General features: G+C 33.6%; 3 protein-coding genes and 3 pseudogenes across 3 annotated transcripts; 3 read left to right on the top strand and 3 right to left on the bottom strand.

Moving 5' to 3' along the window:
• The first annotated feature begins 5,581 nt into the window (after window positions 1-5,581).
• LOC141516962 (olfactory receptor 4P4-like) lies at window positions 5,582-6,517 on the top strand. The gene has a single exon (XM_074227911.1). It carries the CDS (start codon window positions 5,582-5,584, stop codon window positions 6,515-6,517), a length of 936 nt encoding a protein of 311 aa, XP_074084012.1.
• Window positions 6,518-23,204: 16,687 nt separating this feature from the next.
• Window positions 23,205-24,134, bottom strand: LOC141516961 (olfactory receptor 4P4-like). The gene has a single exon (XM_074227910.1). It carries the CDS (start codon window positions 24,132-24,134, stop codon window positions 23,205-23,207), a length of 930 nt encoding a protein of 309 aa, XP_074084011.1.
• Window positions 24,135-29,100: 4,966 nt separating this feature from the next.
• On the top strand, window positions 29,101-29,862 carry LOC141516960 (bridging integrator 3 pseudogene; annotated as a pseudogene).
• An 11,460-nt stretch (window positions 29,863-41,322) lies between these two features.
• Window positions 41,323-42,252, bottom strand: LOC141516959 (olfactory receptor 4P4-like). The gene has a single exon (XM_074227909.1). The coding sequence runs from the start codon at window positions 42,250-42,252 to the stop codon at window positions 41,323-41,325; it is 930 nt and encodes a 309-aa protein (XP_074084010.1).
• A 3,073-nt stretch (window positions 42,253-45,325) lies between these two features.
• Window positions 45,326-51,002, top strand: LOC141519635 (AP-1 complex-associated regulatory protein pseudogene; annotated as a pseudogene).
• Window positions 51,003-52,782: 1,780 nt separating this feature from the next.
• LOC141519634 (olfactory receptor 4P4-like) lies at window positions 52,783-53,769 on the bottom strand (annotated as a pseudogene).
• Window positions 53,770-65,915: the final 12,146 nt, after the last annotated feature.

Here is a 65,915-nt window from a genome sequence, read left to right as displayed (position 1 = left end):
GGGCAACTGCCCTTCATCCCTTGAAGGAGTATATTTGGAGTAGTGCAGTTTAATTGGAATAAAACAATAACATTCTGAACTCCCTCTGGGAGCCTCATTTCTTTAGACTCTCAAAGAGTAATAAATCTGCTCACACAGTAGAATCTGCACAAATATACTTTTCACATTTTTTCAAATTTATGCCTTAGAGAGTTGAATGTTATATTTATTTTTCTTTAGAATTCAGAATTAGCCCTTCTTTATTCCTGAATTCCAAAGATATAAGATGTATGCCAATGTCTAGATACCATTCCAGTGCTGGAGAAATAATTACTATTCACAAGACTGTAATTCTCCCATTGCTGTGGAACAGAAATATTTTCTCTTCATGATTAATGCCTTTCTTTATCTGTCCATTTCTGATTTAGAAACACTTTTATTTAATGTAAGCTTTCTTACTGAAGTAAGCATTTGAATTGTGTTTTTGACCAGGGGCTAATATCAGACTTGGTTACTAGTAAAACATTATCATTATTGCACAGTAAGGTAGCTAAAATGTCTTAAATTATTGGTTATTAGGGTTACAATATAACAATTAGATTCTAGGTTAATTATGCAGCAAAAGTTTTTTATTGTACTTACTTCTGTACAGGAAATTTGATTTTAACCAATTCTCATCTATAGTCTTTGTATTGTAAAAAATCATAATATGTTCAACTGAGCTTCATTTATCAAGGAGAGTTGGATGTAAGAAACTTATTGGAACATTACTCTGAAATTGCTTGGATTCCACATTCAAAAGCAGTAAGTTTCCTAATACTTTACCTCTTCATTTTCCAGAGAAGACAAAATGTATGATTGTTTGTGTTTGTGTGTGTGTGTGTGTGTGTGTGTGTGTGTGTGTGTGTGTTTCTGTGGGTATTGAAGAATCACAAATCCTGAAATCAAGTCCTTAAATGACTTTGATAAAGGAAAAAGTCATAAATCACTTTACTACAATAGTCATAAATAGGAACAAAAATGTTTAGCAAGATGGAGATCAACTACGGACAGAACGATTTAAAAAAAATCAAGTCATAATTAAATGTGTCAAGAATATTAAAGCTTGTTTGTTGGTTGGTTCATTTCACCTACAATATAGAGTCTTTAAAATTGTTACAATTCTGATATTCTGAAAACGTTCAGGAATACCAAGCAAAGTTGGGCTTTATAAACCTGTGTGTGTGTATATGTGTGTGTGTATATAAAATGTTACATATTAATATATCTGTTATTTAACCTATGTATTCTGCATCTATATCTATCCATCTGTTTACATATATTTATTTAGTGATTCATTTTGCTATAAATTACATTTTGCTATAAATCCACATCACATGTGAATATTAGGTGATTTAGACAAAACTTTTTTACATTTCAGGAAAGTATATTAAGTTTATTGGAAACAAAGCCTATAGAGAGATGAGTATGGTAAGAGGAGGGGCTAGGAATTAAGGAACAGATTTTTAGAGAAAAAGGGAAAAGAGGGGAAAGGATAGAAGAGGAAAAGAAAAAGGCAAAGTGGAAATGAGAAAAAACATTCATAAATGTCATAATAAGTAGAAAAATTGCATTCTTATAATAATAGGGACAATTTATCTACAATCCAACATCTCGCTAAATCTGGGGATAAAGTCTTTCAGCTATCAAGCATATATTATTACATTTTATCAATGTTTTATTTTTATCTGGCCTTTTGTTAAGACAAATCTTTTGTTTAGAAAACCAAATGAAGATATAAATGAGGACAAAATTGACATTCCTTTTTGATCTCACAGATTTAAGGATTATATTTAGTGATGTAAGTTTAAAAGGAAAAGAGTCAGAAAATATGCCTTTTGAACATGCTTCAGACTTTATGAATTTTTTAATTCTGTTTATTTCATTTATTAGAATTTTTAACTTTTTAACTTATTTCCAGAAACTTGATTCACACATTTTTAGTAATTTTGTTTCTCTCAGGCTATGGAGATATTTTTTAAAGCTGATATTTTGTATGCCTGAATGATTAACTTTGTCAGATTGGCACAATTAGCAACAAAGTTTATTATATCCCAGAGACAGAATGCAAATCCTAGTTGTTCATCTAGGTAAAACTGCAATTGTGTTTTTTTTGCAAGGCAATGGGGTTAAGTGACTTGCCCAAGGTCACACAGCTAGGTAATCATGAAGTGTCTGAGGCTGGAATTGAACTCAGCTACTCCTGATATGGCACATTCAGCTTTACAAATTATTTTTTGTTCAAAATTGCTCCGACTAGCACAAAAGATAAATGAGGTATATAGCAATGATAATCATGTTAATGACAATAATATCTGGCACTGTATTTGTGTTCTAAGGTTTACAAATAATTATTGATGATGAATAATCGTTACTATGTAGACAGGACGATGTGCTAAGCATTTTACAATTATTATCTCATTTGATGCTCACAACAACCCTAGAAAACTGCTATTATCCTTACGTTACAGATACAGAAAATACGACAGAAGTTAAATGATACGTGCCTAGATTCGTGCAATTGAGAAATATTTGAGGCCAGAGGTAAACTCAGGTGTCTCTGACTCCAGGCCCTATCCACTGGTCTATCATTTCATTTTATATCCAAAATTATTCTGGGAAGTAGGTTTAATTTTGTTATTCCCATTTTCCTGATAGGGAATCTGAAGTCCAGATTATGAGCCTTGACCAAGATGATACCATAAGTAAGTACCTCAGGTCTAATTTCAAGTCAATTATTTCTGACTCCATGTATAGTTATCTCTGTTGGTATCAATATTTCATTTTATAGAAGATGAAGTATGGGGTAATAGAGTAGGACCCAAATTTGGGATTAAGAAAATAAAGTCATTTCTCACATATATATATATATATATATGCATATATATATATATATATATATATGGACTTTGTGACGACTTTGGGCAAGCAACTAAATGTTAAATTCATCATATTATTTCTAATAATATAGTTCACAGAAAAGGTAGAATATAGTAGAGCTGAAAGAAGCCCATATGAGGAATCAGGAAAATAGATTTCTAGTGAAGATTTTGCCACTTACTTCTTCTGTGACTTTTCACAGATCACTTGACTATGCAGTTTCTTGGTCATTAATAAAGGTTTTGGACTGTATGCCCTATAAATTCCTGCCAACACCAAAATTATGGTCTTATTATTAGAAAGCTTCCTATACCAAGGTTGTCACTGGCCTAGACAATTTTTTAAATAAAATCACCATTTTTATAGGTAAAGAACTTAGGCGTCACTGAATGATTAGTTTATAATCATGTAGTTTGTGAGAATGCAACTAAATCTTTGATGGCTCTTCTTTGCTATTCTCAACACTTCGCACTCATTATTAATAATTCTAATTATCTATGTTCTAATTTCCCTTTCAGATCAAATATTCTCTTCTAAACTCTGAAATTAGAAAGAATATTGATAATATTCAAATGAGAACAACGTGACATGACTTGAAAACATGCCAAATGAGGGTTGGTTTAACAAACTGTAGAGATTTAACCTAGAGAATAGGATTTTTTATGTGGAACATTATAGTCTGAGTCTTACTCAAGTATATAAATTAATAATAAACACATTATGCAACCTTTCTCTTTAGTGTCAAAAGAAAAATAAGAAAAAAAAAATGAGAGATTCGTAAAGAGTAAAATTTAAGCTTGAATTAAAAAAATAATAATAAATGCCCTTAAAAGGGGAAAAGGTCTAAAGACAGAGTGAACACGTTGAAAAAGAAAGATGTTTCCATTCATTTATGAACCAGACAAAAGTTGGATTAATTATTAGGGTTGTTGTAGGAGAGAGAGATCAAATGTATGGCCTGCGGAGGTTGTATATCCAACCCCTACCTGAGTGTGACTCAAAACAGATTAAAATGTCATGGTGAAATATTTAACAAAATAAATAGAAATGCAACAAAACATAACATACTACATTTTAGACTGTCAGAATGTAACAGACATAGATCCTTCAATTCAATTTCAGTTTGACACCACTGCTGCAGAATATATACTGCTTTGCCTAGGAATTGACCTATCTATGTGATTCAGTGAATGAAGACTATAGTTTGGAGTTAGAAAGACTTGGATTCAAACTAGACTTTAGACACTTACTAGTTCTGTGATCCTGGTCAAGTCACTTAACCATATTTGCCTCAGTTTCCTCATTTATTAAAAGATAGAGAGACCATGAAATAGCTAACTACTCCAATATTTTTGCCAGGAAAACCCCAATTGGGATTGGGAAGAGTCAGACACAACTGAAACAACTGAAGAAAAATATGCTTTCTGAGGTCACTTTACTGTTTCTATTTTTAAATCTTGTCAACTACAGTTGATAAGAATACCATATGGTTATGAATACCATAAAAGTCTAGAATCAAATCCAAGGGTCATTTCTGGCCAAAACAAAAGAAAAAACACAATAGACTCCTACATGCTGCCCTCATGCCATATAAACCAACTATAGTGTCATATTCAATTAGTGAAGCTGATGGCATTTTTTCAATTAAGTCTAGAGTAACTATAATATTTCCTTATGAAATTTTATTCCTTTATACTTTGATTTTTATATTTCAGACTTGGGGTGGATTTACGTAACAAATTATAGCAATATATAAATGGACAAATTCATGTTTGGGGTTTGCCTGCAATAGTAAAAATGTGCTTTGGTATTTAGTTAGAAAATACCTTTTTTAAGTAATTATCAGATGAAATGATTAGCTACATTTCCTTCCTAATGAGGAATAGAAATAGCTGGAAATTTCAAACATTTTTGTAGTAAAAACATCAATTAACTTGAAGGGAGAAATAATGTACTTTAATGCCAAACAACTCATTTTAAATAATGATTAATACCACTGACAATAGCTATTTTTTAAATTATGTTTAAATATTTAGTAATTTTTTAAGACTCAATACCCCACACTGAGCTAGATGCAGCATCTCTTCTAAACTTATCCAAGCCATACTTGAATAAGAGCCCCTTCAAAAACAGATACTGGATAAAACAATCCAGTGTTCATTTGAAAACTTGTTACAAGGGAGAATATAATGTACCTAGGCACCCAGTTTCATTTTTGGACAGTTATAATTTTTGGAAAAAATAATTCATTTCAATGAGTTTAACCTCTTTCTCTCTTTCAGTATACATGTGTATTATTCTTAGATCTGCACACATGTCTTCATATATATGAATATATGTGTGTACATGAATTTATATATTATTTATATGTATAAGCCATTTTAATGCAAATTCTCTCTCAAATGATAACCTTTCAAATATTTGAATACAGTTCTCATAATATGCCTAAGCTCCCTTCTCTATGATTAGCATCCAGTATAAAGTTTACTTGATACTTCTTGTATGATCTTGTATTATCTGCCAAGTTCCACAACTCTGGACATTAATGATATGTTACTTTAATAAAAATAATCATAACTGTAACAAATGAAAAATATTTGCATGACTATACCTGCACTAAAATAATATGTCTTCTAATTCCAGATATAGAATTTAATCTTAAATATAAAGGATTAAAAGCATAATGGGACCTAAGAGCAATGTAACAGAATTCATTCTCTTTGGACTTTCCTATGACAAAAATATACAGATATTTTGCTTTATCTTCTTCTTATCCTGTTATATTAGTCTCCTCATAGGAAATCTGATAATCCTCATCTCTATCCATTGTAGCCACCTTTTCCACCAACCAATGTATTACTTCCTCAGTCACTTGTCTTCTATGGACATCTACTATACTTCCAGTGTTATACCAAAACTAATCGGGGATCTTTTAACTGAGAGAAAAACCATTTCCTATGATTATTGTATGCTCCAAGTCTTCACTATGCACTTCTTTGGCATTATTGAGGTATTTATCCTGTCGGCAATGGCCTTTGATCGCTATGTTGCTATCTGTAAACCTCTCCACTACATGACCATCATGAGCAGGAAGAACTGCAACCTTCTTGTGCTAGCTGCTTGGGTTGGGGGGGCTGCTCACTCCTTTCCTCAGTTATCCATGACTCTCAACTTACCCTTCTGTGGTCCCAATGAGATTGATCACTATTTCTGTGACATCTTCCCCTTACTAAAAATTGCCTGCACCGACACTTACATCACTGGTGTCCTTGTTATCATCAATTCAGGGATAGTTGCCATGTTAATCTTTGTGATCTTATTTGTTTCTTATACCGTCATATTATGGAGTCTACGGAAACATTCAGCTAAAGGGCGGCGGAAAGCTCTCTCCACCTGTGGGTCTCATTTCACAGTTGTTGTCTTATTTTTTGTACCTGCATTTTTTTCCTATATTAGACCTCCCACCACCTATCCAGAGGATAAAGTATTTGCTTTATTTTATACCATCATTGCTCCAATGTTCAATCCCTTAATCTATACTCTGAGAAATACTGAGATGAAAAATGCCATGAAAAAGGTGTGGTGTCAAAAGATTTTGGGTAAAGGAAATCTAAAATAAATGAATTAATTTGTCTCTTGGGATATGCCATGGTGGGGGGGAAAGGGATTGGTTTTTCAAACACAATTTTAGAATCAAAGGCTTTGTGAAAGGTCTTGCTTGGGCAAATATCAATATTTGAGTGCAGACAAGATACTGGGTATGAGTGTGATAATGAAAAAAAGCATAATGCATTATCTAATGAAGGAAGTTAATTGTGAAGTTCATGTTTGTCTGTTGTCCATATTTTTTCCTCTCCAAAAGCATAACTTTAAAATGATTATTACATCTCAATTTTCTTGTTAATAACATAAGGCTTAGTATTTCACCTATCAGATAAATGATTTTTCTTCCACTAAAAATAATCATGAAATTAAGAATACATAAATATATGACATTTATGCAAATTAACTATATATTTTATGAACATATATCATGCATATGTGTATATGTGTTATCTCATGAAACAATCTTTAAATCTCTTTCAATTGACCTTCAGTCAGTATTTGACATACCCAGAGACTCAAACCAACTAAAGGTTAATTTTCTCAATTTTTCTAGGTAGGACTTTGAGGCTTAATAGATTCAAAAATGTACCATGAACTCTTCACTCCCATTTTCTTTTTTAATGGAAAAAACTGATGGCATCTTTCCTTGTGACTTTTTTGCTTCCCCTGAGGGTACCAAAATTTCTGGGCTGAATCTGTCACTTGATTTTCAAATAGTTGACATCCAGAAATTCATTGAGTTTTTCAGGAGATTAATGGGAAAATTTTTCAGTGAGTAGAAAGAAAGACAGAGAAAGGAAATATGAGTGTATTTGTTTATGTGTGTGTGTGTGTGTGTGTGTGTGTGTCTGTGTGTGTGTGTGTGTGAGAGAGAGAGAGAGAGAGAGAGAGAGAGAGAGAGAGAGAGAGAGAGAGGGATTTCCCCCTAGGAACACCATAATTCCCTGAAACATTTGAAATTTAATTCCAATTTTAATGTGGTTTCCATTTGCTTATTTTGGCTCAAAGAACAATGATTTTTTTTTTAATTCAGAAGAGTTTATGGCAAAAAAATAGTTGCAAATATATAAAGCCATTGTCTAAGGCCTGAGTTTTATAGCAAAATTGATTGGGAATCAATCTGAAAATATAGTGGCATCAAAAATAATGTAATTTACAAGAAATCTGAAGTTTCTTCTCATTCAAAGAATTTCATTTTAAAGAAATTTGCAAAGGGTTCTCTATTTCTCCTCCAATTTGGTAGAAAATGTATTTCAGAATGTGAAATTTCTAATTATATTTGAAATATTTTTGCATATAAGAAGTTTATCAAAATTGAATATTTTAATTAGCTTTCTTAAAGTTAAATTCTGGAATTTGTCTTTAAAGATTTATATATTTCATGTAGTTAAAATATATATCAGGTTAATCAAATAGTAGATGAATACAAATAGTTTTTTTTCCAGAAAATTCTCCCCCTATTTGCACCAACTTTAAGTTGAAAGTCATATTGAAGTTTACTTAAATTACCAGAAAGGATTATGATCATTGTTGGAAGGGTTGTGGGAAATCTGGAGGACTATTACATTGTTGGTGGAGATGTGAACTCATCCAACCTTTCTGGAGAGAAATTTGGAACTACATCCAAAGGGCAACAAAAATGTGCATCCTCTTTGATCCAGCAATAACACTATTGTGTCTATACCTTGAAGAGATGATGAAAAAAGGTACAAACCTCACTGATACAAAAATATTCATAGCAGCCCTGTTTGTAGTTGCAAAGAATTGGAAATCAAGTAAATGTTCTTCTATTGAGGAATGGCTTAGCAAACTGTGGTATGTATGTCATGGAACATTATTGTTCTATTAGAAACAAGGAGGGATGAGGATTCAGGGAGGGATTTGCATGAACTGATGCTGAGTGAGATGAACAGAACCATAAAATCACTGTATTCCCTAGCAGCAACATAGGAGCGATGATCAACCTTGATGGACTCGCTCATTTCATCAGTGCGACAATCAGGGACAATTTGGGGCTCTCTGCAATGGAGAATACCATCTGTATCCAGACAAAAAACTGTGGAGTTTGAACAAAGACCAAGGACTATTACCTTAATTTTTGGGAAAACAAACACTGACATCTTATTGTCTGACCTTGCTATCTCTTATACTTTATGTCCCTTAAGGATATGATTTCTCTCTCATCACATTCAATTTTGATCAATATATATATATACACACACCATGGAAACATTGTAAAGACTGGCAAATTGCCTTCTGTGGGGGGTGGAAGGAGGGAAGTAAGATTAGGGGGGAAATTGTAAAACTCAAAATAAATAAAATCTTTAATTTTAAAAAAAGAAAGTTAATTAAATTGTAAAGATATGCATGTATACATATGTATATATACATATATATATTTATACATTTTCCCTTTTTTACAAAATCTATTAAAATTCAATGGTCTAGACACCAATTGTAATATCAGGAGGTTTTTGTGAGAATAAAAGTTATTAATCAGAAATTTATAATGACAAATAAAACTAGCCATGTTGTAAAATTTCTCCAAAGTATTAATGACTTAAATGACTTCTTTGAAGCCCATAGAATCAGATGACCTGTCTCAAATTAGACTATGGTAGTTTTTAATTATCGAGTAATACAACTTTCTGTGCCTTCCTGGATATATCCTCATTTTTGATATTGTTTACAACTTTAACATAATTATTTTTAAATGTATGTTATTTTTACATAATAATAACTAATGCAAATATGTATATATATATATACATGTATATTTCATTAGTTTGCAAGCTCATAGAGAATCTAGACTGTGTTTTATCTCTTTTGCTATTCCCAGACTTTAGTACATGCCAGAACAAAGAGAATTCTTAATTAAATTTTATTGGCTGATTGATAATGATATAGTACTTTATTCATGAATGTTTTGCTTTGTAATAATATGCAAAAAATGAAATCTAAAGTAAAAAAAAGTAAACAAATCACAAAACCAAATAAACAAATCAACAAATAAACAAAAAAAGGACAGACATATATACCTCTATACTCAAAGAATTTCCAGAACTTGTGTCATCAATTTCATTGGATTACCTGTTAACATGAATTTAAATTTTTAAATAAAGTTTTATTATGAAACCCTTTTCATTTTTGATGCTTATAATTTATAATACTTTTTGTTTGTTTTTTAAAAATAAAATTATTCATGAATTAGTTTGTTTTCACAAAATTATTTACAACCTTTATTTTTTATAACATGTTGATGAGATTACTGTAAACTGAAGAGTTAAACATAAGTTTCTTTATTACAATAAATTATACTTAACAAATTAGGTTGGTAATTAGAAGTTAATTGAATCACCAACGAGAGAGATATTGATAACTTAGTACCTAATAATGAAATGCCAAAATATACTTAATGTGCAAAAAAATTCCCTTAAACATTTAATGAAAATTAATGTGATAAATTATTCAATAGCAGGTGGAATCCACACATGTGAGTCATTTTCTCATAAACCCTGTTATATCTATAAAATAAAATAGTATATAATTCCATAGAATGAAAAAATATTTAAAGGGTCTATTTATTAACCAAAATAATAATTAACTGGCATACCAAGATTGAATTATTTTTACCTGGAATCATTTTAATTTGGGAAACTATCATGGAGATCACTTCTTTGGAATCCTATTGAATCCACAATTTATATTCATTTCTGAATTTTCTTAATGTGTATTGGTTCTTTTCCTTTATTGCTGATTTTCATTTCCTTGTTTGACATATCTGCTCACTTCTTTACTACTTAAATCTTTATGGTTCACTCTTCCCAATTTTTTCTTTCCATATCCACACCCATATAGGAATCATTCTATCTCAACATTTGCACTAAGTCTCTAATGATGGCACATAAATCTATATCATTGTTCCTAATGTCTCATCTCAGTTTCATCCTTATGTTTCTGTGATTGGTTCACTAAGTTTACTTTATTAAAAAGAGTGACCCCAAACTTTTTCATCATATTAATTATTTTTCTTGTTAACAATATAAAATTTATTAACCTACTGTATTGAAACATTGACAAGCATTCTTGGATTTTCCTGGTATGTGTGTATGCGTGAATGTATCTATATGTACATGTATAAAATTTGTGGTGTGTCTTTGCTCTCACATTTGTGTTTTGCTGGATTTTCTAACTGTTTTTTAGGTTTAACCTTTTTTTTCTCTCCAACCCTTACATTTATACATGAGTCAAGGAACTTATCACTTCATTTATGAATTCTTCTGAAGGATGTCTACATTATATTCTTTATTCTAAGCATTACCTAATGTTAATTAATTCAACTTTGATGTGAACTTTTTTCTAAAATATTGTTGTAACATATCATTGAGCAAAAAAAGTCTTCTCTCATTTCCTAATAAATTATATATATATATATATATATATATATATATATATATATATATATACATAGACTAAATTTCATGGGTTTATGATCATATTTTAGCTTATTGTCCCTCTATGAACTTCTGCTACTGTTCTTTGTCAGTCACTATTATGATATATTTATTAATTTCTTTACCTATCTATTGTTTGTTTGTCCTTTATTTTCATAGCTTTGTGTTGAATTGCAGTTTACTTGGATTTAAATGAAACAGAGCTGAACAAAATTATGGCTAACTCTCTTCCAGAGTCATTAAATTCCAGTTTTGAGACAAAAATCAGAACAACTGGTGATGACTTGGGTTGCAGTGGATGACTTTGACATCTTTGATATTTGATCAGACACTCCACACAGTCTGATTCAATCATCTTCATAGGCCATTGGAACAAATTGTTCTCATCCATGTATCCTCCTGAGGAAGAAAAGGAAACAAGCCAACAGCAATAACAACAAATGAGGATCAGAACTAATTCAGCCAGTTAAGCTTAGGGTTATTCCTAAGTTATTTACATTCATGTTCTTTGTAAAATGATGTTTTTGGTCTAAGTCATCAGAATAGCTTTTCTTGCTTTAAGGAGAAAAAGAAAAGTTAATAATCATAAATAAGTTTCCCTAAACATCCTCAAAGACATTAAGTAATATAAGTGTGTGTGAACAAAATATTGATCTTCCAGGCAAGAAGTCCTTATTTCAAATATGGTCTCACTCAACTTCTGTTTCTTCACCTATAAAATGGGGATAATAGTAGCACCTATCTCCCAGGATTTTTGTTTAGGATCAAGTGTTATAATATTGAAAGATACTTTCACAGTGCCTGACAAATAATAATCACTGAATAAATCTTTGTCTCTTCCCACATTTCATGTAGTGAATACCTAGTACAGACAGATGAGCACGAATCCTTTCACAAAAAGAAAATGGAGGACTCGGAGTTTGATGAACTTGCTCTAAATACATTACACACAAATACAGACTAATATATATATATATATATATATATATATATATATATATATATATATATATATATATATATATCAACAATGATGTGTGTGCATATTTTAACACTTTTGTCAAATCATTTCTATTGTCTGTCAAAATTTTCTCATTCTGTAAAAAGATGGTGATGAGGAGAAGAGGGAGGGGGAAGAAGACAATGATGATTGAATCTATGATTTTATTGACAACGAAAATTCTTAGGTGAGGAAAGTCCCTATGGAAATTCAGTTTGGCACCTCTATTGTAAAACATAATCTTAGAGAATTCTTAAAACCCTTATGACATGAATGACTTATGAAATGACTCGTTCAGGGTCATCCATTTTTGGAATATGAACCCTGCTCTTACTGCATTCATGGTCATCCATTCTGACAATCATTATATAATGATAGCTTACATTTATATAATGAATTAAAATCCATTAAATACTTACTTTATATTCCTTCCTGTGATCCTTATAACAACCTTATTGAATAATTCCCAATATTCCATTTAATTTTGTATTTTCTTTTATATATAAATGCTAAATCAAAATTGAAATAGGCAATAAGGGGCAGTTAGGTAGTGCAGTGGATACAGCACTGACCCTGGAGTCAAGAAGATGTAATTTCAAATCTGGTCTCAGACACTTAATAATTATCTAGTTGTATGACCTTGGTCAAGTCACTTAACCCCATTGCACTGTAAAAACAAAAAAGTGAAATTTTCCCCCATAACAAACATTGAAATTTATGTATTACTTCAAAGTTTGCAAAGTTCCTTTCATACTCCTATTTGAGTATTAATAACACTATGAGTTAGATCTTCCAAATACTAGTATCTATATTTTACAGTATGGAAATTGAGTCTTCAAGGGCAAATTGAGCCTCAGAGGGGTAAAATGATTTGACAATGATCCAACAACTCAAGATGTTCAGAAATAATTGAAGCCACCTCTTCCCAACTCCGCTTCTTATTGCATTCTGTTTCTAATAAACTTAACAAAATCTAATAGAATAGCTTTTATTTTCACCCTGTTTCTATATACAAGGATTTTATCACTCAAGAGAAAATAACGAAAAATATGGCATTAAGAGAAGTGAAATAAAGTTTCAATGAAAATAATACATTCATTCAGGTTGGTATTATATTTTAACATATTAAAATTATGTTCATTTTGCTTGAAATTGTATTTTCTATGCTCTAAGTTCATTGCTTATGAAAGACAAGAAGTTTCCAGGATGGCACATCCCTACTTTTTCAATCATAAGTTTATAGACTTCAATATACCTTCACATAAATAACTTTGATGATCAAGTGTCTATGGATTAAAACATTGCTGGCTAAAGATTCCACAATTAAAATATTTTTCTATGGTCAAATAATGGTTTGGCTATTATGGTTTGAAAACTATTAAATTTCCAACAAAAGAAACTTCGTTTTATTATTTATTTCCTCATTCATGGGACCTAAAGATCTGAACCTTATAGCATCCAAATTCTGATAAGATATTCAACATCTCCATCTTGCAAAGAATTACGAAATAAATAGAAGTTACTGGTAATACTCACAGTTTGCTGTCTTTGATAACTGATGCAAATCCTACCCTCAAGGAGTGATATAAAATAGGAAACCCATAATGGGAGGAATGTAAAATATATTGCCAAATAATCTGAGAGTAAACTACTTATTTTTTAATTAAAATAAAGACTCGAACTTGTGGTCATCCTTGAGAGACCTGCATATTTAACCAAGAATGATAATGTAACTGTTGTTAATGTTCATTTCTGCTCTCACCCCTTTAAATTTGTCAGTGTAAAATAAACAGATTTTACATGGTTAAAAAGAGGAATGATTATGTGGCTTTGTGACTCAGAAGCAATGTGGGTAAAGTTTTCTGGATGATTACAGATATTTTATTCACTCTATGAGTCCTTTTTCTTCATTCTCATGTTACAAATCTTCATCAGGAAATAAAATCAGAAATTGTGCTAATAAATCTTAAATAGTATTCACTATACTATATTGGTTTCCCAATGGGAAACCATTGGGGAGTGGAACAAGTATCAGTCATTTATTAGATTTAAGGCCACCCTAACCATGAACCATAATCAAATAAACTCTGCCTATATTTCTGAATAAAGATTGACACTTTTATCCTCTATGACCTCATTCATTATCCAAAACTTTTATACCAAAATATCCTTCCTTGACCATCAGTCCCCATTGTCCTTATCACCAATATTAATATGTAAACTTCTTGAAGAAAGGGGCAAATTGGAGTTTTCATTTACAATCCCATCACTGATCACAGTGCTTGACTTATAGTAATAAATAAATATTTTCTCACCAGTAATCAATGAATTGCTTCATTTATTATCTATTTGAAATGTTAGATGTTTAGAGAAAACATTTAATCATCACTGTTTGAAGATAAGTGTTCAACTCTTCAACAGGATCTAAAATGTGTGTAGGAAGGGGTAGATAAATTGAAATTTATATGTTTAAATTGAATAATAATGATATTTTTTGGACCACACATTCTGCATATCATTTTTCATCTATCCATTTTTTAGTATATAAATGAGAGGATTCAACAAAACTCTAATTACAATATAAAACACAGGAAAGATCCTGTTATTATTATTACCAACTTTAGTGGGAAGAACAAAAGTGGAGATGTGGGGCAAAAGGAAAATTACCGCAGTCGTGATATGAGCACACAAGTAGAGGGAACATTTTTCCTACCCTCTAATGAGCATGTTTTAAGGTTATATAATATGACAGTATAAAAAGAAAAAGACCAAAATGGTAAACAAGGCCATCATCCCATTATTTTCAATGACTAAGCTATTAATGATATATAAGTCCATGTAACCTAATTTCAGGAAGGGTTACACATCACATTTCTAGTGATCAAGCTGGTTAGAACCACAGAAAAATAAACTAATTATCATGAATAGTTGGACAATGAAAACCGAAAAGCCACAATCCATACAAGCAGAATGAATAACTAATGTTTTTTCTGTGTCACATTTATCAGGTAATATAATGTTTTGCTGATGGCTATGTAGAAATCAAAGGCAATAGACACCAGGATGAACAACTCAACAGCATCCAGTAAAGGAGTACTGACAAACTGAGTCACAGAGCTACTGTTGAAGATAGTTTTACTTTTGGCAGCTAAGTCCCTGATTAGCCTAGATACAATGGTAAATATATAACCCAAAAGCATAAAAGACAAATGACAGATAAAATGGTACATGGATTGTTGAATGAGATAATTATAGGAAAGAAGAGGACAAAGTTTCCCAAGAGAACTATTAAATAGCATATCAAGAAAACTATAACACTTAAAACACTTATTTCCTTCAAAAACATCTGTAAGAAAACAAATTTAATGACAATTTTCTATGTTTTCATGCATTTGGAATGGTGGCAAGTCTCTAAGGGAAAGAAAAGCATTTAATCTGAAATCATACAAAGTAATAAGATTACGATATATTACATAAGAAGTATATAACCCAGCAACTAGGTGGCACAGTGGATGGGTGGCTAGGTGGCCCAGTGGATAGAGAGCTGGCCATGGAGTCAGGAGTACCTGAGTTCAAATCCGGCCTCAGAAACTTAATAATTACCTAGCTGTGTGGCCTTGGACAAGCCACTTAACCCCATTTGCCTTGCAAAAACCTAAAAAGAAGTATATATAACCATCTATCTCTAGGATATTATAGGAACATAAAATACTAGTCATGCTATTTTCATGTCAAGATGTGAAGTTATTTTAAATTTTTCCATCAAAAGAATGTTTTCTACAATTAAATGTTTGTTCCATTATGTCTTTGATGATTTAACTCTACTTTTTTATTCCTTTAAAATGTCAAGATAGTTTTCAATGGCACGGCTACTTTAAAAGTCTGCAAAATATGGTAACAATATAACAGAAGTAATACTTTGACACAGTGTGCAAAGTAGATGCAAATATAATGAAATTTAATGTAGCTAGTGGGTAAGGACTTTATATTATAGGTATTCTATCTTACAAAGTACAACAGAATCAAATACAGTCATTAGTTAAGGAAAATGTAGATTAAAAATAATAATAATTGTAAAAAATGACATTTCTAAAAGAAATTTCACAAACAACCAACTAACAGAGTTAAATCATTCAGGAAAGTCTTTAGAAATTGGGGTGAAAATTCCCAAATAAGGAGAGAAAGAATGGTCACAAAGCATTGCAAGGAAAGAGAAGACTAGAAATTAAACTGACCAAACAAAATATTCTGAAACACTACAAAAGCATCTTTAAGACCTTTTTATATAAAATATTATCATTTCCTAAAAGGAACTCATAGACCAAGGAATCAATGGAATCATTTGTTGATTAAAGTGACATTGGACACCACTGTGAAAGAGAATAATCTACTTCATTAAAACAAATACTGAATTTATCTTGAGAAATAGAGGGTCAGGATGTAACTTTGGTAAGTTTCTGGGTGACTGGTGTTGAGCAGATGTGTGATCAAACTGGAATTTTAAGGAAGAAAGGACAAATGAGAATGTCCTCCCTTTTCCCTTCTTCAGGTTTGGCTTTTTATCCTTTTCACCTTGTATCCTGAGGATTTTTTCTCAGATGATCTCCAGATGATTCTCTCTCTCTCTCTCTCTCTCTCTCTCTCTCTCTCTCTCTCTCTCTCTCTCTCTCTCTCTCTCTCCTTATCTTCTTTTTCCCTCTTATAACTTTCTTTTCTTCTCATTACAGCACAGTCTGTTTCAGTTTTTTCTTTTATCTAGTGGTTTTAATGACTTTATTGGCCATTTCACCTTTTCTTTGAGGGTCAGATGAAGTAGTATAAGAGAAAGGACTTTAGTATATATAATTAACTACTGAATGTTTATTACACTTCAAAAACAATAGAAATTTAGTACCCAATCATCCCCAAATTATGTAGAAAAAATAACCTTGCACATAAAAGGAATAGAAGTAAGTCACATTTCCTTAATATTTCTAGGTTTAAAAAATACCATTCTCCTAACTTCCTGATGAGGTAATCAGTGTAACCCTATTCAATCATGAACTAAAGACCTTTATTGTCTCACTTAGGAATGAAATTTGTTTAGTTTCTGGATAAAAGTAGTACAAAAGCAAAGACAAATTGATTTTAAGAGGATAATAATAGTAATAAGGATAAAAATTGAGCCAAGTTTGTAGATTTGCCAATTACCAAGTGGTGAGTGTGTGTGTGTGTGTGTGTGTCCTTAGTCTATTTAGCTCCTCACCATGTAAGGAATGAAAATAAATGTCAAAAAGTGGGAATCAAGGTTCTGTATTGGTTGTTTAACACATACCCATAAAGCATTAAGGAGTAAGATAAATATGGAGATACTGTATTTGCATTAGTGTTGGAAGGATATTAAATTCATTCCATTTCAAAGTCTTATACCTGGCTGATATTTTCTCATAAAAACCTAACTTGGTGCCCATAAGCATAACTTGTTGCTAGAGCAAACAATATTGATAAATAGGGATTAATGGAGTTTCTCAATAGTATGCTACATGAATATTTCATACCAAAATTCTTTCTTAAACTAGAAAGAGGTGAAGTTCAACATTTTGAGTCTAATTCTGTACCCATTCTTTTTATCTCTGGCATAGAATCCAAAGAACAAGCAATCAGATCATCAAAACTATCTCTCTGCCTACATATACATTAAGCATTTCGACTAAATTATCTTTCAGGAAAACCTTACTGAACACTTTCTCAATTTAATGATGTGTGAACCAGGGGATGAACTCCCAGAAACTTTTCAAAGCTTCAAAGAAGAATTGACATCTTAAGGTCAATGTGAATCCATGCTCTCATCTTTGTTTCACCTTACTCTGTGCTTTCTTATTTGTAATATCATCTTCTTCATTGGATAAATGTCATTTCTTTGCAGTGACCTCTACCCCCTCTCCTGAACATGAAGAAATCTGACTAGATCTGCATCTCCTAAATGATGAAAAAGTAAAAGGACATATATGTACAAAGATCATTGTGGCAACACTTTTCTTGTTGCAAGGAATTGTAAAATAAGGGGAAGCCCATCAGCTGGGAAATGACTGAAGAAATTGTGCTATGTGGTTATGATGTAATGCAATTCTGTCTAGGAAAACCTTGAGTAATTGACAAGAATATTTCAATTCCTCAAGGAACATGCTCTTCAGTCTGGGGCAGAATCTCACTGAAGTAGGAGACTTAACTTCCCCTTAGAGTATAACAAAATTCAGACTGATTTAATCCTTATCCTGGATAAAGGAGCCCCAGTGCTTGTTCACCTTCATTAAAGAATAGGTTGCTTCAGTTTAGGAAGGAGAAAACGAACAAAGAAGTCTCAAGGGGGATAGACTGAACTGTTCAGAATACTGAAGGCCAATTCATCTTACGATCAAGTCATGATCTTAGCAGGAGGTACTGAAGTCTTCCAGCCAGACTCCTTATTAAATTTTCACCAATAACAGATAATTTTCACTTATTAAAGTTCCCTGTGACAAAGTTCTTTAAGACTGAGCATGTTGGGGGTAGCTAGGTGGCACAGTGGATAAAGCACCCGCCCTGGAGTCAGGAGTACCTGGGTTCAAATACGGTCTCAGAAACTTAATAATTACCTAGCTGTGTGGTCTTGAGCAAGCCACTTAACCCCATTGCCTAGCAAAAAAAAAAAACTAAAAGAAAAAAGACTGAGCATGTCCATGGTAGTAGTGGTGGTGGAGAGGGGTTCTTTTCTTATTAGCCACCAATTTCTTAATTATTGGTAATCATAATTATTAAATTGATTATTATTTAGTCATAAATTCTGTCTCAATTTTATTTATTCATCTTTTTGACAAAAACTTGCTAAATATTTTATAAATATTATTTAATTGATAATTATAATATCCCCAATGAAGTAGAAGTTATTATTATCACCTCTTAACCAATGAGGAAAATGAGGCAAACTCCTTCTGAGTTGCCCAGAGTTAAATATCTGGGTGTTTTTGTGTGTATGTATGTAAATATGTGTATGAAAGTATATTTTGTATATATTCACATGCTATCTCCTCATAATATGTGAATCATATGCATGCAGATATACATGTCTGAGTGTGTGCATATAACATAAATACATAAAAATAGATGTGTGCATGTATGTGTGGAAACATATTGTTAAATCAAAAAATAAGTAAATATGCTGAGTAAGGAAGCTAATGCCCTTAAAAACAATGAAAAGATTAAGAGATTGTGACTATTTAAAGTAAATGAAGAGTCATTAAAGATATTTAGATAATTTTTGAGAAAATTACTTATGAAATAATCTACTGCAGTTCTATATAACTACTCATGAACCAAACTTCAACATGTATGCTTGTGGAAAAGACATATTTTGGAGTATGATCAATGTACTATTGCTTTGTTTTGCTTTACATAATTATAAAAGGGCTTTTCCCTTCCTTCCTTCCTTCCTTCCTTCCTTCTTTCCTTCCTTCCTTATTTCCTTCCTTCCTTTCTTCCTTTCTTCCTTCCTACCTTCCTTTCTCTTCCCTCCCCAGGTTTCTTTCTAGTCTTCTTATTCCTCATTCTGTCTTATTTCTATTAAGTGACTTCAACCTCTTTTCAGTTCCACAAAGGCTATATTCCATATCTCAGTTTGGGGCATTTTCTCTTTCTGTCCCCCATGCCTGAATTATTCTCTCTCCTCATTTCCTCTTTAATTATTGGCTTCCTTTAAAATCCAATTAAAATCTCTTCTCCTGAATGAAGTCTCTCCCCAATTCTTCTCTTAATTCTTTGTCATTTGTCCTGTGTAGAGCTAATTTTTACATAGTTGATTGCTTGTTTGGCTCTGCCATTTCTATCCTACCTTCTGTCATTCATTGACATTACTTTCAATCCTGAAATGGTCTCATTAATTACTTTAATTTATGAAAATTATCTTTCTCACTCAAATAATTCCTTTCATCTTCTATGCATTCTTGTTTCTGAGATATTAAATTATCCGAATTTCTTTAATTTTATCCGAGCATCTCCACTTTGATAGATTATCACTCTCTCCAATGTAAGTATTTTAGGTTGATGGCACAGTTTTCAAGATCTTTTGTCTTCATATTCTTTCATATTAAAAAATATGTAAGACTCCAAACAATTCTTTTGATGATGTTTAGGTATAATGTTACTCATTGTTTAGAAATTTAAGCTAATTAAATTGAAAATGTTGTATACTCAAAAATAACAGCAAAGCTATTATGTTAATATGATGTGGTTTATGAAACATTGGTGTTTCCCAAAATAAAAAGAGAAAGACAGGGATTAGAGACTCCCCAAACCTTGGAAAGTCTCTTCAATTTTGGAAGTTATTATTTCTTTCCACATAAAATCTAAATTTGTATCTCTATGACATCCACAGTTTGTTCCTGATTTTTCCTTCTGAAATCAAATGGGAAAAAAACTTTATTCATTTTACACATGATATTTCTTGACCACGATAGCTGCATTCTTCATTGTATTTATATGAAAACTCAACAAGAATAATATTAAATAATTTTTGAAGTCTCTCCTTGAAAATTCATACCATACTTTCAAATGGTAGGTTTTTAGTAAATTCTATTTTGGAAATTATAGATTAAATTCAATCATTTGAAAATACAATTAAAAAATTATATCTTGGTTTATTGCCCAGTGGAAAAGTGTTATGTATTTTAAAATTGTCTTATTTTTCATGTATTTATGCACACATGAGTGTCTCTGTTTGCATATATGTGTGTTTATATATATATATATAAATGTGTGCATAAATTTGTGAACATATATTGCAATTCATATATGTATGTCTTTATACATGTGTGTAAATACATTTATACATGTGTGAATATGTAAATGAATATATCTATTTTGTTCATTCTTGTTTTTATCAAAGATCAAGATGAAATCTCTATGTTAGAGACAAGTTACAATGTGTCCAATCGTGGCTGATAATACCAATATGAACTTGGACAAAATAGTTCATGCTAACTAACATCTCAGAAGGATTCTCTAAATTTGTGCATCTCAGTTTGAACTCCTTCCATTCTCTTATTCATTGAAAATATACCAAATTCGTACAAATTACCATGTATTATACTAAATAACTAATGAAAATAAAACAAACAATGGCACTGCCTTCACAGAGCACACATTCTCAAATTAAGAACACATTTTTAGCTTAGGAGGCCTATTTGGATTTGGGAAAGCTATAGTGCTTGTGAGTGCAGTGATACAAATGCAGGCTGAAAGGAAGGTAACAAGTCAATTTCATAGGATTTAAAAGTTGAACCATTCTTACAACTTAAAGATAAACTATGACTTAAGAAGATTGGCTAAATTGATCAAAGTTATTCAGGTATGAAAGGCTGGAGAAGAATTGAGACTAATTATTCTGTTACCTGCCTTGATCATCAACATCCTAACCTGCCTTGACCATCAATAACCACCATTCATTTGCTCCCTATAGGAATTATATTATTTGGTAAGAAAGTAAACCCATTCATAGTACAAATCTTGTATTCTTGTAATTTTAACCGCAGTGATAGTCAAATACAGTTTGACTTGAAGGAAGTGCTTAATAAATTTTGATCTTGTCTCTGTCTTTTTCTGTCTGTCTCTCTTCTTTTGTCTTTGTTTATCTGTCTATGGTTCTATCTCCCCTCTCTGTTCCTGTCTTTTAATTCATCAAATCCAGTACACTTCTCATCATAGGTTTTTCAGGAATTGAACAGAAGTCTTAAATATCAAATTCAACATTCAGTTTCACATCATGGAGGATAAATTTTTGAAAATCATTTTTAGACTTTCCTATATAGATCCATGAATTTTTCTTTCTTTTTTCTTATTTATTTCATTAAATAAGAATTTATCTGTCTCCTCACATATCTCCCTGTTCCACTGGAAATGAAAAAGAAAAGGAAAAGGAAAAAAAATTAGTCACCATTATTAATATTCAAGAAAAAAAATCCAAAATGATCATGTCCAAAAAAAGTCTCATTCTACACATTTAGGCCAAGACTTGTGTCACATGGTGTCAAGTATGTTGATCTTTTCTCCAAAAGATGGTTTATTACTCTTATTTATCAGAATTCTTAAGTTATGCAAAATTGCACAATTTTTCACTGTGGTTAGAGTATTAAATGTTCTTTTATTTCTGTTTCTTCACTTTGCTAATGAAATGGATGGTTTGATAAATCATATAATAATTTCGTAGTTTATCCTAGAACCAAATTTGTCAAAGTAGATAAAGTCGGAAAAAAGGAAGGAAAGAAGGAAGGAAGGAGAGAAGGAAAGGAGGAAAGGAGGAAGGAAGGAAGGAAGGAAGGAAGGAAGGAAGGAAGGAAGGAAAAAGGGAAGGAAGGAAGGAAGGAAGGAAGGAGGGAAGGAAGGAAGGAAGGAAGGAAGGAAGGAAGGAAGGAAAGAAGGAAATGGGGTGCACTTTTACAATTACATAAAGCAAAGCAAAGCAAAAGCACATTAGTCATGCTTCAAAATATTTCTCATTCAGATTTGTAAGTCTATCACCACTCTTTCAACAAGCATACCCCTTAAATTGTGATTCTGTTAATTTAAGATACTTTTCTTTGCAAATGTCAGTAAGACCTGGGGATAAGGTCAACCTGAGATAAAGCTGTGAAATAATCAATTTGTCTTTGAGTCTCTTGAAATGGAAATTTTAGCCAAAATAACATATAAAACAACATTTTAGGGAGAAAGTTGCTTTGAGCCAGTCCAGGAGGGAAGACTTGAGAAAACAGGATACCTTTAATGCATCAAAGATTTTGAATTTGAAATTAGGTCTGTGATATACAACAACTAAATTAATTCATGAGATTAATTTCCTTCCCCTTTCCAGAGAGAAAGGTGGTATTGATAAATATTCATTTATTTATTATTCTACCTCTTTGTAAATTTGATCTGATTTCCAGTGTTTCAGCAGAACTGCAGTACATGTGACTAGACCAATGCTTTAGTAAAAATAATTAATGGGGTTCTAGCCAATGATTCCAGAAAGCTTAAATAACTAACATATCATTAAGGATTCAGAAGAACTCTAGGAAATCCAAGAAATGTAAATGTTTTTTGGTACTCAGTAGCCTTGGTACTCACTATTATCTAAGGTACCATTTATTCCAGAAAGTTTTCTGATGCCAAAACATATTTCTTAACAGACTGTAAAAAGAAAAAAAAATATATATATATATATATATATATATATCAGGCATTGAAATTCATCTGTTTTATCTTAATAAGAAAGTCAGTTTTCTGAACCACACTTTTTTCATAGCATTCTTCATTTCAGTATTTCTAAATGTGTAGATAAGAGGATTCAACATAGGTGCAATCATAGTGTAAAACACTGAGAACTCTTTTTCACTATTTAAGGAATTTGGGGGTTGGATATAGTTGAAGATACAAGGTACAAAGAACAAAACTACAACCATGACATGGGAAGCACAGGTGGAGAGGGCTTTGCGACGACCTTCAGCTGAGTGTTTCCTAAGATTATATAAGATGATGATGTAAGATGCCACCAAAACAAGAAAGGTTACCAAGACTACCACTCCTGAGTTAGCAATGACTAAGATACTAGCAATATGTGTGTCTGTGCATGCAAGTTTTAAAAGGACTTTTGAGTCACATATATAGTGATCTATTTGATTGAACCCACAGAAAGGTAACCTCAGGATTAAGAACAGCTGGGCAAGAGAATGCCAAAATGCCACTACCCAGGCAAGCAGGATCAACATGTTGCATCTCTGCCTGGTGACAATTATCATGTAGTGTAAGGGTTTACAGATGGCAACAAAGCGATCAAAGGCCATTAACACCAAGATGAAAATCTCCACACCACCCAGTAAGTGAAAAGTAAAGAGCTGAATCATACAGCAATTATAAGAGATTGTCTTCCTAGAGGAAATTAAGTCATTCATCAGACTGGGAACTGTGGTTGAAGTAAAGCATGGATCCATGAAAGACAAGTGACAAAGAAAGTAGTACATAGGTTGCCGTATCAAATGGCTGTATGTGATGCTGATGAAGATAATGACGTTTCCCAGGATGATAGTTAAGTAGCAGACTGTGAAAATGGCAAAACATATTGTCTTCATTTCTTTCTTCATGAGGAGTCCCAAGAGTATGAATTCAGTGATATTGGTATGACTTTCCATGTATTGAGAGTAAAAAACGTCTATCCAGAAGTTTAATTAACCTGAAAATATAAAGGACATGATAAAACTGAGGTAACATAAAATGCATAATTTTTGTAAAGATTGTCAAATTTCACATCAGTACTCCAAATCACACTGTGTTCTTCCATTTGATCTTGTTTTTAAGCATGTTTAAAAAGAGGATCAAAGATATCCTAAAGATTTTGCATCCTATATAAAAGTTTCTAAAAATACATTGTCCATCCAACAGTTTCTTCTTTGCCAACAAAATACGTTGATATCTTTAGTTTCAAAGATATAATATCAATTTTAGAGAGATAATAATATTCTAAGAATACACAGCATGTATTTTGACATTTATAGGGCCGTATTCTTCAGTCTAGGCACCATGGAAAGATGATCATTACATAATTAAACTTAGCAAATTTGATGAAAAATGAAAGTATCTGTGCATGTGTATTCCTCTTTCTAAAACAATCTAAATTTCATCCTTCAAAATGGAGAAAACTTATAAACATTAAGGGCAAATGTTTATATTTCAAAATTACTCAGGAAATTGAGGATAAAAGTATTTATAGGAGGATTACAAAAGCAAATATTAAAAACAATACAATTGCAGGTCCTTTCCCACCCCACAAATCTAAGTCAATTATTAGATTAAATTAAATTTGATCATTCCTGAATTTTGAAGCCCCAAACAGTGATTTTCCATTGAGTAAAGAATAGGATAGCCAAGGCAACAGATAAGAAAGAAGAAAGAAAGAAAGAAAGAAAGAAAGAAAGAAAGAAAGAAAGAAAGAAAGAAAGAAAGAAAGAAAGAAAGAAAGAAAGAAAGAGAGAGAGAGAGAGAGAGATACATTCCACTAGTGCAACAAGCATAGACAATATTGGGATATCTGCAATGGAGAATATCATCTTTATCCAGAGAAAGAATTATGGACTTTTAACAAAGACCAAAGACTATTATCTTTAAATGAGAAAGACAGAATACTGTTATTTTATTATGTAATTTTGCTATGTCATACTTCATTTTTCTTCCTTAAGGATATGACTTTTCTGTTTTCACATTCAACTGAGATCAATGTATAACATGAAAACAATGTAAAGGCTAACAGAATGTCTTCTGGGGGGTGGAGGGAGGGAAGCAAGAATGGGGGGAAAATTGTAAAACTCAAAATAAATAAAATCTTTGCAAAAATTAAAAAGAGAGAGAGAGAAAAAGGAAGGAAGGAAGGAAGGAAGGAAGGAAGGAAGGAAGGAAGGAAGGAAGGAGAGAGTGAGGGAGGAAGGGTAGATGAAGGAAAGGAGGGAGGGAGGGAGGAAGGAAGAAGGAAGAAAAAACTCTGGGAACATTTTTAGAAAAGTAGTAACTTGGTTCTTTCTCTCACAAACTTAAATACTTGCATATGACCTGCAATATAACATTTCTTTTCAAGAGATTAAGTCTCTCAGAAGTAATTAAGAAGAGAGAAACGAGTGAGTAATGACTTTCTGAATTCATATACCTAGTTGTTTTTAAAGTAGCCAAAGAAAAATCCTCATTAAAACTATGAACTTAAACCCATTAGCATAAATCTGTTTTTCTCCCCAGTGCCAGTGACTGCCAAGAGGAAAATAGAAAGCTGTCCTAGCGGGTAAAGGTATCAGATCTATGCTATAGCATAGTTTCTAATTTGACTTTAGATGAATAATTTAATCTCTTTGAGTCTCTCTTGACCCAAGCCATGGGAATCCTAAAACATATCTGACACATCACAGGCTCCTGGTAGAAGTTAGAACAGAAGTTTTATACAGGCTTACTTTTAATCTAAGTTTTCTTTTGTTGTGCACATGACATTTTTTTTATTTTGTAACATAAAAAATAAATGTTAAAAATAAATAAATATTAAGTCATATCTCAGAAAAGGTAAAAAAGTTGGACCACAAAATATATTACTACAATGAACTTTGAAATTCATTAAACACTATGCCAATGTAAGGATCAATGAGACTAACAAAAACGAAGTTTCACCTTTCCTGCATCAAAAATGTATTAGAAAGGAACTAACCATTATCTAAAAATTAATCACATTTCTCTAAAACATAACAGGTTTAGATAGCATTATCCTCAAATCAACCTAATTAATCACATTTTCCCCCATTCACAATTGTCCCTAAGAATGAGGGGAGAGAAATTGATAAAGGGGTTCAGGAACAAGCAATATGTGTGTGAGAAATAGAGAAAAAATACCTTTGAGGTACAGAGAATGGGAATTGAGGTTGTGTGGAGGAGGCCCAGTTAATGAGTCATCCCTGTTTATGAGCTAGTCTTGTCCTCTCACAACATCATTTAAGACTTAATATTTGAATAAGATGATATTAGAGGAATGAATATACATATACACAAATGCAAAAAAGAGAGATTTCTGATATTAACAGTATAGTACTATGAACAGGAAGGAAATATTATCCTGAGGACTATGGAGAGATTTCAGGTTTTCTGTAATGTTGGATGGAAATAAAATACATCTTAGCTATGTTAAGATTTTTGGTTGTTTTATGCATTTAACAATATTATTCTAATTATATTATTCTTGGATGTCTACAAGTTTTTCCTAATGTCCAAAGACTATACAGGTTAAAAAAATAATAAAGTAGCAACCACCCTAAACAAGGAAAAATCCAGGGCTCAAAGCAATGCAATAAATACATGGAAAACAAGTTAAATGGACGCCTTAGATTATGCTATATTATATGAACCTAAAAGTAGCACCTGAAAAATATGACTGATACCTGAGGAAGAATTGTGGACAAGTTTCGATCTATGTGGTCCAACACAATGCTTGAAAGTATCTTCAAAAGGCTTAAAGGAAAGGAAGCTGGGTTTTTCATGATGATAGTAGCTCTTTAGGATAGAATGCAGGGTTCATATTTTCATATTTTGTAGACAATCCTTCTCCATCTGAACCAAAATCCAGAAAAATATCAATCAGTCATTCTAAGTCTCTGCCTCATTAAACCTTTCAAAAAAACGTCTTCCAGGAAAGACTTACTGAGTATTAGCTGAATTTAAATGTATATTAGAGTCCAGTAAGATGGGCCCCCAGAGGATTTTCAAACCTGTCCAACATATAAATGATTAACAACCAGAAGCAAACTTTACTACTTAGGGAAATCACTTTAGTTCTTTACTTTTCAGTGGTTCATTAGGTTGCTTAATTAAAACAAGGACTAAGAAGACAAAATTGTCCTTTGTGCTTTAGCTTCCTTTTGTTAACTTCCTGTGTAGCATATGATAAGGACTCTATGATAGTGTCTGCTAAATGATGTACTGACTAAATATTAAAAATGCACAAAACATAAGGTCTTCTATATCTGAGTGCATCCCAAAATATGTAACATAAAGGAAAACATTATGGACATCTCTGTAGTTTCTCCATGTTTTACCACCTTCCTTCTCCCTTTTTTTGATCTCCCCTTTTTCCCTTTCATGACCTTTCTTCATCCTCCTCATTCATACTTCTTTGTTTCTGTCTGTCTCTCTGTCTCAATCTCTGTTTTTCTATTTGTTTGTCTCTCACACATATACAAGCTCAAACATGCACACATATCATGTTACTGTGCTTCTTTTACTGATTATTGACCACACAAATCTAAATGTGCTTGGCAAGCTCAGCATTAATGTCCTTATATCTCCAAGCAGATATTACCATGATCCCAATTTCAAATATTGTTTTTTAGTATATATATATATATATATATATATATATATATATATACTAATTTATATATACTAATATGCTTTGATTTTCCAAGTGGGATCTAAAACTCGACATTCCCTGCAATATTTATTTTTGCCTAAAACTAGTTTTCTTTGAAAATGTCTGTATCTCCTAAAGCATTTCCTAGTTACCATACTTCCCCATGAATGAGACACACCTTAATTTTGGCTAGTGCTTTTGAAAAAAAATTTAGTTATTGAACTAAAGTTTTATTCATCCTAAAATTCCTATAATTCCCAATCACTGTCAAAACTACCATCCATTAGCTTTCTCTTCATCTGTGTATAATGATGAATCCCTGTCTTCAGAGAACCTGGGCCCACTCTCCTGCTTGTGCTCTGGTCTGTGGTTGACCACAAGCACTCCCTTAGCGAGTCTGGGGCGTGGATGCATACTTAGTTTATTCCATCATGAACCGGAAGTACCCATTGTGTTCTCCTTTGAAATCAATCACTTCTTTTTTACCAGCACTTCTTCTGGCCTCCTGCTGAACCATCTTTGTGAACACAGGAATTCCACTTGTCCTTTGCGCTTCAATCCATCTCTTCAATTCCCTCTCTACATCAGCCCATTTGTCTGAGTTACCTCTCCCGGTCTTCTGCCAGGACATTTTCAATAGGGTTTCTTCTTCCCATAGCCAGTCTTGAATTGTTTTCTCAGGTGGAGGAGGACAAAATTTGATGTTCAGCATCACGATTTCCATTCACTTTTGCAAACTGGATCACTTTAACATGAATATATCACTGGAAGAAAATCTTTTCTCAGCCATTTCTGGGCAGAAGATGGCAAAACATTACCTAATATACCAGTGACAAATGCAAAACAATGAAAACAAGGACAAGTGCAAAAAAGTGGCAAATACAAGCAAACAAAATCTACAACCACTATATGAGACTTCCAGTTTTTAGATCCCAAATTTTTCAAAAAAGAATGTGTCTTGTACATGGGGAGATATGGTAACTTTTCCCCCCATGTTTTCTTTTATTAATTTACTGATTTATTTTGAATTTTGCAATTTCCCTCCTAATCTTGCTTCACTCACCCCCCACCCCCCACAGAAGGCAGTGAATATTTACATTGTGTCCATGATATACATTGATCTAAGATGAATGTGATAAGAGATAAATCATATCCTTAAGGGAAAAAAGTATAAGAGATAGCAAAATTATATAATAATATTTTTTTAAATTAAAGGTTGGTAGCAAATGAGCTGGATTCCATTCAAGATTGGGCAACCCAAGAAACAGATTGTCCCCAAGACAGTGGAGAGAGATTTTGAAAGAGAATGTGGAAAACTCCAACAGCTGGAAGACCAGACCAAGAAGCTGCAGAAGGACCTGAAGAAGAGCACTGATGCAGATCTAGCCATGTCAAAATCAGCTGTGAAGGTATCTTCTGATCTCCTCTCCAACCCCCTTTGTGATCAAGACCAGGAATTTTTAAACATGGTGACTAAACTCGATACAGCTATGAAATGGATGGATGCCTTCAACCAGAAAAAGGTAAATCAGATACAAAAGACAGTGATTGAACCCTTAAAAAAGTTTGGTAGTGTCTTCCCCAGCCTCAACATGGTGGTGAAGAGATGGGAACAGGCGCTACAGGACTACAAACGATTGCAGTCCAAGGTGGAAAATTATGAGGAAAAGGAAAACACAGGACCAGTGCTAGCCAAACTCCACCAGGTACGAGAAGAGCTCCGGCCTGTGAAGGATGATTTTGAAGCCAAGAACAGACAACTCCTGGTGGAGATGCCTCATTTCTACAGCAGCCACCTTGATTACTTCCAGCCAAGTTTTAAGTCTCTGATCCGGGCACAGGTTTTATACTATACTGAGATGCACAAGATCTTCAGAGACTTAACCCAACAGCTTAACCAACCTGGTCATACTGATGAGCAGAGTGAGCAGGAGAATGAGGCAAAGCTGAGTGAGCTCCAAGCCCTCTCCAGTGTGACTGATGACTGAACTCTACACCGAATCCCCCCTGGGGCAGAGATCCTCATGCCATAGCCACTGTCAGACCCAGTAAAGCCAACTCTGTGGTGAAGGACAGTAGCTACATGACCTACTGGCAAAGGGAGGAAAGACAGCATCTGTTACTTTTCACTGACCCTTTGACCAAGTCTAACCCTCTTATGGGAGAGCCCCCCCCACACACACACCCTCTATTTGCAGTTGGTTTCATTTTAGTGCCATGCCATAGAATGTCTGGCTCCAAGCAAGTTACTGCCTCCTTTGGAGAGGGACACTAGAAGACAGTGAAACTGGATAATTAGTATAAAAGGAACAGCCACGAGAGCTTTTATTTCCAAGTGGTCTGCCATATAGCTGCTTCCTGCCTCAGTCTAGAGCAGAAGGTAACATGTCCAACAGCAACAAGTATGGGCCAGTCAGCTCAGACTGGGCCAGAACATTGAAGTCTTCAAGTCAGGAGATTTTTGGATTGTAGGCCATCTTGTCTAGAATACACTGATTTGTCTTACTGTCCTGCCAAAGTACTCTAGCCTTGCTTCTGGTGGTGAACCTTTCACCTAACATGTCATTTTGTCTGAGGTAGAGAGAAGGCGATAACTTGAAGGGACAAACCAAAGCTGTTACCTTGATGTGCCCAGGTAATGGCAAAGGAACCTGTCCCAGCTTCCAAGTGTTAAGAAAAAGCTAGTTTGTCTTCATCCTGTGCCTCAATCAAGCAAAGAGTTCTAAGTTTTCCACTGGAGATAACTTGGGGTCTGAAAACTAGTTTAAAATGTAAATTTAATACTGTTTTCCTATTCATCTGTCAACTCAGGAGCTCCATGGAAAGAGCAAAAATTCTGAGCTTCCCGTACTTCAATACTGGGTATTATATTTTTTCAAGGAAACTTAAAATACAAAGCCTACACATATTGCTGGTTGCTTTAAAAACAAATTAATTAATTAATTAATTAAAGGTAACAGTGTTTGGTCTTTGTTTGAACTTCACAATTAATTCTTTGGATACAAATGCCATTGTCCATTGCAGATTTTCCAAAATTGTGTCTGATTGTTGCACTGACAGAATGAGCAACTCCATCAAGGTTCATCATCACTACCGTGTTGCTGTTAGGATGTACAATGTACTTCTGGTTCTGCTCATCTCACTCAGCATCAGTTCATGCAAATGCATCCAGGCTTCCCTAAATTCCCATCCCTCCTGGTTTCTAATAGAAATGTGTTCCATATCATACATATACCACAGTTTATTGATCCATTCCCCAATTGATGGACATTCATTCAATTTCCAATTCTTTGCCACCACAAACAGGGCTGCTATGAATATTTTTGTACAAATAATGTTTTTGCACTTTTTCATAATCTCTTCAGGGTATAGATACAGTAGTGATATTGCTGGATCAAAAGGTATACTCATCTTTTTTGCATTTTGGGCATAATTCCAAATTGCTCTCCAGATAGGTTGGATGAGTTCACAGCTCCACTAACAATGTATTAGTATCCCAGATTTCCCACATCCCTTCCAACATTGATCATTGTTCTTTCTGATCATATTGACCAGTCTGAGAGGTATGAAGTGGTATCTCAGAGATGCTTTAATTTACATTTCTTTAATAAATAATGATTTGGAGTAATTTTTCATATGACTATGGATCACTTTGATTTCCTCAGCTGTAAATTGCCTTTTATAGCATTTGACCATTTGTCAATTGGGAAATGGCTTGGTTTTTTTTTTTTTGAAAATTTGACTCAGTTCTCTGTATATTTTAGAATTGAGTCCTTTGTCAGAAGTACTAGTTGTAAAAATTGTTTCCCAATTTACTACATTTCTTTTGATCTTGGTTACAGTTGTTTTGTCTGTGCAAAAGATTTTTAATGTAATGTAATTGAAATTATCTAGTTTGTTTTTAATGATGTTCTCCATCTCTTCCTTGGTCATAAACTGCTTCCCTTTCCATATATCTGACAGGTAAACTATTCCTTGAGCTCCTAGTTTGCTTATAATATTGTCTTTTATGTCCATCCATTTTGATCTTATCTTGGTATAGGGTTTGAAGTGTTGGTCTAATCCAAGTTTCTGCCATACTAACTACCAATTTTCCCAACAGTTTTTAGTGAAGAGAGAATTTTTTTTTCCCAATAGCTGGACTCTTTGGGTTTATCAAACAGCAGATTTATTATAATCATTTCCTGCTATTGCACCTCATCTGTTCCCCTGATCCCCCACTCTATTTCTTAGCCAATACCAGACAATGTTGATGACTGATACTTTAGAATATAATAATTTTAGATTTGGTAAGGCTAAGCCCCCTTCGTTTGCAGCTTTTGTTTTTCATTAAATCCCTGGAAATTTTAGACTTTTTATTTCTCCATATGTATTTACTTATAATTTTCCTAACTCATTAAAGTAATTTGGGGGGATTTTGGTTGTTAGGGCACTAAATAAGTATTTTAATTTTGGCAGAATTGTCATTTTTTATAATAGGTCAAATTATTTGCTCAGTTATTTAAAACTGATTTTTAGAGAAGTGTTTTCTAATTGTTTTTAAAAAGTTTATGAATCTTCCTTGATAGGTAGACTCCCAAGTATTTTATATTGTCTGAAGTTACTTTGAACCTTTTTAGCTTTTCCTGACACATCTTGCTAGTCATATATAGAAATGTTGAGGATTTATGAGAATTTATTTTATATCCTGCAACATTGTTAAAGTTACTAATTATGTCTCACAGTTTTTATTTTTTGGATGATTTCTTGGTATTCCCTGGGTATATTTTCATGTTATCTACAAAGAGTGAGAGTTTTGTCTCTTCCCAATTCTAATTCCTGCAATTTCTTTTTCTTCTTTTATTGCTGAAGCTAACATTTCTAATACAATATTGAATAGCAGTGGTAATAATGGGCATCCTTATTTCACCCCTGATCTTTTTTTTAGGTTTTTGCACAGAAAATGAGTTAAGTGGCTTGCCCAAGGCCACACAGCTAGGTAATTATTAAGTGTCTGAGGCTGGATTTGAACTCAGGTACTCCTGACTCCAGGGCCGGTACTCTATCCACTGCGCCACCTAGTCACCCCTTCACCCCCGATCTTATTGCGAATGCATCTAGCCTATGCATATTGCATATAATGTTTGTTGATGGTTTCAGATAAATACTGCTTATTATTCTAAGGCACAATCCATTTATTCCTGTGCTTTCTAGTACTTTTAGTGGGAATGGGTGTATGGTAATTTTTTTTTTTAATGACAGTCTGTCTCTTTTGATTCTTTACTCTTTCTAATCCTCTAAATCTAATAATTTGCGAAATCTTGTCAATTCTATCTCCTATATATCTTTTTCATCAAGACACCTTGCTCTATTTACAGCACAACCATGCTAATACAGAATTCTACCATCTCTTGCCTGAAATATTACAATAGCCTCCAAATGGAAATACCCAACTACACTCTCCCCTCTCTAATCCATCCCTCAATGAGCAAGTACTAAATACACGATTACAAATATAATTTAGAGTATTCCATTCTTCCATCCAAAATAACTGAATGATTTTTAAAATATGTTAAAGTATATTATAAAAGTGTTTTATATTTAAAGACATTTCAGCTTGGCTCTATTTTTTTCACTTTGAATACACATAAATTCTCATCTTTCCCCCCACCTATTTCAATTGGTGACCTCATCATCTATTATGGTCTTTATCAAAATGACACTTTTTGCCCTGGATTCACTTCTCTTTGAACCTCTGTTATCACAAATCCAACTGTTTTTCAAAGTGAATGCTCTATAAATATCTTAAACTCAAAGTGAATGTTCTATAGATATCTTAAACTCAGCAAAACAAAACACATTATCTTCTCTCTTTAAATCCTCTCTTCATCCTGAGTTCTCTATTTGACTGAGTGCATACTGCAGCCAGTACTCAGTATTGTTAAGCTCTTTGTTCTCACATTTACTTTTCTGTTGTTCATAGTTTTAAATTTTCTTCTATGTTCTGCCTCCCCTTATGTTGGCTTCTCCAAAACTCCCCCCCCCTTTCTCTTTACATTCTTTTTTGACAATATCATATATTATCTTGTTTTCAAATATCATTTTTTATTTTTGACAAGCCTATAAACTCCCATCAATCTTGCCTTATCTCCTGTAGTTCAGACCTAAGCTGCCAATGGCATATTTTAAATTTTTCCATTGACATTCTTTTGGTATTTCATAGTCAAGATGTCCCAAACCTAGCATTCTATCCCAGAGACTTTTATTTTTATTACTTTGCTTTTGACAATGTTATCTATTTGTGCTCTTTTAAAATTTAACTATTACTTACTGACATTTCTCTCATTCCTCCCGCATTGAATCAATTAAAAAGGACTGAATATGCAATCGTTGAAATAACTGTGAAATCTTTAGCTTTTATTAAGATTGCTACAATCAGAGCATGGGCATTTTTACAATACATTTGGTGGACTCTTTCAATTGCATCCTAACAAGTCTCTGGTATCTTTATACCTTTCAATTTCATTATTCTGACAATTTGCTTTTCATTATCAAAGGGATCTCTTATGGTCTAATATTACTTTATCAAATTTTGTTGCTTATATTGCTTTCATGATTCCTTAAGGTCTCCTTAGCAAAATACAAATGCCAAAATGTTTAAGAACTCATGAAATTCTGCATGTTCCTTCCTTTCTAGATTAGCTTACAGTTCTTTTGTTGTGAGACCAGTAATAAATACTAAATATTTAATATCAATTCCCTATCCAGTGCTTTTTATTTCCATTTTATGAGGTAGAAGATAAAGGGGAAATGATAAGGAGACAAAATAATGATTTATTCCAAATAAGGAAGAATTGTCATTTAATTGTCTATATACCATTGGTCATATTTGCCACACAAAATAAGGAATAGCCTACATAATTACAAAGACTGTTGATCCATATAAAGATGGAAAAAAATTCCTGATACAGATTAAGATGGCCTTGAGGTAACTGAGTCAGCCAATCTACTATTTTAAAAAATTTAAAATAATTATACAATTTTTAAAAATTCTTGTTATGAAATCCAGGACCTCATAGATCATGCTCTTTACTGAACATAGCAGAGAAAGTACCACTGTAGAATAATAATACAGGCTTGTTTTGCTATAAGAACCATGATTTGTATTTCCTTTCTACTAGTTTATGTTGTAAGCATGACATTCATGTAGGAAAAGCAATATTGTGATTGCTGTTCTTCCTATATATTTTGTACAGTAAAAGACTGAAGGATTATTCCAATCATTAGAGTTCTCAAGTCATTCAGGATTGCAGAATTTTACACTCTGATCAGTGGAATTATTCTCCTATTTCTACTCTTTAACTTTGCCAATGAAATGGATGATTTCATAAAAATCTTTAATTTCATGGTTTATGCTAGAGATTATTTTTTTTGCAAGGCAATGGAGTTAAGTGGCTTGTCCAAAACCACACAACTAGGTAATTATTAAGTGTCTGAGGCCAGATTTGAACTCAGGTACTCCTGACTCCAGGGCCGGTGCTCTATACACTGTGCACCCTAGCCACCCTAGACATTCATTTATTAAAGGAAGGATAAATAAGGAAATAAGTAAGAAAAGAAAGTGCCTTTTACTCAATTATACATGGCAAAGCAAAGCAAATGTTCATGTTGACCATGTACACAAACATTTCTCTTATTCTTGAGTCTATCATCACTCTTTCAACAAGCATGCCTCTTTAAATGTCTCATGAATAGTTCATTAATTTACTCAATATCCAAATTCTCTAACATATCTAATATGATTCTTGATTGACTTTAAAGGCCTAATCCTGTTCTTTATCCATTTTTATGAAAAGTATTGCCCAAAGGGGTCAGAGGGGTGTAGCCAAGATGTCACAGGGAAGGTAAAAAACCTCAGAAGGTCTCCCCTAGATCACTTTGTTTTTGAAAATATGACTCTAAATAAATTCTAGAGTTGTGAAACACACAGAAAGACAAAGTAAAACAATTTTCTGGCCCAAGACAACTTGGAAGATCCATGGGAAAAATTTGTTCCACCAGGATTGGAATGGCCAGCACCACAATCTGGGCCATGCCTAACAATGGAGCCAATCAATACCAGCCATCAAGGAAAAGCCTTCAGGGTACTTGCATCCCTGGGGGCACCTGGGCCTTTGGCAGTGATGATTTCCAGACCTCTTAGTCAAAGGATTTCCAAGAACAACTGGGAAGGTCAGTGAGAAAACTCTGCCATATCAGAGTGTGGAGCTCTTGTCAATACAGGTTTCAGTGCAGCTCTGGCCCCAAGAACCAGAAGCAGGCCTGCAGGGAGTTTAGGGGAGAATGTAGAAGTCTGCCATCCTTAGGGCAGAAATCTATTGCTTTTCCCATCCTCAGATCTGTGTCACAGTCTGGGGTACCATACTGCCCTAGTGGAACAGGGACACTCATCATAGTCCCAGGGAAGAGGGAAGAGGTTGTGACATCCAGAGGCCAGTGTGAGACAAAGAAAAGAGTTTGAAAAACCCTTAAAAGTTTGGGAAAATGTATCCTCCACCCAAGAAGCAAAGTCCTACCTTAACAAAGAGTTAGAATCAAATCTTAGGCTGGAGAAAGGAGGAAACCACAGAAAAAGAAAAAGTAAAACCATAGACAATTATTTTGGTCCCTTGGGAGATCAAAATATACACTCAGAAGATGGCAAACTAAAAGCTTTTGTATCCATAGCCTCCAAGAAAAAAAAAATAGGTCTCAGGCTATGGAAGAGCTTGGAAAAGATTTTGAATGTCAAGTAAGGGAGGTAGAAGAAAAATTTAGAAGAGAAATGAAAGAAAAGCAGGAAAATAATGGAATGCAAGTCAGCATCTTGGTGAAAGAGATTCAAAAAAGATTGAGGAATGTAACATCTTAAAAGCTGGTTCAGCTCAAATGGAAAAAGCGGTCCAAAAGATAAATGATGAGAAAGCAGAATTGGCCAGATGCAGAAGATTTAAAAAAAGCTCTCTGAAGAAAATAATTCCTTTAAATATAGAATAGAGCTAAAGGAATCTTATGATTATGTGAGAAATTGAGAAACATTAAAATGAAGCCAAAGTAATGAAAACTGAAGGGGGCAGCTAGGTGATATAGTGGATAGAGCACTGGTCCTGAAGTCATGATTCCCTGAGTTCAAATTTAGCCTCAGACACTTAATAATTACATAGCTGTGTGACCTTGGGCAAACCACCTAACCCCATTTGCCTTGCAAAAACCTAAAAGAAAAACAAACAAAGAATGAAGAAGGAGAAGAAAATTTCAAAAATCTCATTGGAAAAACAGCTGACTTGGTAAATGGATCCAGGAGGGATAATTTAAAAATTATTGAATTACCTGAAAGTCTTGCTTAGCAAAGAGCCTAAAGGTCTTTTAAAAACAAATACTCCAGGAAAATTTCCCTTGTGTTCTAGAAGCAGAAGGCAAAAGAGAAATTGAGAGAGTCTATGTATCACCTACTGAAAAATATCCAAAACCAAAAAGTACCAAGAATAATATGGCCAACTTCAAGAACTCCCAAGGGAATGAGGAAAAAATATAAGTCAAAATGAAGCAATTTAAATCTTGTGAAGCTACTGTGAGGATTACACAAAATTTAGCAATGGCTACATTAAGGTCACAAAGAGCTTGGGCTATGGTATTCATGAAGAAAAAAAACTGTGGACTACAACTGAGAATCAACTACACAGCAAAATTGAACATACTTTTTCAGGGGAAAAGATGTATATTCAATGAAATAGCAGACTTTGAAATGACCAGAGCTAAACAGAAAATTTGATCTTCAAGGTCAGGACTCATGTGAAGAATAGAGAGGGTGAACGAGAAGGGCAAATTATGAGGCATTTAATGATGTTTAACTGCATGTATTGCCACATGCAAAGATGATACGGATAATTCATATGAACATTCTCATTTTAGAACAGTTAGAAGGAACATATATAGACAGGAGGGATAATATATTATTAGGTTGGAGTTAATGGGCAAGAAAGGTAAGTACTGAGACAAAGGGAAAGGAGAGGCAGAACGAGCTAAGATATTTCACAAAAAATAGGCAAGAAAAACCTTTTTCAATGGAGGTGGAGGGGAATGAGTGATCATTTTCATTGGAAGAGGCTCAGAGGGAAAATAACATATGTACTCAATTAGGGTATAGAAATATATCTTACCCTAGACAAAAAAAAAAGTATGGAATAGAATGAGAAAAGGGATGGGGATGGAGATGATATGGGAGAGAGAAGGGATGGAAGACCATTGGAGATAGTAGTCAAATACAACACTTTTGAGGAAAGCCAGGGTGAAAGAAGAGAATAAATAGGTTTGGGGAGGAAGAGGATGGAGGGAAATATAGCTAATAATGACAACTGTGACCGAAAATCATATTGAAGCAACATCTCTGATAGACATGATAAAGAATGCAATCCATTCCAAAGAAAGAGCTGATGGCATCTTAATACAGACTGAAGTGCACTTTTTCCCCCCATTTTAGTTTTCTTGAGGTTTCTCTATCTTTGTGGGAGAAGGGGGGATTTTGTTTACTTTTACAATATTATTGTAGAAATGTGAAAAATTAATTAATGCCTTTTTACTCAGTCAATTTGCTTATTGTGAACATATGAAATTTGTATATATTAGTATTCATATGTATAATCACATACAAATACATTTATAGGAAGACATATGTAGAAGAGAGAGATCTATGTTTGAGGGAGACACTATTTGTTTATTCTATGAAAATATATATATATATATATATACATATATGAGCAAGCAATATATAATTTATATGCAATTATATGCATTTCTACATGTATGTGCATGCATATATACTTATATATGCATACATATGCACACAATGCTCTCTATCCATCTATCACATATTTTGAGTTCAATAAAGGGGTTATCTTAATCTAAACCTTTGTTCCTTCCTTCTTTCCTTCCTTCTTTTCTTCCTTCCTCCCTGAATCTATAATTCAAGTGTTCTTACATCTTAGTCCCTATCACATTTCTGTCCAGTGATGCCACCCTCCCTGTAGTTCCTCAAAAAAAAAAAAAACTCCATATTTCTACTCTGGGTATTTTCTCTGGATTACTCCCATGCTTGAAATGCCTTCCTTCCTCATCTTTTCTTTTTAATATTCATGGATTCCTTCAAATACCAACTAAAATTCCTTCTCCTCCATAGAGACTTTTCCAAACTCTTCATTTATAAATTGTTATCTATCTTGTGTAGAGCTTGGTATTATATATTTGTTTGGGTTTTGTCTCCTCATTTGATTATGAGTTTCTTTAGATTAAATTATCATGGAACTCTTTTGTCTCTCTTCAGTAATTATTTTACTACTGAGAATAAAGTAAGAACTGATAAATGTTTATTGACTCAAAAGCTATTTCTTCTTTCCTAATTTCCTAAAAGCTATTTTTTTCTCCTATTCTCTGGGAATTAAAAGAAGCAGCCTAGGACTCATATATTTCTCTCCCCACCATTAATTCTGTTAGTAAAAATAAAGATGTTTGTTTCTCCTGAATTTTTTTTTAAATCATACCATAGAAAAGGACTTAGTCTGAGATCAGTTAACAGCATTATAGATAAACTTTCTTTTTGACTGAATGGATATTTATGAAAGGAACCATTTTCATTTTGGTACATTTTTGTATCAGAACTTGGTAGACTATGACTTGTGCTACAAATCTTTAATTTGGGGTCTATGCTTTTAACGAGTTCAGTTGACATATATTAGAGAGCAAGAATAGAAATGAATCAAGTTATCGGCTGCATAATTTTGATTGTTGAAGAGGAACTAAAAAGGCAGGGAGATGTTAAAATGGAGGAAGCTAAAGAGCATCAAAGGAAAATTGATGATTTTTCAGTCTTATCTCAGATTGGTCTTATCCCTAGGCATTATTGACCTTTGCAAAGATAAGTACATTAGATGTGACAGAATGAGCTGGTAATAGTGGGGGTGGGGGGAGGCAGATTGCTTGTGTCTTTCAATATCAAAAATTTGCATTTATTAAATACCTGTTATGTGCAAGTAATATATAGGCATTAAAGCAGGCAATTTATTTCGATCATCAGGATACCTGGTTTTCATTGAATATTGTTTGTTTCTTAAAGTATAATGAAGACTAGTAACATACTAAAATAACATAGACAATTCTATTTCTATTCATTCCTATTTTACATAGGCAGGAGTTTCTCTCATTTGAATGGCTGAAAAAAATACAACAGGCTGCATCTTTAAACAGAAGGAGATGGGGTGGCTAGGTGGTGCAGTGGATAGAGCACTGGCCCTTGAATCAGGAGTACCTGAGTTCAAGTCTTGCCTCAGACACTTAATAATTACCAAGCTATGTGACCTTGGGCAAACCACTTAACCCCATTTTCCTTGAAAAATCCTAAAAAAAAGCACAAGGAGACTGGGAAAGGTATAATCTTTTTCTTGTTCCTCTTTTCAGAGAGGGTAAAAGACAATCTGTAGCATGGGCACCATGAAATTGATAACACATTGATTTGTGAAGAGGGTCTTCCTTCTGCTGCTCTCAATTTTACCTTGTATCCCTGAGAAATGAGTGCAGGGTATTTGTCATTTTTCTGTTTTATTTTCTCTTCTCATTTTCTAGATTCTGGGAGCAATATGGAAGTTTTAGCCAAAATGACATAAAACAACAATTTAGGGAAGATGTTTCATTGAACCAGTCTAGGAGGGAAGACTTGAGAAGCCCTGGTGCCTGGTACTTTCATCCAATAGGGAGATGGAATCTCACACTAGGACTGTGCAATGTTACAATTGAACTGATCTATAAGATTAATTCCCTTTCCCTTTCCAGATAAAGAAGTGGTAATGAAAAATGTTCATTATTTATTATTATATGCATTTGTAAATAGAATCAATTTTATTATGCTTAATTATAACTGGAATACATAAGACTACACTCTAGTGAAAATAATCAGTGGGGTTAGAGTCAATGGCTCCAGAGAACCTAGATAGCACCATTCAAAGTTAAATAGAGCATAATTAAATTTAATGCATTGATTAAAAATAGAAAATTGAATAATTGAGATGACATATACATATACCTTTTTTATTCAAGGAGTTCTGTCTAATTTGAGATTTTTACATGAGGAAAAATTTAAATTCTAAACATTGAGTTATAATGTGAATATTTTAAAATTACTCTGGAAAGTGAGGGGGTAAATATGTTGAAGGAGATCAAAAGCAATAGATTTGGAAGCCTTTCCCACCTTTCATAACAAAGTTATCAATTAAGGATTCAAAATCCTGTGAAAGCAAAGAAATGTAACATTTCTTGGTATTCAGGAAGCTCAGTAGTCTGTATTATCTAGGGTACTGATTATTCCTGAAAGTTTTATGATGTAAATTCATATTAGTTAACTGAATGGCTATAAAAAAGTCAGACATGGAAATTCATCTATTTTATTTTAATAAGAAAGCCAATTTTTTGCACCAAACCTTTTTCATGGCATTTTTCATTTCTGCATTTCTAAATGTGTAGATGAGTGGGTTCAACATAGGTGCAATCACAGTGTAAAACACTGAGAACTCTCTGTCATTATTCAGTGAATTGGGAGGTGGGATATAGGTGGAGATACAAGGAACAAAAAACAAAACGACAACCATGACATGGGAAGCACAGGTGGAGAGGGCTTTACGTCGACCTTCAGAGGAATGATTCCTAAGATGATATAGTATGATGATATAAGATGCAACCAAGACCAGAAAGGTTACCAAGGCAACCATTCCAGTATTGGCAATGACTAAGATACTAGCAACATGTGTGTCTGTACAAGCAAGCTTTAAGAGAACTTTTGAGTCACACATATAGTGATCAATTTGATTAGGCCCACAGAAAGGTAATCTTAAGATTGTGAATAGTTGAGCAACAGAGTGCCAAAATGCCACCACCCAGGCAAGCAGAATTAGCATGTTACATCTTTGTCTATTTACAATTGTCATATAGTGTAAGGGTTTACAGATGGCAACATAGCGATCAAAAGCCATGGATACCAGGATGAAAACCTCCACACCTCCCAGTAAATGAAAAGTAAAGAGTTGGGTCATGCAACAATTGAAAGAGATTGTCTTCCTCAAGACAATCAAGTCATGAATCAATCTCGGAACAATGGTGGAAGTGAAGCATGGATCCATGAAGGACAAGTGCCAAAGAAAGTAGTACATGGGTTGTTGCATGAGATGGCTGTAAGTGATGGTTATGAAGATAATGAAGTTCCCCAGGAAGATTGCTATGTAACAGGCTGTGAAAATGATAAAACACATTGTCTTCATTTCTTTCTTCATGATAAGCCCCAAGAGAATAAATTCAGTGACATTGTTATGGTTTTCCATATATTGAGATCAGGAAATTCCTACTCAGAAGTTTCATTAACCTGCAAATAAGGAGGACATGTTAAAACCTTGCTAACATCAAATGGATAATTTATTGTAAAGGTAAACTCAAATTTCACATTAGTATTGCAATTCATACTCACACTTAAATTTGAACTATTTAAAATATTTTGAATGAGTGATCAAATATAGTTTTTATGTCATACATTCTGTAGAAAAGTTTCTAAAGTTCTTTATCCATTCCAAAGGTCCTCCTTATCCAATAAAATGCATCTCTAACTTCAAAAATATAATATCAATTTTAAATAAAAGTAAGAATACAAAGGTTGTATTTTGACATTAATAGAGCACTTTTCTTGGGTCGAAGCACCACTGAAAGTAGAATACAACATAATCAAATTTAATGTATTAATTAAAAAATAAAATTGAACAATTGAGATGATATATAGCTATTCCTTTTTTTTTAACCAAGACTATTCTATCTAATTTTAACTTTTCAAATGAGAAAAAAATTAAAATTCTTAACATTGAGTTGCAATGTGAATATTTCAAATTATCCAGGAAATTGAGGGAAAGTATATATAGAGGGATATCAAAATAGATCTGTAAGCCCCTTCTCACTCTATATAATTAAGTAAATTATTTGAATAAATAAAATTAAATTATTTTTGACTTTTAAAGCATCAAATAATAGCATGTGAGGAGATTATGGGAAAGATACAAAGACACATGCACACACACACACACACACACACAGACACATATATATATATATATACAAATTATACTATATTTACTATATTATGAGCTTTCTAGTAATCATGTGAGTAAAACTTGATATTCCACAAATACTTTAGAGTCCTCAGAAATCAATGATGAGAATGTCTTCCACAGAATAAAGAGAAACACAGGCAAAAGAAAAATATAATGATTTTCCAGGTCATGTACCATGTGCCATTTTACCAACTATCTGAACCTCAAAATTGATTTTCACAATCAATCAACCTTTCCACCCAAAAGTTTTCTGGAGTTCTCAGCTACTAGAGAGTCAAATACCATCCTATAGACTTTTTCCCACCTTTCATTAATATTCAGGAATTTTTTATTCTTTCATTTTAAAAAAATCTGCCTCACTTCTCACTCCATCCGATAGGATTCAGAATAATTCTTCATCAAGCAATCCTTTATAAGGTAAAAAATGCTGTGATATATTTTTTCATATTTAAATATATCTGTGTCAATAATGCTATTATGAAATAATGCTGATCCCCACATACTGATTTTTCTTTTCTGGACATTATATATTTTATTAGTGTTGTCTTTGAAATGCCAAACCAGTACTCTATGTGTTTAGATAGGCAAACTTTAAAAAGACTTTTTAGTTTCTCATAGAGGGAATGATACAATCAGAACTAGAGAAATATAACTTCTGAATCATGAAAAATTGGACACAGTGTCAAAGTGGTACCACCAAGGCAAGAAAGATAGGCATTTTGCATGTCTATTGAAAATCATCATGTAATAAATGTTACACATGGTGTCATAGCCATCAAGACCAAGGCCACCAGATTAACAACTTTTCAGTTAGTGAGAAGTGCACAATCCTCTCTCATTATGACTGAGGCAGGGCTAGGGAATTTTTTCCTAAGTTTATCTTCCTTGTTTGGAACCCAAATAGAGGTTTTTGGCTAACTCTTAGGTATTTTACCCTCTTCAAAGCATTGCTTAACATGATATACCTTGATATGGTGGGAATTTAATAAATATATGTAGAGTTACAGTTGGAGGAAGCATTTATTATGTGTTGAGTTAGGGTGGTTTTTGAACTGAACTTTGGAACTAACAGAACTGATTTATCATCATAATCTGCAATGAATCAAGGTTAATTGAGGATCATCTATCCATTAGGAGGTTATGATTTGGTTATAAATAAGAGACAATAAATCTATGAACATCTGTTGCCATTTGGAGTCAGTGCCTCACATAGTTTCTGCAGATTTTTTCTCCAGAATTTCACAAGTGTCCTGAGAAAATTTAACTGGATTCTTATGGAGAGTTACCTAAATTATCTTTGGTGCCTAGTAGACTGAAGATAAACAGAAAGACTGCATTCCTGAATATTCTAAAAGTAAATAAAGGGGAAAAAACTGAGTGATTTCTTTTGTACATTTCTTAGCTATAAATCTTATCTCTGCAATGGATCTGACTTTGATCTATTCCAATATGATGAATTATATATTGAATATTGCAGTTGGAAGAGTATTTGCATGTCATCAATTATAAATCGCTCCTAATACATTGGGCAAAACAGAGAATCACAAAGTAAAGTTATTTGATGATAGTCATAGCTACTAAGAACTAGATGTTCTGAAATGAATTTCATGTCTTCCTTGGTATTTTCAAAATAAGAAAGGGAGAAAGAGTGAGATAGATGTGATTGTCTCATGTTAGTCTGTTTCAAAAACTATTAATGGGATAGAAAAGGAAAGCAATGCACTTGAAGATGCAAGGCTTAATTTGGAAAAATTACTTTGTTAAAAATGATACGTTTTGCATGTGGGTGAGAGAGAGAGAGAGAGAGAGAGAGAGAGAGAGAGAGAGAGAGAGAGAGAGAAATAATTTTGGGAGAAAATATGATCTTAGAGTTTCTTTCTTTTCTTTCTGTTTTTTCTTTTCCTCCTTCCATTCTTCCTTACTTCCTTCTATTCTTCCTTCCTTTATTCTTTCTTTCTTTTTCTTTCTGCCTTCCTTTTTTCTTTCTTTCTCACAAACAGAAACTTAAGAATGACATGCACTGTAACATTCTTTTTCAAAAGATTAAGACTCTCAGAGGTAAATAAAAATGGAATTGAGAATAAATAATAGAATTTCCTATTTACATGCATAGTTGTTTTGAAAGTAGTCAAAGAAAAATAATCATTAAAACTATGAACTTCCTTGCAAACCCATTAGGAGAAATCCATTGCTCTATAAGTGCCAGCGATTTCTAGGAAGAAGAAAGAAAGCTGCCAGAGGGGGAAAAATCTTTATTGTAATAATGATATCAAGCATATGTTACTATATAACTTGTAGTATGGCTACAGACGTGATTTCTCTGAGACTTACATTATTTACAAAGTAAGAATCTCTCACGTCAAAGATTCCTAGAGAAAGTTAGATGAGATAATATTTGACAACAAACTTTGAAATATAGGAGTACTCTGCCACTTTAAGGATCAATGAGGGTACTTAATTCATCCTAAGTGCCTCTTTTGCTTCCTCAAAAAGTATTAGAGAGGAACAAATCATCATTTAAAAAGTAAACGTCACATTTTCATAGTACACAAAAGTTTCATAGAGCACTTTGCTCATTACAACTGATATATATTTTCTTCATTCAGATTGTCCCCATGAGTCAGGATAGGGAGGTAAGGAATGGCTAAATGGCAAGCAATATATATGGGAAATAGAGAAAAATACTTTTGAGGAGGATTACAGGTAATAAGTCTTTTTGACTCAGTATACTCCTCCTCTCAACTCTGTTAAACAGCTGTTATCACTTAATCTATGAAGATGATGTTTTTTACAGGGAATGGCACACATATAAAATGAGAATTTCTGATATTAGCAAAAAGAAGCTATTAATCTGTTGAACATGGATAGATTTCTAGGTTTTTATGATTTTGTATCAAAAAAGTATATACAATTTACTCTAATCCTATGAATTGCATTTTGTGCATTTAACAACATTATTCTCAGGTGTAGACAAACTTTTCATGACAACCAAAGGCTATCAAGAGGGGGGGAAAGCAAGTTAAAAAGATCTGGTCTAGGAAAAATCCAGGATTCAAGGCAATGAAAATAAATGCAATGTTGAAAACAAAACAAATGAAAAGCAGCTGAAATTACATCATATTATATGAACCCAATCATAACACCTGAAAAATTGGACAGATACCTGAGAAGGAATTGTTGACAAGTATCAAACTTTGTGGTCCAAGACAATGGCTGAAATTATCTTTAAAAGGTTTTTCCTCAATTGGACAGACGTTGTGCATTTCATGGTAGCTATAACTCATTAGGACAGCAATAGGGCTCATGTTCTGTAGCTAGTCTCTCTCCATCTGAACCAAAGACTACAAAAATATCAATACGCATTTTCTCTGTCTCCTCATCTCCTCAGTTTCCTTTCAAGGAAAGAACCTTTCAGGAAAATCTTGCTGAATTTAAAAGAATATAAGAGCCCAGCAAGGTCAACTCCCAGAGGCTTTTAAAGCAATCCAACCTTCAGACTACTACCAACCAGAAGTAAATTTTACTGCTTGGGGAAATAACATCAGTCTTTTACTTTTCAGTGATGATTAGGTTATTCCATTATGCAAATACCAGGAAGCAGAAATTGTAGTTTGGCAAGTAAGCTCTCTTTTGTTTACTTCCTGTATAGCATGTCATAAGGACTATATATCACTGTATTTGGGAGGTGATAACTGTTGAGGGAATATTGAAAATACACAAAATAAAATTGATACCTCCAACTTCTGAATGCATTTCAAAATGGGATATGACACTTAATCAAACAATGTGGCTCTCTCAATAGAATCCCTATTATTCGTTGTCTTTTCAGTCTGCATATCTCTATTTCCTTCCCTCTTTCTTTCTTCCTCTTCCCTATGAGCCTCTCTCCATTTTCTTCTTCTTGCTTCTCCTCTTTTTTCTCCTTCCTTTCTCCTTTCTCCTTCCCATTCTTCTTTATGATCAACTTCCTCTCTCTTCTCCTTTTCACTTCTTCTTCTTCTTTCTTCTATTTCTTCTTCCATGTCCTTGTATCTCTCTCTCTCTCTCTCTCTCTCTCTCTCTCTCTCTCTCACTCTCTCTCTCTCTCTCTCCCTCTCTCTCTTCCTGCCCATTAATCAGATCCAGATCTTTCTACATTTATTTGAAAAGATTCTCATTTAGGACCTGATCTCTCCAAGTGTATGTTGCAATGATCAGAATTTGAGGCAGTTACCACTTATAAAGCTAAACTTAATCACTTGCTAAGCTCTTTCATTGCCAAATATAAAACTAGCAGCGTTATGTAAATCCTTTCTATTTTGGCAAATTTACCCTACAATTTTTTTTTATCTCAAATCCTTCATTTACAACTTTGTGCAGAATAACTCCCCTTGAGATCCTGAAGTTATTTCAAATTCAATTCAAATTACTCTTCTTTATAAACTCCTCTACTCCCCAAACCATTTTTCTAGTTGTCTGTTTATTTTCTAAACAGTGTCTTTTGATTCTTCATTCTTTCTAATTTTTCCCACCTGGTAATTTGACCAAATTTCATCAATTCTGGGACCTATACATAGCCTTCATACGTTTAGTTTCCCCTACTCATACCACAACCAATCTGGTATAAATTATCATCTCCTGACTGAACTATCACAATTACTCCAAATTATCTGACTATACTGTTCCCACTTTAATTCAACCAAGGTGCTGTTGTCATGGATAAGAAAAAAATTCAGTGATTTCCTATTGCTTATAAAAACATGATAAGATATAATGCAAAATTATATATTTGATATTTAGAGACCTCTCAGCTTGATTCTGACTTGTCTTTTCAGTCCGAATATATATTCTATTCTCTCTGTGATTTCACTTAGTAGATTTCATCATCAAATATGGTTATCTAATAAGATGATATTTTTATTCTTGAATTAACCTCTCTTTAAAGCTAAATTATCAAATCCACAACTGATTGTCAGACATTTGAAATTTAATGTTCTGGAAACATCTTAAAATGGACCCGTTCAAAGATAAACTCATTATCTTCTCCCACCAAACTCTCTTCTCATCTTAAATTCCCTATTACTGTCAAACATTTTAACATTCTCTCAAGCACTAGTTCCCAACTTAAGTGTCCTCCTGATTTTCTCACTCATTATTGATGGTTGCTCCTCCCACCATTCATGTTCAATACGTTTTTAAGTCTTATTTTTACCTTCTGTAAATATCGTGTATATGCCCCCCTACTCTTCTCTGATACAGGCGCCCTGATATAGTCTTTCATGAACTCATATTTAAATGAATAAAGTAGCATTTTTGTTGTTCACTGTGATATAAATCTCATTCTTTTCCAATTCACACTACTTTCATGTCTCAAACTGATGTTTCTAAAATAGGTTTGATGCCATGATCTGCATACTCAATAAATTTTAATTGGGTCTATTTCTTACTTTAGAAGAAAAAACTTCAAAGGCATCTTTTTGATATTTAAACATCTTTACAACCTGATCCCTACAGCCTCCTCAGTCTTCTTAAATGTCTTCTAAATACTCTGTGATCCAGTATTATTGTCTTCTTTTCTGTTCTTCATTGAGAACATTTCATTAACATGGAAAATTTGCTTAAGGTGTTACTCGTGCCAAGAAATCTCTCTCCTCATCTCAGCATTCTAGATTTTCTGTATTCTTAAAGTCTCATCTAAATTCCCACTTTCTCCTAGAAGCCTTACCCAGATCTCCATAATGTTAGTGATTTTTCCTGACATTAGTCATACTTTATTCTCTATGTAGCTTATTTTGACATGTTATTTCTCTCTTTATAATGTGAGCTTCTTGAGATGAAGGAAAGTTTTTACCTTTCTTTGTTTGCTTAAGAAAGTGACTGGTCAATAAAAAAGCACTTGTTACATGCAAATTAGCTGAATTAGTGCATCAGGCAGTCAGTACACACTACTGTTGATTTCTTGGGCTATATCTTTCTTCTGTTTATAAGTTTAGATGCCATTTGACTTTGTCTCCCCTAATGTTGGACTTTTCAAAAATTTTAAATTATATTTTATTTAATCCTCTCTTCTTTTTACATCCTTCATTGCAAATATTGTATATTATCTTGCTTTCGAATATCATTTTTTTGTTGATGAGTCCTATAAAATCTTCCTAATCCCATGCTAAATCCCATTCTTTTTGTCAAGCCTAAAATTTCAGTTGTATATTTTGAATATTCCCTTTGATGTGCTTCTGGCATCTCACACTCCATATATCCAAAACAGAAACTATGATTCATTGCAGAAGCCCTTCATTCTTCTTACTTTGCTTGGTTAACAAATTTCAACCACTTATGCTTGAAAACTCAATATTACTTGGTTCTTCTTTTTCTCAGACCTCCTACATCCAATAACTTAGCACTGTATATGATATTTTTAAAAAAACTGTCAAATTCATTATCTTAATTGGGACTTACACAATCAGAGCACAAGATCTACTTATGATATATTTGAATTATTGTAATAATATGCTAACAAGTCTCTTTCCCTTATTAAATGTGCCCTTCCCTTAGATTATTCCTATAAGCTCCCATTAATTATTCATGGCATTCATCTTATGTTCTAATATTGCTCTATGATTAAAATGCTTCAAAGGCAAATTTCAAATTCCAAGATGTTCCAAAACTCATGGAATCCAGCACGCTCCTTCCTATATAGAATTAGTTCACAGTCCTCCCTACTACAAATTGTTGTGAGTCCAGTAATCCACTAATGAACATGGAACATTCACAGGTTAATTACTCCAGACATCTTTTTACTTCCTCTTTTTATTGTAAAACATTATGGGAAAATCATTAAGAGAAGAACAAATGGGGGGCGCCGGAGGCAGGCCGGCTCCGGCTCGGCTCCCCGCCGCGGCCGCTCCGGGCTGCTGAAGCGCCGGGCGCCTTTGTTCCTCGCGCCTCCGCCGTGCCACCTCCAGCCCGCCGGCGCCTCGTGGCGCCCATGCGGCCGCGGGGGCCTGGGCCTCGGGGGCCTGGGCCGCGGGGTCCTGGGCCGCGGGGGCCTGGGTCTCGGGGGCCTGGGCCTCGGGGGCCGCCCGGCCTTGAGGCTGCGGCGCCGGAGCGGAGCGGAGCGGCACGCGATGGGGAGCTGCTGCTGGCGCCCGGGCCTCGGGCCGGCTGCCGCGGGGAGGCGGCGGCCCAGGACGTGCCCAACAGGCGGGCATTGCACCATCGAGCTTGGAAATCTAGTAGAAAGTGATGAAGGAGAAAGCCCGGGAAGTAGCCACAGACCCCTTACTGAGGGAGAAATAGCAGACCTAAGAGAAAGGCATTGTGATTCTATTGCTGGAAAACAGAAAACATTTGACATGAAAATTCAAGGAGAGTTAGCCTTACAAGAAGGGAAGTTAAGACTAGAAGAAGAAGCTTTATACGCTGCACGGCGTGAAGCAGCCAGGGCAGCAAAGCAGCGAAGGTGCTTGCAGCAAGAAAGGCAAAGGATTAGGCAGCGATCTCATCTTTCCAACACTGGAGAACATCAAAGTTCAGGGACAGAAGAAGACTTTGAATCCTATTGGAGACATGTAAAGTCACAATAGGAAGTTTTTCGAAGTAGTCGGCTCTCATCAGAGGCCACAGTTTTGACACCAAACACAGAAAGTAGTTGTGACTCAATGACCAAAACCAACTCCACGAGTGGAAATGACGACAGCACATCCCTAGATCTAGAGTGGGAAGACGAGGAAGGAAGGAATAGACTGATCCCATTCAGAGAACGTTCCAAAACTGAAGAGGATATTCTACGGGCTGCATTGAAATATAGTAGCAAGAAGACTGGAAGTAATCCTACCTCAGCTTCTGAGGATTCTAATGGGCTGCAGGGGGACAATGATTTTGTTAGTGCAGAAGTGGATAACAATGGCAATTCAGAATATTCTGGATTTGTGAATCCTGTTTTAGAACTATCTGCCTCTGAGTTTAAAAAATCTGAAACAGATCAGCAAGACAGATAGAGTGAAATTATCTGGTCTTTTAAATCAGTCATGACCAAATGTTGAAAATCAAATAGAATGTATAAATGTTTGTTCCTGAGCCTTTTTTGTAAGGAAGAAAGAAATAATATGGTAAATGTTCAATAGCAAGGAATAGGAATGATGGAATCTATATATAAATTCTGCATTAAGTGCAATTTCATCATGATTCTATGATGCTCCTGAATATGTTATAAAGAGGATTCTTGTTCAGGTACCATTGGACTGGATGGCCTCTGAGGACCCTTCCAACTCTTAGATTCTATGACTTTTAAAAACTGTATGCTCTAATTTATGTATTCCAGTTTAGTGTCTGTAGATTTAATTTGTTTCCTTTTAAATAAATTGCATTTTCATTTGCTTTGCAAAAAAAAAGAGAGAAGAACAAATGATTTTACCTAAAACATACTAAAACATATATAAACACATGTATCTGAAGGGAATTGTGTATGGAGTGGGGGAAGTGTGCATTTTTATAGGGAAAGTATTTATAACACCAGTTTGTCCTTCATCAGATGAATTAATTTCCTTAGACTCACTTTGAATACCTTGGGATTTCCATTTCTTGTAAAATGTTTGATTACGATGATGATGATGATGATAACAGTGATAAAGAAGAAGGTAAATTACTTAAGTTACTTATTCTTAACAAATAAATAATAAGTATCATTGGTAAGTTTTGAAATCAGGTATTTCTGATTCAAAATTCAGCATTACGAAAAGAAAATCCTTTACACAATCTTGATGATTTTTGTAATTCATTTTAATGTGACAATTAGGTCTCCCTAAGTTGTCATGATATGTATAGATATAAATATATTTATATAGATAAAGATATAGATATAGATAGATGCATATGTAGATATAGATATATTAATTTTTTCACATTCTTACAAAAGAGAATTTATTTTCCAAAGGTATATATCTACATTAAACTGTAAGCAAAAAATAAAAGTACACAGAAAACTAATTCTTGAATTTCTTTTATTCCAAGGAATTAGAAGAAAGCAAGGAATGGCATATTGGAAATTGCCAATTGTCTCCTAAATCTTCCTATGTTATTGGATTTCTTTGTTTCACCAGCATTCTTTGATTTCTCATCCTGGAAGAGACCTACTAGCTTACATAATCCCTTCCTCTTAATATTTGGTTCCTATTGCAACATGCCTTTAAAGCAACTGTTCCGTCTAGCCATTCCTATTCCATTACTTCACATTAGGCACAGCTCTATTATTGTTTGGTTTGCTTTTCCTACCATGTCTCTGTAGCTATGAATATCAAACCCATATATTGTCTCTTTCCAAATTCTCAACAAATTTTTAATTTGTTATCATTCATTACTAGAGAATATGAGCTTCTTGAAGACAAAAGCTGTTTTCTAACTTTTATTGTACCCCACTTGTTTTACACTGTTTGACACAGCATATGTCCTTGATAAATATAGACTTAAGTATTTAACTATTAAAGAAAAAAACTTTCATTACCTCACATTTGAGACAGAGTCTGACTATTTGAAGGGTCATTTCGCTTCCAGTTTTAGAAGAGGAAAGAATTCGGGATTTGAAGTGCTGAGCCTTGATCATTCTTTCTGCTCATCCTTTCCATGATATACAATTTGTGAAGTGCTAAATTATATAAAACCTGGGAGGTGCCAAATACCAACACTGTATATAGTTTTGATAAGGATATATCTCTCTGGATTTCATCTAAGACTTGATTTTTTAATAGAATTCTCATCAATATACATTTGGCCTAACAATGATCATTTCTTTACCAGGGCCATAAAGAAGGAAAACAGTAAAATTAAAATCCATATTTTTTTACTAAATATCATTACATTTTTTGACCATACCTTCTGCATGTCATTTTTCATCTATGAATTTCTCAAAGTATAGATGAGGGGGTTCAACACTGGTCCAATGACAGTGTAAAACATGGAAAATGCTTTATCATTTTTACTGGCACTGAAAGGGCAAATGTACGTGGAAATACAGGACACAAAAAAAACAGAATAACCACTATGACATGGGAACCACAAGTGGAGCAGGCTTTGCGACAATCTTCTGATGAATGATTTCTAAGATTTTATAATATGACAGTATAGGATGCCACTAAAACAAGAAATGTAGTTAACACAAACATTCCAGAATTAGCAATGACTAAGATATCAGCAATATATGTGTCTGCACAAACAAGATTTAAGAGGAGTTTGACATCACATATATTGTAATCTACCTTAATAGGCCCACAAAATGGTAACCTAACAGCCATAAACATCTGAACAATGGCATGAAAAAAGGCCACCACCCAAGACATAAGGATCATTGTGTTACATCTCTGTCGATTCATTATGATCATATAGTGTAAGGGTTTACAAATGGCAACATAGCAGTCAAAGGCCATGGACACCTAAATGCATGTCTCAACAACAGCCAGGAAGTGAACAGCAAAGACCTGAGTCATACAACAATTAAAGGATATAGTTTTTTTCCTTAGCAATTATGTCTCTGATGAGTCGAGGCACTACAGTGGATGTATATGCCAGATCCATCACAGACAAATGACACAGAAAATACTACATGGGCTGTTGGTTCAGATGGCTACATGTGATGGTGATAATGATGATGAAGTTCCCCAGGAAAATTGCAAAATAACAGAACAAGAAGATTGTAAAGCATATCATTCTGAGGTCCTGGTTTATAGAAAGTCCCAAAAGAACAAATTCTGTAACATTGTTCTGATTTTCCATATAATTCAAATAGCTTAAAAATATTCAATATAATTCTAATTCATCTGAAATCACATAGAATAAAATAAATTATCACTAACATAAAGGTAGATATCAAGTTTATTCTCATAGTACTCAAATATATAATGCATTATTAGCATGGATCATTATGGATTTCAAATTTGGGAAAAATCAAATAATATTTTTTCCAGTTAGGACCTAAAAATTTTTGGGAAATTAAGTATCTCAATAGTATTCTTGCCTATGTTAGTAAAATCCCATTGTCCTTGCTTATAGTTTCAAAAAATGTCATATATGTGTTTGTGTGTGTGTTTGTGTGTGTGTTATCATTTAAAAGATTCCTAAGATTTTTCTATTTCTTCAATAGGATGTTAATAATGTAATTGATTAACTATATAGATTTAATCAGGACAAAATTGAAGTTAATACATTGATTCAATAAAGTAAAAATAAGGTAATACAAAACATATTTATTCTATTTATCAAATAGAAGCAAGACAAAATATGGAAACATTTAGGAGAAATGAAATAATAAACTATTAAATGTCAATATGAAGAAAAATTTTCTATAAGGATTTTAAATTGCCTTTTATAAATCAAATATTAATGGAAGGGAAAATACTTTAAGAGTATAGAAATAAATAATTTATCCTTTTTCCTTTGCTTCTTTTCACAATCAATCAATATTTCAAGATTCATTAAAGGTACCTAAAAGATTTAAAAAAAATAACTCAAGGAAGAAGAGAAAAAAGCAGAGCACTGGCAGACAAATGCAAAAGTGACATCAAGTTTAGGTCATAAATTGAATGGATCAGTACATATTGAAGGAAATATTTTAAGGGCCTGAGAAAACAATGTGAGGGTCTTTATCATAAAAGAATATAATTGGAGAAGGATATTGATATCGGGTAAATGAAGCTGAAGTATCGTAAGGATAGACCTGTATTTTTAGAATACAGTGAATTGATGTACTGTCCCTTCCCTCTCCAACTGTTCATATTTTACTATTTGATATCAATCTCCTTTTCTTTGTACTGTATGTATCTATGTTACTTGGATTCTTCTAAAAGCAAAGATTTCTCCTCCTCACTATCTTCCTTTGAGTCTGGTTCTATTGTTCTTCCTCCTTTCTCTTCTTTCTTTGGTTGTTCCTTAGGTAAAATTGGTGTCAAGTCATTGATTTCATGCTCTATCATTTCAAGCTACCAAAAACCTTTCATTATCTTCTGTTATCCTACTTTCATTAAGAATTATTTTATTCTTTCCTCTAAGTTTTTTGGGAAAAGATCTGCAAAGATCTTTCTAATAAACAATTTCACAATTAAATAATGGTACCACAGAACCACAGCATAGAAACTAATAATACAGTCCATATGGTCTAAGAAATCTTCATTTCCATTTTTAGGTACTGTAGATTGCAGACTACAGAGACCTTAACTTTTTCTGAAGGTAGAGTTTACTGTGACCAAAGTCATTTTTATCCATTTAAGTTGAGATTCTGAGTCTAGGTCACTGTTGTGCAGTTTTCATAGTATGTCCTAACACCTCTATTTGGTCACAGTCAAAGTACTTGAAAAATGATCAGAAAATGGGAAATTATACCTGCACGGTGGGAAACAGATGCAAGAATCAGGACCCTTAGAGGAAATCTTGTACAAATTCCCTTGTTTCACAAAAGAGAAAAAAGTTAAGACTGTAAATAGTAAATGGATGTCTAAGTTCCCACAACTATGAAGCAGAAAAGTAGAAGTGTAATCTAGTTGCTTTGAGTCCAACATTACCATACTTGGTATTTTGCATTAATGAATACTGCCCTGAGAGAGAAAATAGACAGTCAGATAAAGAGATATAGAGAAATAAAAAAAGTGAGACAGAGACAAATAAATAAACATAGAGACAGACAGATGAGGAAGGAAAAAGACAAAGAGAAAGAGAACTGCATAGGCAGAGGAGAGGGAACTGATAGAGTAAGACAGAGAAGAAGAGACAAGAGACAAGGACAGAGAAAGAGAGACAGGAAGAGAAGAGAGGGATACTGAGAAAAAAAGGACAGCAAAGGAAGTGATTAAGTGAAATAAAGACAGTGATAGAACAAATACACATCTATTCATGATAATTCTTAATGGACCCTCAAACTCTTGGATTTAGTGAAAGCTTATTTTTTTTTCCAATTAAGGGAGGGTGGCTTAAGCAGCATCACAGCAGAATAAAAAAAGCTAGAACCTAATAATTTCTTGGAAAGATTAAGATGTTGAGTTTATTGGGGAATAGCAACTTTAAAAATAAAGTTTAATTCAATTTAAGTTAACATAGTTATTGTGTATTTTTGATAGCACCTGATATTTACTGACATACTTTACATCTATTTGCATTACCACCCAACATAGTTAATGAGCATGTCCTCTTGGGACTAGGTGTCACCTTCTTGCTCCATTATTTCATTCACAAACTTAGTAACAGTTTTTGAAATAATATTTTAACAGAAATGGGAAGAAAAGTATACATCACAATTTAATAATTAGTTATTAATGAGATATATCAATTGTATTCAATACTATTAATATACCAATATTCTTTTGTTGTTGGTACTTTGCTGTTGTTATGTTTGGGAATTTGTACAGAGAGCCTACATAGAGCAAAGTCCTTTTGATATTAGTATGGCAAGTTGACAATTGTTTTCAAATTTATCATCCCTAAGTAGACTAAGGCAACCAGAGCTCATCTGAATGGACTGGGGTTGAGCAGACAATATCTGTTAGTGGTTACTATTAAATTTAATTTTTTTCTAAATCTCTGGGATTGAAATACACTGCCAGATGCACTGTGCATTTGCCAATTGATAATTACATGCCACATTATTTTTACATGAAATACTGCAAAGAATATTATGATCCTCTTAAATATGATAAGCAATTATAAAATTTAGATAAAACCCTCTTCTTCCACTCTCAAATTTTAAATGATTCAATAGCCTCAATTTTTAGCCAAGCTTAGTGAATAATCTTTGATCACATCCCAGTTAAAATCACATGTCTATTAGAAAGATTTGACAAATTCCTGATTGACCTAAGAATTTAAAAGTGTGAAGACCATATAGTCAAGAATCCAGAAAAGATTTAGTCCTTTGAATGGACTAATTCCACAGTGTACAAAACTGAAATCCACATTAAAGGAAGTTTCAATAATTTAAATTTAAATTTGCAATTTAAAATTGCAAAGTATATTCTGAGATAAGCAGAATTATATAGAGTGATTCAAACAATGCAATATTGAAGGAAATAAAGCATGTATGTATGAAGGTTAAGAACTCACATTACTCCAGATGAAAATATTGATTCATTTAGGATGTCCTCTCATTAAAAAAAACAAAAAGATAAATGAGCATACTGAATCATGAAGTCTATACTACTAGCTCACCAGTCCTTCCTAATATACACCTATTTTGATGGAGTCTCAAAAAAGAAAATGTACAATGTATCTGTCCTTCATTGAATGGTTCTTTCATCAACTATAGAAGGAAGAAGTCTTCAGGGCAGTATTCATTCATTAGAACATATGAAGGGAGACATCTGATAAGAATTATTCATTTTTCCCTCTGATAGAAGCTCAGAGAAATAAGTGCCTAAACTATGGACATCAATGAGAGGAACAACTAGGGATCTATTTTCTAGCATTTTCTGATTATAAAGAATATGTGGGATCAAGGGAGAGAATCCCAAAGGTATTGCAAGCTAGTCTACCTTATTGTACAGTGAGAAACTGATGCAGGGAAAAGTCACTTTTTCCCCCTTTCTTTTTTTGGCTCCTAACCAAGTATCAGGTAAATTTTGTTGTGTAGTGCCACCCTTCCCAATATGATTTCATAGATATGATATCCCAATTCATACTCCTACTTAGGTTATTTTTTTTTTTCATCAGTGTTTGGGAGGTTCATATCACCATGAGAGCCTATTAGAGAACACATATAAAGAAAGAAGACAAACAGTACTTTCGTTTATTGTTTTCCTCATATCTGAATCAATCAGATCAGTACCAAGGGATTCATGTTCCCTTTTTTCAAGAATCATTTCTTACCTTATCCACTGATTTTGATTTTATTTCTATTATTATATAAGTCCATGAAATTCCATATTGGTCTTTTGACCATTACCTAAGGTGTATGTGTCATCAAATAGTTTCCCTTGCTTCTGATTTTCTGTAGCATTCCTTCTGGCAGAAATAGAAATCATCCTTGAAGAAGGGTGCTGGGAAGAAGAAATTAGAAGTATCCATTTTGTTTCCCTTTGAACCAAACAATGACAGCCCCAACGTATGTGTGACAGTAGGAGGAAGAACAGCCCCCACATCACATAGGGTCTTGCTGCATTTTGCTTAATGATTTGTTTTTAAAATGTTAACAAGTATATTTTATATTGTATGGTTCAGCTGGATTTAGGCTTTGGGCAACACTGCTTAAGTGGATATTCAAAAAAGATAATTACAAATATTAGCATTTAGATATGAACATATCAATTAAATAAATACAATATAAAAGATGCATGGTTAGACCACAGTTGTCTTAATAAAACTCTCTTGAGACTTTGCTGGGCCACAAACTCAGTTTGGAACATTTTGATGTGTCATTAATAAAGCTATAGTAATTGTAATCTATTCCAGTAGAGGTAGAACTGACAGGAACAAGGAAATATTAAATGTAGTGCCCCCCCAGTGTTCAAGTCTTAGTTCTATGGTTTGATGAAAGATAGGCTAAAAAAACTTTGGGGCATGAGTACAGAAACAAGACCAATAGGTCAAAGATCCAAAGAAGCAAATGTTGACTTGTAGTCATAAGGGAAAACATAAATCCTAAAACTTTAACATTTATATACTCCTTATTATAATGTCATAATATGTTGTCATTTTAGCTTCGTATATAAAACAGAGATATATACTGTTCTAGATGAGGAAATTGAGACTGCTAGAGATACAATGACTTGCCCAATACCACATAGCTAAACTGAAAGAAATGATATAATATGCTAAAGTCCAACATGTCTTCCTTTCTTATATTCTTTGCCTGAAACATTTCAATAATGAGTCAAGACCTATTAGTTGGTTGGGTCTTTTCCTTATTTATCTTAGAAGACCAAAATGACATCACTGTCTGACTGTGGCTGATCCGATAAATAATACAAGATCAGAATGCTCTACCACAGGTTGGGTACAGATAGTTCATGTGAACACCTGGGGTGGGTGCTCTAAACTTACCTGTCATTTTTCCATTCAGTTGCTTCAATTCTGCCTTCCTCATAGCATCCTTTCACTAATGAGGGCACATTATTTTTGGCAGTCTTGTGGCAGGGTTTACCAGGCTGTACAATCAATTCTAAAGTATTTCAAGGAGACCTTCAGGGTATCTCAGTATCACTTCTTCTAACTTCCTTGTCAGTTCTTGCCCTGTGTGAGTTCTCCATAAATTAGTTTGGGTTTTTTTGGCAAGCATATATATATAATATTCTAACAATGTGTGCAGTCTATCATAGTTGCACCCTCTGCAGTAATGTTGGAATGCTAGACAGTTAGCTCGAGAAAGGACCTCAGTGTCAGGGATCTTCTTGGGCCCCATGATCTTCAGAATCTCCCTAAGACAATTAAAATGGAAGTGATTCAGTTTCCTGACATGGCACTGCTAGACTGCCCAGGTTTCATGAGCATATAGAAATTAGTTCAACACAATGGCTCTGTGGACCTTCAGTCTGGTAGTCAGTCTAATACCTCTTCTCTTCCATACTTTCTTTCAGAGCTTGCCAAATACTGAGCTAGCTCTGTCAATACAAGTATCCACCTCATTGTCCATGTGTGCATCCCTGGAAAGGAAACAGTCAAAGGAAATGAACTTGTTCATAGAATTCAGAACATCAAAAAAACAAAAAAAAAGGGGTCAGCTAGGTGGAGTAGTGGATAAAGCACTGGTCTTGGAGTCAGGAGTACCTGGGTTCAAATCTGGTCTCAGACACTTAATAATTACCTAGCTGTGTGGCCTTGGGCAAGCCACTTAACACCATTTGCCTTGCAAAAACCTAAAAAAAAAAGAACTCAGAACATCTTCATTTTCTGAAATCGATGTGTCCACATATGGATGATGAGGTGCTGGCTGATAGAGCACTTGGATTTTCTTGGTATTAATCGTCAGACCAAAATTAGCATAAGCATCAGAGAATTGATCCATTCTTTGCTACATCTCTGCTTCAGAGGCTGCATTGAGGGTAGAATCATCTGTAAACAGATCATGCACCAACACCCCTTCCACTCTGGTCTTGACTTTCAACCTTTTCAAACTGCAGAATTAGTCATCAGACCAAACAAGAAATAGAGTTTATTAAAACTTGTAAAATGAATGATTTTGACCATATTAAATTTAAAACATTTTACACTAATGAAATCAATGCTGCCAACAATAGAAGGAAAGCAAAGAGCAGGAAAACAATTATCAAAATTAGAAGTTCTGATCAAAGTCTCCTTTCTAAAATATAGAGAGAACTTTATCAAATTTATAATGTTGCAGTCATTACCCAAAGAATAGACAATTTTCAAATAAAGAAATTAAAGCTTTCTCTCTCTCTCTCTCTCTCTCCCTCCCTCCCTCTCTCTCTCTCTCTCTCTCTATATATATATATATATATATATATATATATATATACATACACACATAAATATATATCCATATGAAAAATGATTCAATCATTATTAATTAGAGAAATGGAAATTAAAACAACACTGAGGTATCATCTCACACCTATTAGATTGCCTTACATGATAAAAAGGAAAAAATTGTGATCAATGTTGGAGAGGTTGTGGGAGGATTGGGACATTGATGCATTACTGATAGAGTATTGAATGGACCCAACCTTTCTGGAGAGCAATGTGGAACCATGCCCCAAAAGCAATAAAACTATCCATAACCTTTGACACAGAAATTCCAATTCTAGGCCTATATCCAGAAAAAAAATCATAAAAATTGGTAAAAGATCTACATGTTCCAAAATATTTATATCTCCTCTTTTCATAGGAGCAATGAATTGGAAATTGAGGGTATCCAATCAAATGGAGATTGGTTAAAGAAGTTATGGTATTTGAATATTGTGGAATTCTATTGTTCTATAAGAAGCCACAAATGACTTCTAAATAAATAGATTCTATAGAAAGTTATAATGAGCTACAGGATTTGATGCTGAGCGAAGATAGCAGAGCCAAGAGAACAATATACACATTAACAACACTGTGAGATGATCAACCCTGATGGATGCAGTTCCTTTCTGCAGTTCAGATAGCTAGGACCACCTTATTAGACAAACTAAGGACAATGCTTTCCCAATCAGAAGGAGAAAACAAACCAAAAAAAAAAACCCTTCAGAATTTGATGAACACTGCATTTATTTTTTTTAAAAAAAATATTTCTCATGAATCACTTTCCCTTAATATTAATTCCTCATACCAAAAATGACTAATCTGTTAACATGTTTAACACAAATATGTATGCACAATATCAAACTGATTATTCGATGCTGAGGAAAGGAGGATGGGAAGGAAAAGGACATTTTGTAACTTAAAAATATACACATATCTAGATGAATATTGAAATCTTTTATAGCATGTATTTGGGAAAATAAAATATCAATTAAAAAAAGAGAATTACTCATCAGTGCCATACCTGTTCTTGGAGCCAGGGACAGAACAGAGGTATGTATACAAAATTTGTAGATCTATCCAAGACCTTGGATAATTGTGATTGCTTGGAGAAGTTCAACAGTATTACAATAATTCCATGAATGTATGCTTACCTGAGTTCTGGATAGTAGACGATGCTGTCAAGATTTTCCACTCACCAGTGGAGTAAAACAAGGATGCATTCTTGCTCCTAGGCTTTTTTAGTATGATGCTTTTCATTCATGTTATCAAGAGCTGTTAAGGTCTTCTCCAAATGTGAAATTCAGTTATTTTGTGACAATGAATCTCACTGATACTAGAGGTATTCATTACGTTTTAAGTTGCTACTCAACCAGTATATAAAAAACGTGTATCAATTCTTAACAATGGTGTGATATATATTTTTATAGGATAGTGTTTCACAACTTTAGAAAAAATTGCATTCCCTCTACCAAATATATTTTTAAAAAAGAATTCCTACATCATTCCTCCTCTCAAAACTTTCCTGTTACTCCAGATTGCTTATTGAGAAAGTTCAAGGGTTTCTCACTTAAGAGTTTTAAGAATCTGTCACCATTCTAACTTTTCCAAATAAAAATTATAGAATTCTGTGCCACTAACAAAAAATATAAAATAATTTATGATCTATCCAGAAAAGAAGGTCACAGCCATCATTTCTTAACTCCCATCATTCATTGATATCATTATCAACACCTGAATTATCCTCCCTAATTATTTCAATCTATTAAAATTTTGCTTTTCCTTCAAGTATCTCCCCTGGGCTTTCATCATCCTTAATCCCCAAATAAGAAATTACCTTAAATTCTCTAGTTCTATCAAAACATGTTTTATATATTTATTCATAAATTATCACATTCATAGGGCAACTAGGTGGTGCAGTGGATAGAGCACTGGCCCTAGAGTCAAGAGGACCTGAGTTCAAATCCAGAATCAGATACTAAATAATTCTCTAGCTGCATTACCTTGAGAAAGTCACTCTTAACCCAACTGAAAAAAAAAACAAACAAAATTAAACCTAATAAATTATCATATTCTGCAAAGTTGTTATTTTTAACTTAAAGTCAGTTTCCAACTGTAATTTCAGAGGCTTTGAAGCTTTTACAGACACTATTTAGGGACTCCAGTGTGATTCCATTTATACAATTTAAGTAAACTAATATTCACTGTTTAGATATTTAAAATAAAAAAATTAAGATAAACATTTGAAATATTTATTAATATATATGAAATAAATAATCTATTAGGTTAAAAAATATATTTTATGAAAAAAATCAGTGTTTCCCAAAAAAATGGGAAAATGGCAGAGATTAGCTACTACCTAAACCTTTGCAAAATGCATTTAACTTCAGAAGATATTCTCCCTCTCCATAAAAAAACTTAATTTGTTATCCCTTCAACTATTCCTGATTCTGGCTTCTAAAATATACAGAGGGAAAAAAAAGAAACTGGAGCAAACAAAAAGAAAACATTTAATTGATTCTGTACATGCTATTTGCTGACGATGCAATTGTCATATTTACTCCAGTCATCTGAAAACTCAACAGGAAAAATCAATTTTAATTAATTAGATTTTATTACTCTAATTATATTTAAAGATAATTTTCAACATTCATTTTTGTATTTGAGTTCCAAGTATTCTCCCTCTTTCCCTCTTCTCTACTCTCTCCAAGACAGCAAGCCAGTCTGATGTAGTTCATAAATATGTACAATAATTTTAATTATGTAGCCATTTTAGTAATGTTATGAAAGAATAAATAAAACAGAAGGGAAAAATTATGAAAAAGAAAAAGTAAGAACCAACAATTTTATGTACCTATCTGAAGGTCTTTCTCTGGATGGGATTGGCACTGTCCATCCTTAGTCTTTTCAGAATTTCCTTTGAACACTATTGCTGAAAAGAACTGTCTATTATAGTTGATCATAACACCATGTGTGATATTATAATGTAAAATGTTTGCCTAGTTCTGCTTATTTTACTCTGCATCAGTTCATATGAGATTTTCTGAGTTTTCTTAAATCTTCTTGCACATCATTTCTTATAGAAAAAAAGTCTTTCATTACATGCATTAAACACAATTTGTTCAGCCATTCTCCAGCAGATGAGCATCCCCTCGATTTCCAATTCCTTTTCAAAAAAAAAAGAATTGTTAATAAATAGTTTTGGATAAATGGGTCATTTCTTTCGTTTAATTTTCTCTTTAGGATGTAGATCTAGTAGTTGTATTTCTGTATCAAATGGTATGCAGTTACAAAACCATTAAGTATACAATGCATTAGAGTCCCAGTTTTCCCACAATACACAATATCATAAGTATGAGATAGTGCCATAGTTTTTTTTAATTTGAATTTCTCTAACTAATAGTGAATGAGAGTACTTTTTCATATGACTACTTATAGTTTTATTTTTCCACTTTAAGCATCTTGTTCATATCATTTGACCTAATTATTAATCAACTGGGAATTGACATATATTCTTGTATGAATATATATTCTTTATATATTTGAGAAATTTTGTATTTTCAGATGCACTGGCTGTAATAAAAAGTGTTCCTCTACTTATCTTCTAATTTTGGTAGCATTTATTTTTCTTTATTTTTTAATTCAATATTTATTTTCATTTTGTACAAATGATGTTTTTATACATTAATAAAATATTCTTGTTTAAGAGTAAACGAAATACCCCCTCCCCACATAAATATAGACTCACTTGAGCGATAAAGTAAAGGAGAGAAAAAAATTAATATTTAAAAAATAATAATAGTAATAATTGTAGGTATGGCCAAGTGGCGCAATGGATGGAGTACCAGCCCTGGAGCCATTATACCCGAACCCACATCCGGCCTTGTAAACCCAACAATCACCCAGCTGTGCAAGCGACCCAAACCCCACTGCCCTGCAAAAACCAAAATAAAAAAAGACCCAAAATAAAATAAAATAGTAATAATAGTTAGGGTGGCTGGGTGGTGGACAGAGCATTGGCCCGTGAGCCAGGAGCACCCGGGTCCAAATCCGGCCTCAAACAACCAGCGATCACCCTGCTATGCGGCCCCAAGCAGGCCACCTAGTGCCATTTGCCCTGCAGTCCCCCCATAATAATGATAATAAAAAATGTGCTTGAGTCTTTGTTCCAACACCAACAACTCTTTCGCAGGTGGATCGCATTCTTTATGATAAGTCCATGGCAAAAGTAACTTCCATATTTTTCCACTGCTGCCATTGCTGATTTCAACTCCCTCCTTTCATATTTCACCACTACCATGTACTATATTTTCTCTCTCCTTTGATTCTGACTCTGCTGTAGGGTCGCTGAGTGGCAGAGCAGACAGATCCCCAGCTCTGGGGCCAAGAGGCCCTTAGCCCCATACCACCCCTTAGGCCCAGCATCCACCTGGCCCTATGGTCCCAGCCAGGCCTTCCAATCTCAGCCCCTTGCAAGAAGTAAAAAAGAAAATGTGTTATATCTGACCACTCTCCCCACATGGTCCATCCTCTCCTCCATCACTCACATCACACCCCTTCCCCCTGCACCCCTTCTTACTCCAGATGCCTATACCCCATTGAGTATACATGCTGTTTCCTCTCCTAACCTCCTCTGATGACAGCAAAGATTTCCTCATTCCCCCTTGCCTTCCCCCTTCCATATCATTGCAATAGCTCATTGTAATAAAGAAAAATCTTATTATATGAAATACCTTGGCCTATTCTCCCTCTCCTTTTTCTTTCTCCCATTACATTCCCCTTTTTTCTATTGATTCCATTATTACACCATATTTTATCTTGAAATTCAGCTTTCTCCTGGACTTCAACTATAAAAGCTCCCTCTACCTGCTCTATTAACTGAGAAGGCTCATATGAGTATTATCAGTGTCATTTTTCTATGCAGGAATACATGCAGTTCATCCTCATTAAGTCCCTCATATTTTCCCCCTCTCCTCCAATCTCCATGCTTCACCTGAGTCCTGTATCTGAAGATCAAACCTTCTGTTCAGCTCTGGCCATTCCAACAGGAACATTTGAAATTCCCCTGGTTCATTGAAAGTCCATCTTTTTCCCTGGAAGAGGACATTCAGCCTTGCTGGGTAGTTCATTCTTGGCTGCATTCTAAGCTCTTTAGCCTTCTGGTATATTATATTCCAAGCCCTATGAGCTTCCAATGCAATTGCTGCTAAGTCCTCTGTGATCCTGACTGCAGCTCCATGATATTTGAACTGTATCCTTCTGGCTGCTTGTAATATTTTCTCTTTGACTTGGGAGTTCTGGAAGTTGGCTATAATATTCCTATGGGTTGGTTTTTTGGAATCTCTTTCTTGGGGGGATTGGTAGATTCTCTCCATTTCTATTTTGCCCTCTGCTTCTAGAATATCAGGGTAATTTTCCTGTAGTAATTCTTTGAAAATGATGTCAAGGCTCTTTTCCTGATCATGACTTCCAGGTATTCC

This window comes from Macrotis lagotis, chromosome 3 (assembly GCF_037893015.1).
Source record: "Macrotis lagotis isolate mMagLag1 chromosome 3, bilby.v1.9.chrom.fasta, whole genome shotgun sequence".
In the NCBI taxonomy this organism is placed as follows: Eukaryota; Metazoa; Chordata; class Mammalia; order Peramelemorphia; family Peramelidae; genus Macrotis; species Macrotis lagotis.
Note: the sequence above shows the minus strand (reverse complement) of the source record. Positions and strands in the feature narration are given on the sequence as shown.

Bases quoted from the DNA above. Each gene is read 5' to 3' on its own strand.
- LOC141516962 (XM_074227911.1), top strand. From the start codon at position 5,582: ATGGGACCTAAGAGCAATGTAACAGAATTCATTCTCTTTGGACTTTCC.
- LOC141516961 (XM_074227910.1), bottom strand. From the start codon at position 24,134: ATGGAAAGTCATACCAATATCACTGAATTCATACTCTTGGGACTCCTC.
- LOC141516959 (XM_074227909.1), bottom strand. From the start codon at position 42,252: ATGGAAAACCATAACAATGTCACTGAATTTATTCTCTTGGGGCTTATC.